This window comes from Coffea eugenioides, chromosome 10 (genome assembly GCF_003713205.1).
Source record: "Coffea eugenioides isolate CCC68of chromosome 10, Ceug_1.0, whole genome shotgun sequence".
NCBI classification, from domain to species: Eukaryota; Viridiplantae; Streptophyta; class Magnoliopsida; order Gentianales; family Rubiaceae; genus Coffea; species Coffea eugenioides.
Genome location: NC_040044.1, coordinates 36600883 through 36672971, shown reverse-complemented (window position 1 = coordinate 36672971; position 72089 = coordinate 36600883). Strand labels below are relative to the sequence as shown.

At 34.6% G+C, this 72089-nt stretch overlaps 2 protein-coding genes across 4 annotated transcripts; one reads left to right on the top strand and one right to left on the bottom strand.

Annotated features, from left to right (window-relative positions):
* Window positions 1-18402: 18402 nt before the first annotated feature.
* LOC113750791 lies at window positions 18403-24430 on the top strand. The gene is made up of 3 exons (XM_027294735.1): window positions 18403-18505; window positions 23966-24049; window positions 24225-24430. Exons 1-3 carry the CDS (start codon window positions 18403-18405, stop codon window positions 24428-24430), a joined length of 393 nt encoding a protein of 130 aa, XP_027150536.1.
* Window positions 24431-31574: 7144 nt separating this feature from the next.
* Window positions 31575-40486, bottom strand: LOC113749630 (zinc finger CCCH domain-containing protein 55-like). Of its 3 annotated transcripts, XM_027293444.1 has the most exons (5): window positions 40328-40486; window positions 35326-35393; window positions 34992-35179; window positions 32219-34523; window positions 31575-31795 (listed from the first exon to the last, which is right to left on the bottom strand). In XM_027293444.1, the coding sequence occupies exons 3-5, from the start codon at window positions 35081-35083 to the stop codon at window positions 31760-31762; spliced, it is 2433 nt and encodes an 810-aa protein (XP_027149245.1). In that variant the 5' UTR covers window positions 35084-35179; window positions 35326-35393; window positions 40328-40486; the 3' UTR covers window positions 31575-31759. The 3 variants fall into 3 exon arrangements, with proteins under 3 accessions (XP_027149245.1, XP_027149243.1, XP_027149244.1); XM_027293442.1 differs by having other exon boundaries at window positions 34992-35393; XM_027293443.1 differs by lacking the exon at window positions 40328-40486 and adding an exon at window positions 37276-37334 and having other exon boundaries at window positions 34992-35393.
* Between the last annotated feature and the right edge of the window lie 31603 nt (window positions 40487-72089).

The window sequence follows — 72089 nt, the reverse complement described above, 5'->3', positions numbered from 1 at the left end:
AACTGTCATATGTTTCTCCCTCATTTTAGATGCTGTAGCCGTCCCAAGTATGGCCGGCATGTACGCAGTTACATGGGCGGGTCAATTTGATCCGGCCGGCTACTACTTTGCAGGGAACGTAATTTCACCCCGGCGATGCTCTGAGTAAGAATCCGAGCTACTTATTCAACTAAGTGCCATTTTTATACACTTATATGCATATATACATAAGGCCCGAATTTCCAGCAGAATGACTGATTACTAGCTGTTCTTCGTTTTCTTGGATGCAAGATTCAAATAGACATTGACATTTCTATTGCCTATACTATTTTCTAACAATATTGACAAGCGCTGAGAAATTTCATACAAGCGGATTTAGATTCAAAACAAATATGCCAAATGAGTATTTCACATGCGAATAATTAAATTAAGATCATGTGTCATGGATTGCTCTAGCAAAAAATTTCTCGGGAATACAGGATGTATAATTCCAATTTTTTTTGCAAAAATTTGTCCAAATTTAGCTACTTAACTATATTTCTTTTCTCAACTTTTCAGATTTTGTCAACGCAGACACTCTCCCCATCTACCAGGTTTTCACACAAGCAGATTACACTGTTTGTGGATTGACTTTGTAGTAAAAAAATTCAAGAATGAATTAATATAAAAAATTAGGTGGTTGTCTTATGGGCAAGATATGTATGACTTTCGGTTTCTAGTGTTTTCCTCGACTTTAATTTTGTATTTCTGTATCTTATTTATCAGTATTCCTGCACCTCTTAATTTTTATTTTTATTTTATTTTTATTTTTGGCACCTCAAACAAGCAGTTGACAATTGCCGACATCCAAACTCTCGAGAACATCTTTGCATGCCATTTAATTGGAAAAGCTTTTTGAAACTTACCTGAATTGTGTACGACTTGCAAGTTTTCATAAAGTTGATGAAAAACCTTGCTCAAGTCGCATGTTGTTGTCCTCTCTCTAGTAGAGGCTGTTTCTCTCTCTAAGCAGAGAGCTCTTCTTCCAGGTGTGGGAGCCTCAGACAAATCCAAAAGTTGCCTTTTCTTATTGATCCTTCAGCAACACCTCTAAACCTCCATACCTTGGGGCCTTTATTTCCAGAACCACTCTGGCTTTATGTGTAGTTTTTACTACCCAGTAAGCACAACACTGTCGGAAAAATACCAACATTTGGGTGAGTTTGCACCGTAGGTTAACTCAGTACATTCCAAAAAAAAAAAAAGAAAAAGAAGGAGAGAGAGAGAGATAATAGTTCAAAGGTTTCTACAAACAAGTAACTAGCTACGTACTACTTATATCAGGAGTTTGGAGAGAGCTGCTCCAGATGATGTTCTGAACTCAAGCCAAAAAGCTCTAGTCAACTCTGACCAAGCTACGACAGGTAAGGTCATGGTCATTACTTTTTGCACTAGCCTTGTGTCTCTGTTTTGTTTGCTTTAGTCATCTTCATATAGGTGTCTCTGGTAAATAGTGTAGATCTGGTCTTTCTTGGGTTGAGGAGTGAGTTTTCGAGTCTTTAAGGTTAGTGTGTGGTATACCAACAGTCACTGGTGTCACAATGGCGGATGAACTTGCTGAAATCATGCAGAACTTCGATCTTTCCAGCACAGAACTTCAAGCAACTAGCTTGGGTACTGAGGAGATAGGGGGAGGAGTCCAAGAGTGTAAAATCAGCTTGATAGGAAAGGTACTAGGTGAGAAAGCCTCAAACTACACTGGGGTGAAGAATTTTGTGACCACTGCGTGGGCATACCCAAAACAATTGAGAGTGGTGGAATTAGGACTGAACATGTTCCAGTTTATCTTGCCATTGGAAAGTGACAGAGAGAGGATCCTGCAGGGAGGACCATGGATAATAGATAATCAAATGCTTGTTCTGAACAGCTGGTATGAAGGGATAGAGGATGATGAAAGGGCATTTTGTTTGGCACCACTTTGGATTCAAGTTTGGAATTTACCGGTTCACTGGATGTCCAAAGAGGCAAGTAAGTAAATAGCCTCAGTTTTTCATCAGGTTAGAGAAGTTATAATTCCCCAGACTGGGGGAAAGGAAGGTAGACATTTGAAGCTTCTAGTTATGGTGAACATAAGTCAACCTCTACTAAGAGGAACAATTGTAAAGGTGGGGGATGTTACTAAGTGGGCAAGTTTCAAATATGAGCGATGCCCAGACTTTTGTTATAATTGTGGAATCATAGGCCATAGTAAAAGGACCTGTTCGAAGCCAGGCTCTTCGGGTGGAGGAAAAAAGGACAATCAGTACGGTCCATGGCTGCAGAGTGGAAATTTGAGGGTATCTTCACAAGAGAAACAAACAAATATAGTGTATAACCCACAGAAACAGCATTGGAGACTCCAAGATGGAGTGTGGAAGGATAAAGGAAGTAATGAGGTTCAGAATGGTGAAAAGAAGGACCACTCACAGGGGATCGGTAATAGCTTCAGACAGCTAGGAGATGCCAGTAACACTCACGACCAAGAAGGTCAACATCAGGGAGAACAGAGGAGAGTTTTAACTGAGCATCTTAGTCACCCAGTTAGTAAACCAACTGTCCAGGCTGAGAGAGTTAGAAGTGATGGTGTAGATGGCCAGATTCAGAGGAGAGAATTAAGTGAACATACTAGTCTTCCTGCCAGTCAAATGACTGATTTGGACGCGAGTGTTAGTGGTGAAGGTATAGGAGGTCAGATTCAGCATGATCTCAGTGAAAGACATGTGATAATAAATGAATAAGATGGGAGTGTAGGGGAGAAGAAGCAGTCTGGGAATGGAGAAAAGGAAGTAGGGAGTTCAGATGTCTTGATGATGGAAGTAGGATATGGTACTATGACGGTTCAGCTTCCCAAACTTGGCCTTGTAGAAGACCGCAAGCAAAGATTGGAGTCAGTGAGTTTACCACCTCTGCTGGAACAAAAGAGGTCTGAGGCCATAGGTAGACAGAACAGACGGATCCTAAGAGCCTTGAAATCCCCCAAGAAACCAAAACAGTCTCTTCAAGAGACCATATTAGATTCTCTTAGGGGGAGAAAAACAGGAAAAAGAAAAGGTGGAGTGGACGAGATAGAGATGGAAACTGATGAAGTTAGTATTCAATGTGGCAAGAGGAACAAAACTGGTTTAAGTGGATTAGCAATAAGAATGGATACTGAGGGGGAGGGATCCAACCCAAATGGGACCCCAACGAATAGATAAGAGTGCTGGTGTGAAATTGTCAAGGAGTGGGGAGCCCCTTGACAATTCCCCAGCTGAGAGAGGTGAACAACCTCTCCTCTCCAAATATGGTGTTTTTGTGTGAAACTAAGAATAGGAGTAATTATATGAGAAAAGTAAAAAACATTTTGAAGTTTGATGAGATACAAGTTGTGGAGTCCATGAATAAGGCAGGAGATATGGCACTTATGTGGAAGGTGGAGGTAAGGATCAAGCAAGTTTTGTGTACAACTTTTACCATTGAAGCTCACATTGCGGATCACGAGAATAGGAGTGAATGGTGATTTATAGGGATTTATGCAAGCTGTGATGATCAAATTCGTAAACAACAATGGAAAGTAATCCAATCCAAGAAGCATCTTTGGGGTGATAAATGGTTAATAGCAGGTGACTCTAATGATATTGTATCAAATGCTGCAAAGTGGGGAGGTGACTCTAATGATATTGTATCAAGCCTTTTAAAGACTTCATTAATCACAATTAGCTCCTGGAGATTGGATTCGAGGGTCATCCATTGACTTGGTGCAACAATTGGGAGGGGAAAGGTGAGATCAAACAGCGGCTGGATAGAGGTTTGTGTAGCTTTCCGTGGTACCAACTCTTTCAGCAGGCTAGCTGCCAACATTGCGACTCCTATGCTTTAGACCACAGCATACTGCTCTTTGACACTAAACCAACCCAAGTTAGGAGGAAGAAAAGATTCTACTTTGATAAAAGATGGCTTCAACATCAAGAGATTTACGAGGTTATGGAATAGGCTTGGAAACAAGGAAATGATGGTTCCAGGATGTATAAAGTAACCCAAAAGATCAAATTGTGTAGAATAGCTTTACTAAAGTGAAGAAATAAGGTTCAAGAAAATTCAAAACTTAAGATTGATAGGATCAAGGGACAGTTGCAGGAGCTCAAAGAATGTGATATAAGTGACAAGAAAAAGCGGGGGAAAATTCTGAAACGTAGCTTAAGAGAGGCTTACAGAGAGGAAGAAATATATTGGAGCCAAAAGGCTAGGCTGCAATGGCTGAAGGAAGGGGATAAAAATACCAAGCTCTTCCGTGCTTGTGTCAAAGATAGAAGGAGGATGAACAGAATTAATCATATCCAAATGGAGAATGGGAGCTGGACTACAAATGAAGAGGAGCTAGGCACTGAAATTGCAGCTTATTATACTAAACTCTTCTGAGTAAGGTGACATGCAGGAAATGTTAAATGGTATACCACCTATCTCAGGGACTATGAATGACAAACTTACGAAACCTGTTGATGAGTTAAAAATTAAAGCTGCCTTTTTCTCCATGAGTCCTGATAAAGCTCCTGGAATAGACGGGATGTCTCCTATTTTTTTTCAAAAGTTTTGGGAAATTATTAAAGAGGATCTGGTCAAGGCTATTCAAACATTTTTTCATACTGGGCATCTTATTAAGTCAGTCAATCACACAATCATATCCCTCATTCCCAAAGTCATAAATCCTACATCCCTTAAGCAGTACAGACCAATCAGCCTCTGCTCTACTGTGTACAAAATCATAGCCAAAATTCTCGCTAATAGACTCAAGCAGGTTCTTCATCACTGCATTAGTAAAAATCAGTCAGCCTTCATTCCTGGAAGGCAAATTCTTGATAATATCATGCTCTCTTATGAGTTCATTCATTATCTTAATAACAAAAGGCTAGGCAAAGATGGTTTTATGGCTGTGAAATTAGACATGTCTAAGGCTTATGACAGAGTTGAATGGAGGTTTTTGGATGCTGTGATGAACAAAATGGGATTCAATGACCGATGGAGGAGGTGGATCATGGAGTGCATGTCAACAGTCAATTATTCTTTCACGATCAATGGTGAAATCAGAGAATATGTGACCCCCCGAAGAGGAATTAGGCAGGGTGATCCGTTGTCATCATACTTGTTCCTTTTATGTTCAGAAAGACTCTCTAGTTTACTCCACACAGCTACTGAGGAGAAAAGGATAATAGGTTCTAAAACTCAATAGACATGGTCCTACTGTGTCCCATTTATTTTTTGCTGATGACTCGTTGATATTTTACAAAGCCGACCCAAAGAATGCAACTGAACTGAGAAGGATTCTCCAAGTGTATGAGAAGGGTACTGGACAGATGATTAACTTGGAGAAGTCCTCAGTTCTCTTTAGTAGAAATGTGGGTCAGCAACTACAACTGGTTACTTCTTAAGCTCTAGGGGACATTCAGATCGATAGTTAATAAAGGGAGATATTTGGGGCTTCCAATGGTAGTTACTCGATCCAAACATCAGTTATTTGGGTACATTAAGGATAATATCCAACACAGGTTACAAAGGTGGAAAAATAAGTTGTTGAGTGCGGCTGGGAAAGAGGTAATGCTTAAGGCAGTAGCTCTAGCCCTGCCAACATACACTATGTCATGTTTCAAGATTCCTAAAAGGCTGTGTAAGGATATAAACTCCACAATGGCAAATTATTAGTGGGGAGAGGCAAATGGAAGAAACAAAATGCATTGGAGCTCTTGGAGTAACATCTCGCTGGATAGAAAATCTGGAGGACTAGGAATTAAAGATTTAGAGGCCTTTAACATAGCTTTACTAGGTAAGCAAGTGTGGAGATTACTCACTCAACCAAACTTGCTTGTTAGTAAAGTGCTTAAAGCTCAATACTTTCCTAAGAAGTCCATTTTCAACTGCAAGGCTCCTGCAAATGCTTCATGGATCTGGAAAGGATTGATGGGGGCAAGGAAGTTTATGGAGGAAGGAATTCATAGGAGGATAGGAAATGGGAAAAGTACCAATATATGGGATGATTGCTGGATTCCAGATGCTCATCTTGGCAAGGTGTCTTCAACTAAACCACAGGGAAGCGTGCTTCAAAAGGTTCAAGACTTGATACATCAGCGAAAATGGATTCAACCCCTGATATTTGCGACTTTCAACAATCAGGATGCATAAAAAATTTTGAATATCCCCATCAGTTTAGGGGATAGAGATGACTGTCACTACTGGATCCACGGAACTAATGGCATTTACTCTGTGGGGTCAGCATACAGGAAGCTAACTTAGGTAAAAATGCACCACAATAAGAAAGGTGGAATGGAGGAAGCTAGTACAAGCTGGAGCAACCAAAGCCAAGGAATCTGGACGTATCTGTGGAAGCTCACAGTTAAGCATAAAGTGAAGATTTTCCTATGGAAATGCCTTAGCCAAGCTCTACCAGTAAGACATTTAATAGCGAGCAGGACAAAGCAAGGTGACCCAATCTGCAGAGGGTGCGGTAAGGAGAGTGAAACAATTGAACATGTCTTGTTCCATTGCAGCTATGCCACACAAGTCTGGAGGTTAGCACCCATCCAATGGGATGCAACTCTGGACCAACAAGGTTGTTTCATGAAGTGGTGGACCACTGTGACAGAAGCCAAAGCTAGAACAGAAGGAAATGACCACCTATCATTAACAGCCAACATCCTCTGGTAGATACGGAAAAGCAGAAATGCAAGAGAGTTCAATGGTAAGCAAAGGCAGCCATGGAAAACGGTTCAGAAAGCTTAGGAAGAGTGGTTTGAATTTAAGAAAGCTAATGACAAATCATCAACATAGAGTACAGAAGAAATAGGAACTCGGCAGTCACAAGTGCAGCTACAAGAACAAAGTCACAATTCAGTGACACTGAGGCTAGCAATACAGGTGCACAAGGTCACTTCTCAACTTGGAATTAGGATCACATGCGCCGGGAATATTCAACACCAGGCTCAAGGGTGGGCGCTACACGAGAGAAGTTCAGGAAATCATCTCATTGATGAATTAGAAGCTGTCAAATTACTACTCAGTAAAGCTGCTGTCCACCAGTTCGAAACTATTGAGGTGCAGTTGGACAACAAACGAGTCTTTCATCTCATTCAGCATGCCAAAACGCAGGACATGCGTGTCACAACGCTGCTCGAGAATATTCTCACTTTGAAGGCCTTGTTTCGAATGTGCTCTTTTTGCCTAGTTGATGGAGATAATAATCATTTGAGTAATAGGATTAGTGCTTATGCGTTGGATATCATTCAAGATGAAGAATTTGTGATTCCTTAGTGCCAATGTGCACTGGTTGTACTTAGTTATCGAGCCTTTGCTTGATTTTGTAAAGATTATCTTTTGTTATAAAATCATTTATCGTTTCGGAAAAAAAAAAAGATGAAATACCTTGTTCAATACTTCAACTTTACAAAAAAGAATTTTGACTACATACAAAGTATTTATTGGTTTCACAAAAGCGATATTATTATAATTGAATGCAGGATGAAGATTCACTGAAGCTTGATAGTTATACAAGGACACCTCACACCAGAAAAATACACAAAAAGAAAAGGTGGGCACATTATCAAATCTTTAAAATTACTATTCGTCTTCTGAATTACAACACTTTTACAAAGAAAATTTATCCTTTTACAAACACTGAGCACATTTCTAATTTGGTGCCCTTAAAGCACCAAATAGACAAACCTTTAATAGAAAGAGTATTCCAAAGCACACCTAATGCCTCATTTCCTAGTTTGGCAAGTTGGACTTCCATTAGAGAAAAAAAAAAAAAAAAGAGTTGGACTTCCATTAAGTTCGAGTTAGTTGATGCAATTAATTCTGTGAACTACGCAGGGCAAACAGCTTCAATTCGTGTATCAAACTAGCGTTAATTGGTAAGATTTACCATGTTTATTGTTTAGGAATTAGTATTTTATTATAAAATTTTTTATGGTATAAGATTTCTTTATTAAGTCATTTAGTTTATAAATAGAGAGTCATATTATTGTCATTAGTTGAGAAAAGTGAAATTTGAAAGTCTTGTTATTTTAATATGTGATTAATATATTATTGTTGATACTATTTCTCTTCTCCTGGACACACGTGTATGTGTGTAAATTGCCTCTCCATTTATATTGATTTATGAAAATTTATCTCTTATAAATTTTGGTATAATTTTTGGGTTCTACGGAAATTGTTCATAAACATGTTTTACATCATAAACAATTCCTAAACCTAAACAATACTAATTCCTTCACGAGCACGATCGTGAGATGACGAGAATTTTTTTTTTGTGTAACCGAAAAGGGAATATTATACACGCAATTTGACAAGAAATGTTGCGTAAGATAGCAATTATGATCTTTATGAATCCGAAGTGGCGATTTGAAAAATGTAGTTATATGCAGAATATCTCCTTGGCGTTCTACCCAGAAAAATCACCTCTAGTATGGAGGTATGCCGACGAAGTTTTGGTTGCTCAGTCCAGACCAACCAGCAAGTTCTAGAATGCAGCATTAAACATGCCCTAGCAATTTGGCTTTTGTTGTTCCACCAAAGAACCTGACTTGGTTTCTCGAATTCTTCACATTAATTTGGAAAAGTGTTTTGAAACATACATGAATTATGTACAAGCTAGTTGCACAATTTCATAGAGTGATGAAATATAACTTGTTGAATACTTTAAGTTTAAAAATCAAGGCTCACAAGATACCAAGGTATTTATTGGTTTCAGCAACTTAATGTGGGACAAAAACTAGGTAAAGCTTAATCTAGACACGGTTATATAGATTTGGGAAAATCATCCAAAACGTCCCTCACATTTTGTAGAATGACTTTTTCGTCCCTTACTTTTAAAAGTGTAACTTTATGTCCCTTACATATTCACATCGGTCATATTTAGTCCCTAACTAGGTTTCCGATCATTTTTTTGCCAAAATCCATCACGTGCAAGGCACGTGGTCATTTTTTAAGGGTAAATTTGTCAAATTATATTTTACATAATTTGATCTATAGTCTTCCACATTTTATAAAACAAATTTTTTCGTCCCTCACATTTTATAAAATGATTTTTTTCATCCCTCACATTTCACAAAATGAATTTCTCCATTCCTCACATTTCAAAAAATGAATTTTTCATTTCTCACTAATTATGTGTGTGCATACATTTTTTTTAAACACATGTATATGTCTATTTGATTTTGCTTAATAATAATAGTATAAACACATGTATGTGATTAGACCCAACTTGTGGGCTATCTTCTCTTTTTGTATGATTATGACTAATATTTACCAATAGAACCTTAATTTGTATATTCTTATTGTATTTTGACCAAAAATAGCTTTATTGACCAATTTAACAATGAATGCAAGATTTTTTACTAGCTAATACCGGATGAAATCAAATGATCACATATAATACATGGTATTTGTATTGTTAAGTGAAATCAAATAGACACATACATATATTTATGCTATTCGTATTATTAAACAAAATCAAATAGACATATACATGTGTTTAAACAAAATGTATTCACACACACACACACACACATATATATATATATATATATTTTTTAGGGTTTCCCTCACACACATAATTAGTTAGGGATGGAAATATTCATTTTTTGAAATGTGAGGGATGGAGAAATTCATTTTGTGAAATGTGAGGGATGAAAAAATCATTTTATAAAATATGAGGGACGAAAAAATTTGTTTTATAAAATGTGGAGGACTATAGATTAGATTATGTAAAATATAATTTGACAAATTTACCCTTCAAAAATGATCACGTGTCTTGCACGTGATGGATTCCAGCCAAAAAATGATTGAAAACCTAGTTAGGGACTAAATTTGACCGATGTGAATATGTAAGGGACATAAAATTACACTTTTAAAAGTGAGAGATGAAAAAAGTCATTTTACAAGATGTGAGGGACGTTTTGGACGATTTTTCCTATAGATTTCACATCCAAATAGAAATCTTTTTATGGAAACGGAATTTGTTTTGTTAAAGTACACCTAATGTGCCTCATTTCCCAACTTAATGTTGGACTTTTATTAAGTTCGAGACTTTGTTCAAGTATTTAACTCTGTCAACTTTGAAAGTGGTCAAACTAGTTGGATTGGGATTCCATGCCAATCCAATTCCTGGGTCCGAACCAGTTGGATTGGCCAAAAGCTCCTTTTTTTTGGAAAAAAAATTAAATAGGAGAGGGGTGAGATTTGAAAAGTAGGGAAGGAGAAGGGAGATTCGAATACAATACTTATAATTTTTTGGGCTTTAAACTTAAAAGCTCCTTGTACTAATGACAACTGGGATCTGATTTTGGGGGGGGGGGAGGGGGGGTAAGTTGTTGTTTTTGATGAAATTATAGGCAATTCAGCAAGTGAATGGACACATTTTCTTTATCAAGATACACATAAATGTTAGGACTAATTCCATTTTGTACTCCTAAACTTATATCATTGTTTTACTTTGCATCCTAAATTCAATTTCGAACACCTTGCACGATAAACTCTTAATTTTGGAAAATTTATAACCTATACTCTAAAGTTTGTCTAATTTAAGTCCAATCAGTAGCTATGTTCGCAAAATTAATGAGCAAAAAGTCGATCCATTAACGTTTTTGACCACTGCTAGTACATTATCATTGATTTATAAGGTCACAATTACTAATATTATTAGCAAATTAATGAGGTAAAAACTAGTGCAAATTAATGACAATGTATTTTTTTTTGTTATGACATCTTGGTACATTTTGAGTACTGTCAATACATTATCATTGATTTGTTGGCTCCTTTATGCCATTAATTTTGCTAAAATTGTCATTGATTGGATTTAAATAGGATAAATTTGAGAGTTTATGATGCAATGTGTTTAAAATTAAGAATTTAAGGTGTAAAGTATTCAAAATTAAAGTTTACAGTGCAAAATAGAAAAGTAAAACAAGTTCAGGAGTGCAAAGTGGAGTTTGTCCTAAATGTTAACATATCTACCGCCCTTCACGTATCTATTTAAATTTCCAATCGGTCAAGCCCTGATTTAGTGGTGGAACCAGGACCCAAAGATTAAGGGGTGCAACTTGAGTTTGCGAACACTAGGCGTTTGGTAACTGCATGTCTGTGATAAATGGAAAGGATACAATTTTTATTGTCAATGAAGTTAACCTAAGTGAATTTTTAATAAGATAGAGGTAAATGCTAGGGTTACGAAGAAAACATTTGTATATTAGGGGGTGCAATCTAAGAGGAGAAGGAACAATTTGATGAAATGCTTCCCCCTGCACAATTCCATCCACAAACACCTTTTTTTTGGGGGGGGGGGGGGGGGGGGGGAGGCATCCGTAAGAACTTGCTTCAACTATACTTATAGTGACATATCAGCATTCCCATAAGAACTTACAATCCCATGAATTTGTCTACTTTAATTCAATTGGGTTCCTATTTCAGGAAAGAACCAGATTCAGACTCCGTCAAGATTCAAGAAAGTCGGTTCATAAATAAATGGCCAATCGTCTTGATGCACTTAGTCATAGGCATAAGGGACACCAATTATTTTACAGAAAACAAGAGAACAGTTTTTCGACTTTAGTATTGCTCCGACCATAGTAGAATTATCTTCTGGAAGATTATTGTGTATAAAGTCAAGGAAAAGATATGAAGATCTGGTTCTGAGTAAATATTGGGCACATTTCGATATATATATAAAATAAATCTTTAATTTTGGACAATTAAAAGAAGATAGTGGTTGAAGTCAACTGAGCCAAGATATGGATTAACGTTTTTCAACCCTTTCAAAGTCGGAGATATGGATTAACGTGCCATTTACCATTAGAACCTTTAATTTTATTCTTCCTGTACATCAGCATGAATGATGCAATTTGTACGACGAAGAACCTAAATTGGCCACAAAATATCTGAAATAAAATAGTGACAGTCATTTAATTAAACTAGTGTACGTGGTGCGATTGCACCTTGGAACGGCTGAAAAAACAATCAATGTAGAAATCAGAGAATTGAGTAAATTTATTGAACTGAAAATAAATTGGCCCATTTTCTGGCACACTCAAAAATCAGACTCTGAATTCTCAATTGCATTTGCTGGTGAATGTACTCCTCACATTTAGACACTCTCCCAAATCAACTTTTATAAGAAATTAATGACATAGAATTTTTTTTTAATGAATAGGCCTAAGTATGGCAAGTGTTTAATAGAAGTTGAAATCTTTTCCGACTTTTAAGGCCTTGGACCATTTGTAGTTAATATGAACATTGGTATCTTATCCAGATTGTTGGCCGGGTATTGTCATTGTCGGTATTGGATACTATTATTTTTTATTGTGTCTTGATGGCACCATGTTTTGAAGATTTTTCAGGACCAAATGGGGATATTGTTGTTCTTCACTTAGAAGCGTGAAATGGATCAGCGAAGTATAACAAACAATGTCTATTTAGAACTCTAATTTGTATGTGCTCACAACACTACAAAGCAGTGGCACGGTACATAACAACGAGATCTTTTTTGCTGCGTTTCGGGGAAAAAAAAAAAAGATTGGGAAAAGTGAAATTGAGACAAATCAGTTAAACTACAATCCAATCAAATTATTAGGTGCAATTAATTGCTTCTTTCCTGTTTCAAGAAAGAAGCAGGTTTAGACATAGTCAAGAAAGTTGATTGGAACCACAAATAAATGGGCAATCAACTTGATGCTCTTATCAACGACATAATGAACGATCAATCATTTGACATAAAAAAAAAAAGAGAACGGTTTTTAGATATTAATTTCGCCATCCCTGCTGTTGAAATTCACCCAATTGATGATGAGTAGATAGTATTAAGTAAAAACTAGGGATGGCTGCTTTAACAAAAAAAAAAAGATGGCTCTATGCCCATCCGCAACTATAAAAGCACACTGTCTCGGCACTTTCCCATCATACATCTATCTCTTCTTCAGTCTGAATATAATTTCTGCCATTATACACTTGACACTGCACCAAAAATGGAACTTTATACAGCCACCAAAGTCATAGTTTTGTGCCTGGTTACTTTAGCTCTTGCTGTCCCAAGTCTGGCCGCAATATACCCCGTTACTTGGACCAAAAGTAATTTAGTAGCTCCAGCAACTCTTCTTCAGTTGTCTAAACTTCACCCTGGCGATACGATCAGTAAGATTCCTATTATTGGGTGTGTTTGATCTTGGTGTTTTTGGGATGTTTAAAAAAAAATTAACTGTAACAACTTTAGTGGTAAATAAAGACTAATACGAAAAAACATTAGAATCCAAATAAAGTAGAATCATTTACTAAACAAATACTAGCTTTTCTTCTTTGTTGTGTCCGTTCAAAATTTTCATTTCATAATGTGTTCTGCACATTTTGGCTAACCCATTACTATTCTTTTTCTGGCAACTTGTGTAGATTTTCTCAACACAGATACTCTTCCGATTTACCGAGTCTCAAAAGCAGCATACGATGGCTGTCTATTTACCAATGATAATATCCTTCTTGGACGCCAGAGGATAACCGTTTTCACTATTCCTGAAGCTGGTGATTTCTACTTAATTTCCGATCCTCTCGATTGTCAAGAGGGCTTGAAACTTGAACTCCATGCTTCTTGAAGAGCACCTGGCACCACTTGAGAAGTTAAGTTTGCATGATCTGTTTCTCTGCATTGTGGGCATCCTGGCCTAGAATTAGTTGTCATGTGTTGCAATTACATAAATGAAAAAGGAATAAATGCCATATAATATGGCTGCCATGTGGGCTGATATCAACTGATCGAATTTGGTGGTCACCGGTCCCTTATTTCCTCTTGTATTTTTCTTCCCCTCCTTTAGGATTTACGTGATTTGTGTGGTTTTTGTAAGAGATCAGTAGAGATAATAATAAAGTGATCATTTCACAGGTTTTCTTTTATCTTACTCGACTGTCCTTTATTATCATTTTGCATGTGGTGATACAGATTATACAAGCTATATTCATCGACTTTGTGCACAATTCTTTTTTCTTAGCCCTAAACACAAAAGAAATAAAAAAGAGAAATGACATCTAGTGATTTTTCATCCCTGGAATAATTGTTTGAACCTAGGAATTGCATAAAAATGAAAGCTTAATGCCCAAACCATTGTTCCAATCGGGCAATTAAACAACGTGTGCACAAGGTCTTCCCCTTGAGCTCTACAGAGTGGACAAACATCTATCTGGACTCATCTTTGGCGATGCCGTGAGCTGGTTGGCAGAAGTATCCTTGTAAGCTCTCCAAAGCTTGGTTATGCCAAAACATCAAAACATGAGGAATTTTAATAAAGTTGTCTTTTTGTTTGAAAATTAGGCAAAATGACATTGGATTCATTGAACTTTATTACTTTGTTGCAAGTAAATTTTTTTTTAAAAAATTTCTAACAGTGAGATGAGGGGTGGGATTTTAGAAAAGAGGAGGAAGGGCAACTTGAATTCAGGACCTCTATGTCATGACAAGTAAATTTCAGTAATAGCAAATTCATATGTAAGCCCAAAAATGTCTGGCTAACTAGTTCCAATGAATTCTATACTGACCATGCCGGCCCATAAGGTTTTAAGATTTGTGCACGCTAATGAAGTTTTGGTCTAATGGTAAAAGTAACAAGATGAGATGAATTTCAATAATTGTGAGTTTGTTCTCATTTGGATGTTAGTTTTCATTCACTACTTGTAGGATATTAGTTATTATATTATTTAATTTTTTTAGTTATAACTATTCCATTATTATGAGTTAATTATAATCATATAATAAAACAGTTTGTGTAAGTGGTCTTTATTTCTATAACAGTTAAACAAAACAATAAGAAGGGAGGAGCAATGAGTTGGGTGATATCGGGGGAGAGAGTGTAAATGGGAGGTTCGAACAAAAAAAGTCAATAGAAAGAAGAAAACCATGCCCAGTTGATGTTATGTGTCATATTAGGGGGGAGTGCCCGCGGTTAAAAAGGATTTTACAATAGTTCAATCAAATATCAAAAAATTCACACATATTAAGTAACAATATGGGGTAGCAACATTATTGCTAGAGTTGTCAAAAACTCAACATCTCACTTGCAATTGAAGCACTATTATTCAAGTGATTGAAAAACAAAAACCATGATACTCAGAATATGAAAAATGCTGTAAAAAATTACTTTTTTGTCAATAGTTAGGTAATGTACAAAAATCCCAATCATACAAAATAAACTCTATCTTTTCTTACTCCTACTTCGATCACTATTAACACAATCCTTCACATGTATCATTTTAACATATACATTTATATGCTTATTACTTGTTTCGCATTTTCAAACAAATGCTTTATATTATTTTAAAGAAAAAACAGAGGTTCTAACATAGTGAAAAAATGATCTTAATTTATACAAGTAACTAACTTGAATTTCTGATAATTTGTAAAATATATATATATATATGCTTCTAACAAGTAGGATAAATCACAAAAAAAATGTATCAATTTGCTCCTTTTTCTTGCAGTTGCTCCAAATCTATTATATCATAAGCACACCAGTCAAATTACACAGACCAACTAAATTTGTGCAAAAATCATAATTTTGCAGCTAAATTACGCAGTCAAAGTTTCAAATTTTGCGATGGAAGCAGACACTCGACATTACACACCACAAAAACCACCCACATAGACAATAAAATTTAAAAACAAAACTCACCTCAAGTTGAACCACCATGAATAGCTTCGACTGAAGACCATTCTGGAATGTTGAGTATAAAGGTAACAAAAATAGCCCAATCCCGGAAGTCAAAAAGAAAAAAACTAAAGAATGTGAAGGATGAGGCATTAAAACAGCCATAACCGATGCTTAGGCTTAAATTCATTAACATACCCACGTTTTTGTTAGTTCAATTGAGATGTAAATGGCAAAGGCAATTGACTATGTTTCAAGCAATTGAATATCCTCAAACGACTAGTTAATAGTAACGTGTTTTCATTTCAATTGCACAATAAATACCACACTTCAAGTAAATGTGTTTATAACATCATTTTAGTAATTACACTAACACATAAATTTATATGAGTTGTACCCAATGCAAAAACGATTACAAAATAATCTCATATTCCAAAAATATCTGATGTCTCCAAAAATAAATGATTTAAATGTACAAACATGAGAGCATTTCCATATACACACCCAAACACATGCTATCACCAGTTGTACTAAAAGCTTTAAAAAAACTCCACGTCATTCCACATTTTCAAAATGCCTCTATCCATCAATGTTTTAAAAACCGGACCGGACCGGCCGGTTCGACCGGTTGAACCGCGAACCGGCCATGGCACCGGTCCGGTTCAATGACATTGTTGACTTTGCTAGAAAACCGGTCAAAGACCGGTTGAACCGTGAAAACCGCCGAACCGGATTGAACCGGCGGTTTTCCGGTTTTCAGCTTTCCCTCTTTTTTTTTTTTTAGTTTTGCAAAATGCAGCTATCAAGATTCGAACCCAAGACCTTTGTAATAAAAGACCAATGTATTAACCGTTGCACCATCACATCTTATTAGTTTTTTTTGATAACTTATTTATATAAAGCAAACACTCATATTTCTTTTTTCATTTTTCTTACAAAATCTCATCCCCTCATGGCTCTTTCTTTTTAATTTTCAACTCTCTCTCTTTCTCTCTCTATCCTCTTTTCTTTTGTCACTCCCTTTTTAATCAAACCTCTTTATTTTTAATTTATTGATATTTTTCTTCCATCTTTTAATTTTGTTTTTGTCCATTAAATTGAAAAAAGTTAAAAAAGAATTTTTTTTAACCCAAATTATTTAATGCCACAACCACTCACTTTTATCTTATTTTTTGTTTCTTATCAAGTTTACATTTCTATTTTCGATTTTCTTGACTTCCTTCGAACTCCAAATTTTCTTTTTTAAATTGCAATCTCTAAATCTCAAAACGTAAATTAAAATTTAAGTTCATAATATCTAAATTCTCAGAGACATGAATTTTGTATAATTTCAAAATATTGTGATATTTTGGGGTTGGATTTAGATATAATTGAAATTGAGATGAAATTTATTTGTTTTAACTTATAATTTAAAAAATTTATTTTTAAAAATCCAAGTTATTAAAAAATAGTAAACTTTTCATCATATAAAATATTAAATTAGTTCATTACATGTCTTATTTTGTACATATATATATTTATATAAATTATTTTTAAAAAAATTCATTGAACCGAGGTTGAACCGGTCCGACCGGTTGAACCTCGACCCTTTCACTTCACCGGTTCAATTAACGGTCCGGTTTTTAAAACATTGCTATCCATGTGGTCAAAGTTCAAAACTCCTTTTTGACCACAACTCATTCGTATATAATAGAAAGGTGTTATTATTTTTTTTTATCTGACTCTCTCGATTGTGGAAAAGGGTCGAAACTTCATGTATATGCTTCTTGAGGAGCTTCTAGCACCATTGTTGGGGTTGATTTCGTGGCATCAGTTTGCATGATCAGTTTCTCTGCATTGTGGCCTCCTTATGGTGTTCAGTAGTAACAATTGTGTTAGGTTCATGAGTAAAGGGCTATGTCCCACATTGGTCCGAGAAATGGAGAAAGAACGATTAATATGTAAGTAAGGGTCCAAGACCTAATAGCTTAAGCTTTTGGGTCAGAGTTGCGTTCCTAACTTACATATTGGCCCCTTTGGTGGACTCTCTCAAGGTTTTCTCCTAGGGGTGGCAATCGGGTCGGGTTCGGGTTGAGGCCCAAGTATAACAAAAAAACCCGCTGACCCGAACCTGACCCGCAGATACCTGACACGAACCCGAAAATTTCGGGTTGGCGGGTCGACCCGAAATGACCAGAAACTTAATTTTAATTTATCACTGTAATTTCTAATAAAATCAATTTCTCACAAAATTAATTACATCATCAAGTAATAAAATTTTAAATAAATAATTTCAAACGAAATCTAAAATAAATTAAACACCGTAAAAGTGTTTTATCCCAAACCAAATATAAAATAAATTAAAATTGCATAAAAGTAAAAAATAATATAATATATTATTTGTCCAAATATAATAATTTCAACTTCACACAAGTAAAATAAATTCATTTAAGATTAAGTAATTAATGATTTAATGCCTTTGAAAAAAAAGAATGATTTAGTTTAGTTAGATCAAATAATTTTTATGTGTACTAAATTATTTTTAATTTGTAAACGGGTCATATCGGGTCACCACTGGTTGACCCGAAATCGACCTGTTTTCTTTTCGGGTACATCGGGTTCGACTCGATTCTGACTCGAACCCTCCAAACCTCAACCCAAACCCATTAATTTCATGTTAGGTTCGTGTCGTGTTTGCGGGTCGTGTCAGGAATTGCCACCCCTAGTTTCTCCCTAACAAATTGGTATTAGAGTTTCAGGTTACGAGACTGAGTTACTCATGGGCAAGTGGATTCTTCTCAGAGTTGGACCGGTGAAAATTCTCTTCTTGATGGTGGATCGAAGTGCCAAAGTGCTAAAGAGTTTGGCTAGTGTTGAACCAGGTGTGCCATGGGTTTGGCAAGGGATCCGGTTGGGATTAGACCAAGGAGCCAAGGGTTGGCAAGGATCCAGAATATAGTTTGGATGTTGAAGAAGAGTGGGTTCATGGTTGGAAGAAGAGATGACCTTAGGTGATAAGGTGGGCTTGTATTGAGTATTAAAGTGAGATCGAAGAAGGGCTTGTAAATTTGGGTTTAATGTGAGGGTTACTCATGAAGGGGGAGATTTGTTAGGTTCATGAGTAAAGGGTTATGTCTCACATTGGTCCGAAAGATAGAGAAAGAGCGGTTAATATGTAAGTAAGGGCCCAAGACCTAATAGTTTAAGCTTTTGGGTCAGAGTTGGGTTTCTAATTTATATATTGGGCTCTTTGGTGAACTCTCTCAAGGTGTTTCTCCCTAACAATTGCAACAACATATTTGTATAAAATTAAAATCCAATCATAATTGCTCCATATATGGATAGCCATAAGTGCTGATCTCAATTTGGCTTGGGTGTTATTTGTCTTTTTTTTTTTAATTATTTTTATACATTTCCTCGTCTGGCTTGTTCCTTCAATTCTACAATTTTTCTGGTTTTTATTGTCACTCTAAAATTTGAGTTCTACGTCTTTGGTGTCATTAGTTTGTCTGACTGGAAGTGCACCGTACTTGTCTGGATTCAATCGCCAGATCTGAACATTATCTTGGCTGCCAATGTTGCATTACGTTTGGGGGCCGAAATCTGCAATTTTGCCTAAGAAGGATCAGATTAATCCTGGTAGCTTTATAGCGCAGTTGTCCTGGATATGCAAAGCTAAGAAGAGAGTAGAATAATGGGAGCAAATATATATATATATATATATATATATTGCAAAAAAAAAAAGGACAATTCAAGCAAACCCAAGTACTTTTCCGAAAACTTATCTTAAGAATGAACCCATATGGAGCCAAAATGGCTGTAATAATTCCTTGTTATGAAATAATGGTTTTTCATACCACTTACTGTGGTTTTTTTTTTCTTTTATCTTTTTCCTTTTGCTCTTTTGATATGTTAAAACAACACATTTTGCACATGTGCCTCGCACGCAATTTATTATCTGTTACTATTCTTCCGTGAGAGAGTAGAAAGTAATATTGACAATTTATATTTAGGTTTCAAAAGCAAATAAGCCTGCGTATTAGCATGCCAATAAATTTTAAAAGACTAACATAAGCGTGATCAGATGTTTTTCTCAGTGTCAATATGGTTACAACAAAATTAACCTCCCCAGTGTGTATTTACAATATTTCCTCCTGTCACATTTAAACTCTTTTTTTAAGGAGAAAATCATTATTATTATTTTTTTGCAAACCCTTTTTTTTTCTTTAAAAAGAAAATAATTTTCATACACAGAAATTTACGTTTTTTTATTTTTTTGCAAAATTTTCGTCTGCAGTTTCAACTAAAACCTCTGAGTATTTTCTATTTTGCATATAATACATATACGTTATTATATTTGATTTTTTGCATATATGCATGAACAATACCAAAAGTTGGTTATCTTTCAAGTTTGTGCAGCTGGGAATGCAAAAGGTTTGGTGGGGGAAGCTGCGTCCAAGTTTTGTGTTTTTGTTAACGTTGGTACTTTTCCGACTTAATCAAACGTAAGATATGGTTGAGTGGCTTGTCTAAAAGTTCAAATTTTGCTTCACCACAGTTTCCCTAGGATTTAGACACAATGCCTGGCATATATAAATTGATATATGCATGTATGTATATAAATTGATGTGCATGTGTGTGAGAGTGCCTGCGTGTGCGTGTGATTTTGCCCCTACATTCTTTTAGATTTTGCTTCCACAAATAATGGCTCTGTTTGGATTTTCTGTTTTTTGAAAAACAAATTTTTCATATATAATACTACAATAATATATAAACAAAAATAACTCCAAAAATATCACTTCCATACAATATATAAAAAAGAATTCCAAATATACAAAAAAAAATTAAAAATATATTTAAAAAAATTATACCATTTTCTTCTTTCATCTATCACCACCATCCCCTCCTTCCTCCTCTTTCTTCTCCCTCCCTCTTCCTCCTCCCTCTCTTTCATATATCTCCAAAAATATTACCAAAAATATTTACAGTAAAAATTTTTCATACATATTGTTACAGTAAAATATTTCAAAAATATCCCCAAAAAACAGCAAATCCAAATGCAAACGTTTTTGCTGTAGACATCTTCCTCAGTCTATGTGCACATTCATCTTAATTGTTGCACTTAGACGTAGATTTTTTTTTCCTCATATTACTGATGTATTTAGTCCCAGTAGGCGACAAGACTATTTGCAATTGCCAGAATAATTGAATCATACAATTGACAATGAAGAGGAAGTTGATTTGAAATTCGATATATAAAATTGATTATGGATTTACGATTTTTAGTAAATAACAAAATTTATTGTATTTTGCACATCATTATTTTAGTGTTTATATATGCAGGATCCAAATTTGTTGAATTAATCTGTGCATGAGTAGAAGCAAATGGGGTAGAGAGGGGCGGTCGCCCTCTCAAGACTTAAAATATCCCTATATTTCTCCTTAAAAAATTTAATAGTTATCATCTATACACTCTTAAAAATTAAACTTTGCTCCCCCTTCCCAAAATTGTCGAAATCGCTTTCTGTAAATATTAGAGTTTACCCTCGAGTCTTTTACAAAAACATATGGCTGCTCCCTTAATTTTCTTTTTTACTAGGTTTTACCCTTACCTCCCCCCTTCCCCTCTCCCTCATCCCAAAACTTCAACCTCTGGTTCTGCAAGTGGATCTATGGCCAATTACAAATCATTGAAGCCTAAGGTTAGCTAGCAGAGGCAGCAATTTCTATCCAAATCCATTTAATCATCCATATCCACTTCACTTAAATGGGTATGGATTTGCCAATTAATTTCAGAAACCTCCCCTAAAATTTCTAACAATTTCACTTAGTATCTTTTAGATTTCACAAATTATACCTACCTCCCTTACCAATTTAAAATGACAATACTAAACTTAATACTTTAATAAAACTCACTTGTTTCATGTTTATACAAGGGATGGATTTATAATATAGAAGAACTATCAATGTTGTCTTGAACCTCTATCCCGATCAAATGTTAAACTAGTAATATTTTATTAATAACTTTTAATATTATCTAACTTTTTTGTATCAAAATTAAGAATAAATAAAAAAGAACTAAAAACAAATGGCTTAAAATCACTACCAAACTATGATAGTTCCTTTTATAATTATGCCAAATTACTTTACAATTGTTTAGAAGAATAAATTAAACTTTATTTGATAAGGGCATTTTAGGATATTCATTACATTTTTGACCTATTTTAAGATTTGGTTATAAAAGTGTCAAATCAAGGGGAGTAAGTGTAATTTTTAAAAATTCCGAGAAAACTAAGTGAAATAGTTAGAAACCTCGAGGTTTTTGAAATTATCCCTTAAAAATTTTTGCCATAGAATGTTAAAAAGCTTGACTTGTGAAAGTTAATATTAAATTTTTTTAGGCAAAAAGTAAATATATTAATTTTGGTGCAGGAGTAAGTAAATGATTAAAGCAGAGCCACGAACAAGAGAAGGAGCATAGTCAGCTTCCAAAGCACACAAGAGAGGATCTTTTTGAAATCTCATACAAAATTTCATGGTAAAAGGTGGATATCATATGTCGATTTCAAATTTTGCATCCCCAAGTGAAACATAGGTTCATTTGGCACGGGAAGACACAAAAATTTCTGAATCCAAAATTGGCTAGTGGCACCAGAGCCACTGACGCTCTGTAAGTGAATAAAGACCCAGAAACAATAATCCACCAACAAAAGTAACAATCTACTATAGCAAAGAGTATTAGATTACAAGTTTTAGTTGACTATGAGAATGTAATATGCTCTTACTGATATTTCAAATAGAATAGAATTCCTTCTTGGATTGTCACAAAGTCATTAACTGAATATACAATAAACAGCTAGCCATATTATGTTGAATGAGAAATTCGAGGAATATTTTTAGTCTGGCAAGGAAAAATTCATAAGCCGACCTTGTATCTCAAAGAAGGTAGGAGAAGGCAGCTCCTACTGAACTTATTGGTCGATTCTGGATAAATTTATATGCTGTATATGCAAGTTTTTGTTTTTCTTTAAGGTGTTTGAGTATATACTATTTTATTAAAGCAATTTTTAAGGAGACCAATGAGCATCTGGAATTTTGATTAACCAAGTCATGGTGGTAAATAAGGTTGAGATTTTAAGGCATAGAGCTTCTATGTTCAAATTTTTCTTCCCTCTCCTCGCTTCTTAATTCTTACCGCTCCCCCGCTGAGGAAAAAAAATAGGCACAACCGATAGTCTTTGGTGTGTGTCTATATATATATATAGAGAGAGAGAGAGAGAGAGAAAAGTGCGTAAGAAAATGACAATATTTAAGAAGTGATGACGAAGAAAGAGGATTTGAACCTATAATTTCTAAATTTTAGAATTTCAATCTTAGCACTAGATCAAATTTCTGGAATTAAAAATTCAAATTTGTTAGAGTTTACTCCTCACGCCTCAGAACTTTCATGTCACCTCAAAAGCCGGAAGCAAAATGCGCTGCCCAACACCCCAATCTTTTAAAATACTAGGCTTCAATTTCCGCCTTCTCATCATCCCGTTACGTACTTCTTAAGTCCCACATGTGCCTTACTCCAAAAAATTTAGAAAAACAAATCCTTGCAATAATGTGGAAACCTCAAATTTACCCTTTGTGAGGCTTCATGCCATCCTCATCCACGTCTCCTTCTAATCCGAAAGGGAGGAAGAGATGAAATTAGAAAATTGATGGAATTGTTCTTGAAGATTAGAAAATGACAAGTAGAACAATAAGAAGTGTTTTTGGACTTTAAATATCCCTTTATAAATTAACTATTAAGTGGAGGACAGTTTGGTCATTTGATTGGACCAAAGAAGTTCTATATAATTCTTGAAACTTCAGGGGAGTTAAGTGAAATTGTCAAAAATCTCAAGAGAGATTTTTTAAATTATCCCTTATACTTATATATATCCATAGCATATGCGCAGTGAATATATCCACAGCATTGCTATGTTTGGATAACATTTTTAAAAAAAAAAAAAAAAAATTCGCTTGTATCATAAACACATTTCTCGATCCACCTTTTTATATTTTTAACCAATTTTTTATCTCACGTATATCACATCACAAAAAATGTTACAGTAATTATTCCAAATAATATTATTTGAAATAATACTCTATCCAAACAAAGCCGCCGCGCCCATGTATAAAAAGGCAAAATCTCTCCACGCTTATGGCACCCCTTCTTCTCCCTTAATCTACTCATAGTACTCCCTCCTCCCGTCCCCCCCCCCCCCCCCACCAAAACAAAAAAAAAAAGACCTCCAAAGTCATCGTATTTCTACTCGGTTTATGTCTTGCCGTCCCAATCACATGTTTGCCAGATTATCACCGAGTTACATGGCAACGAGGAATTGATCCGGCCTCTACTCTTCAGTTTGTGACACTTCGCGTGGGTGATTACCTCGGTAAGATTCGTACCCTCATAAACTCGATCGATTATCGACTGGCTTTTTTCTATCTTCTGTGGTATTAATTAATCAATTACTAGCTGCGTGTTTAATATTTTATCCAAGAATGTGTTTTAACTCCTAATTTATCATCTCACTGTTAAGTTTTTTTCTTTTCTTTTAATTTGTGTAGATTTCATTAACCCAGAGGCACTCCCGATTGCGGAAGTTGGTCAAACAGATTATGCACATTGTACCTGGACGGATGTTAAAGATGATCTTCCACCTGACGCTGTTGTCCCTTTTAAGCTTACTGAATCTCGTACTTACTACTTCGCATCTGATCCTTTTTTCTGTTACAAAGGGTTGAAGTTTGAGGCCCAAGTTTATCCAGCATAATGGACAAAAGTCAGCAGGGACGAGGTGGGAAGTCCGAGCTTCGTTGAAGAAAGCTTCATGAACAAAAACACAATGGTTGCCTTACGAAGCACCATTGATTATCAACCGTGATTTGCTTGTTTATTTGCAGTTATTGATCCCTTCCTTCATGCTGGTGCAATTTTTTTTTTTTTTTTTTTTTGTGTTGTCTCCAAGCTTCGATTTGTGTTTCTTTGGTTTGTATTCGTAAATGAAACTTTCATAAAGTAATGCTTGAATGTTTTAATCTACGATGATTTTAGCTATTATTGCTAGAGTTCTTATCCTTCTTTTGCAGAGGTTTATATATTCGTTTTTTATTTTTTTGGTGGAAAAGGAGAAAATGATGATATATGCTACTGATACACACTCTGGGACGCGACATTCGTATATATGGTCAGGAGGCATTTGATACCATAATTAACCACTTAAAATGAATCAATTAAAAAATTGCCATAGTCAAGACTATTGAAAATGAAAAATTGCACGTATCAACTATTTTAGTTTTGACAAAAAAAAAAGGGAAAATGACCTGTTTCATCCCTCACATTTCGCAAAAATATTCTTTTCGTCCCTCACTTTTAAAATGAAACAAATCCGTCCTTGACATTTAAAAATTAAAGCTATTACATCTCTGAACCTAATTTTCAATCTGAATCAAACCATCCAATAACCCAATAATAAATTTCGAAAATAAAATTGATAGATCATTCGGTCAACTTCATCGTATTCACATGGCATTTATTAAACCAAAAAAATAAAAATTATAACATAAAAGGTCATTCTTTGTCTTGGAATAGTAGAGTTTTTTTTTAATAAATCTTTTCATGCACCGTTAGTATATCCGCTTGCGAATCTAGATGTGTATCATAAATATAAAATTTGGTGTTTAAATTTAAATTAAAATGATATGGCGGTACATAAAACCGTCAGTATATACAATGATAATGTAGAAAAGATTAATCTTTCTTTTTTATATTATAATTTTTTCTTTTTTCTTTTTAGATTCATTAAATTTTACATGAATATCAAGTTGAGTTAACCAAGTGATCTACCAATTACACCCCCAAAATTTGTAATCAGGTTGATTGGTGGTTTGATTCAGATTGAAATTTGGGTTCAGGGATGTAATAATTTTAGTTTTTAAATGTCAAGGACGAAATTGCTTCATTTTAAAAGTGAGGGACGAAAAGAATATTTTTGTGAAATGTGAAGGATGAAACGATCATTTTCCCAAAAAAAAAAAAGTTTTTTGGCCCTGCAAATGTTAGAAAAATCTACGACTGATCATAAAATAAAGCACTTTTTCTGAGGCTTTTTTTTTGTTGGCCTTTTCCAAGATGAATCTTAGCTGAAAAAAACCACAAAAGCAAGGACGAATTGAAAGTTTGTAAACTGATCCCTTAAATCCCTCGGCTGTGTTATAGACTAAAAATTTGACGGCAAAAGATTCAAAACTCATAACACATACTATTAGTTTCTAAGTGCATGAATGAATGATTTTTATGGTTTTAGTCCACGAATATGGATTTCATAACATCTTCAATCCTTCTATAGTCCATGGACGAGGATTCAATTTACCATGATGAACAATTTAAGGGAAAGCATCTTCTTCTCCTGTATAATTAAACAAATCAAAAATTTTGGAATGATTCTTCTCCTTTTTTCCACCCTTTTTTTAGTACATAAGAAGAAAGTCAAAAGTGTTCTTCGCTTTTTTTTTTTTTTACACTCTTATAAATACTAAAGAAAAGAGAGACAAAGAATTCAATTCTTAAGAAAAAAATAGAAATAAGAAAGATTCCAATGTGCTATTTATTTTAAAATCACTTTTTACTCTTCCAGCTATCACCCAATTCAAACTTTGCTGACCTTAAATTAATGATAGTATTGGATTCTTACTTATTTTTCTTATTTTCGAAATTGAACTTTCTACATCCTTCCCTCCCCACTTTTTTCTTTCCTTGGTACTAATAAAAGTTAAAAAAAAAGCTAAAAAAACCTTTTTGTTTTTGTTTTCCTAGTACTCTAGGAGTGAAGAAATTGAAGAATTAATAGACGTTTGATCGAGCCTATACATTTTCCATATATTAGTATAGCATCAAGCCTAAATAATTGCAGGTAAATATCCAACATATTTCTCTTCATTGCATTGGAGAGAACTTCTCTTTATTGCACTCTAATAAAATTAATTTAAAAACTATTTTCAAAAATCAACATCGTTCATAATATATTTATTACTTATGTTAGTAATATATAAAATTTGGTATGAAATTGATTAAGTTTTTCTATTTGATTAATCACTGCAAATTTTGTCACAATTTTGACCTATTTTTCACCATTCAAATATTTCACATAAATTGAATATCAAAATATTTTCAAAAAAGATTAATTTTTTTGTGTGTTAATCTAGAGATCAAAAGAAAAATAGTGACACAATTGCATAATTTTATACCATTATCTTAATTTTTAATATGTTAATCTAGAGAAATCCAATGGAGAGGATCCTAACCTTATTTCAATGATTTCTTGGTTGTCTTTACTACTTTTACCTCCAAATGTGTTATCTTTCTTTTCCATAAGCTGGTATAAATTATATATATTAGTTCATCAACTTTGGGCACATGTTAAAGAAAAAAAAACAAAGAAAATGATGTCAATAAAAAGAAACGGCTAATCTAAGAAGAAACCAATGGATGAGGAATCACTAACTTGGTGAACAACCAGCGTTGATAAAATGCTGACTCTGAATTTTGTTTGTAAAACAATTCATAATGATCTTTTTTTTTTGGTGTTTCTTAATCAACCATCGCATGAAATATATGAGTTGTCAACCACTTAATTAAAGTATTGCCATCTCAAAGACCAAATTCGTAGAATCAGAAGATTTACTCGTAAAAAAAAAAAAGAAATCATTTTGGAGTTCTCCAAGATCGATGGAGCATGTTTCTTGCACAAATGTAAGGAAAATATTGTCCTTGCAATTTTCATATTATTTTCTGTAATAAATAATCATCAACTTTATGCAATTATAGTACTTAAACTGTGAACAAGATGTAATATTTTCTAGTTGAAAAGATACCTTAGTACTTTTGAATAGCACGTTGATACAAGTAAGAGTATGTACAATTTAAGTTCAGGTATGAAAAGTGATACGTGGATGGGTTGGGTGGTATGGGGGGAGGGAGTGTAAGTAAGAGGTTTCGGGTTTGAATCCTCCAGCTTATACTAAAAAAAAAAGGTGATTCTATAGTTAAAAGGTAATTATCAGAAAAAATTTTATATTTAAGGGATGAATGTAGATGGAGGAGCAAGTTTTATAAAATCTAAAGAGGATAATAATCTAGAAAGAGAAGGGAGTTTCTTTTTTTTTTTTTTTGAAATAGAAGGAAAGGTGGGGGAGGGGGCCAATGTAACTAGAGGAAAGAATTTTACAAAATTCAGGGATGCAAATATACTATAAATTTAAAAATTTTAAAGACTTGAATGCCCATTATATAGTACTATTAAATTTCAGGAAGGAAATTGCCCACCCTCATCCTAGCGTGTCCTAAACCTGTTTACGAGGGTCGGCCAAATTGAATAGGCTTGCCTAATCTTTATATAGTTTCCAATATATAAGATTAGGCAAAGCCTATTCAATTTGGCCAACCCTCGTAAACAGGTTTAGAGACGCAATTTGGATGAGGGTGGGCAATTCCCTTCTTGAAATTTGATGGTATTATATAATGGGCATTAAAGTCTTTAAAATTTTTAAATTTATACTATATTTGCATCCCTGAATTTTGTAGAATTCTTTCCTCTAGTTACATTGGCCCCCACCTTTCCTTCTATTAAAAAAAAAAAAAGAAAGAAACTCCCTTCTATTTCTAGATTATTATCCTCTTTAGATTTTATAAAATTTTCTCCTCCATCTACATGCATCCATTAAATATAAAAATTTTCCTGATAATTAACTTTTAAGAAAAGTATCGGATCTATTAAAATGATAATTTTCGAAGACATGTATGTGTATTAAGTAATAATCAATGATAATGTATTATACATCGTGAGAAAGTTTGTACGTTAGCTAGCTGTCTAAGTTGTGGCTCTAGATGAGACTTTTAAATAATTAGAACAAAAGATACCAAATCCCAGGTTACTTTTTTTTTTTTTTTTTCGTGACAGAGTGGGTATCCGGGTCAATTCTTACGGGACTCGATTAATCCCACTCCGACCCGGAGAGGTGGCCCCACTCCACTCGAGCACGGTAACAAGGGAGCTCGAACCCTGGTTGCCCAGGTAAATCCACCATACCCTAAAGAGGGGGAGCGGACCGCTCGAACTAACCCTTGGGGGCAATTTGATATTTCTTCTCGGTTGTGAATCCAAGGTTACTTAGATATTTCTTCTGGGTTGTGAAGCATTCGACTCGTCTGGCGAATAAAGTTTGTTTGTTAGACGAAAATATTGTCAACCTGCCATTGCCTGGGAAATTGAGGCACTTTGATTGGCTATAGAAATATTCTTATCAGCCTTTACGAAAGCGAGGATTGAGTGGACGAGGAATTTCATCAATTATAAATGATAGCGTGTACACTATCTATAATGTATATAAAAATTATTCTTATTATTTCAACAAGTTGAGTTAGCCTTGTATACCATCTATAATCATTCTAAAGAAGACCCATATATATGGGTTACTTATGAAATTAATTATGAGCACATGCTCAATGATAGCCACCGTGTAAACAGACGTCAAAGACGCATACAAGATTTTTTCTCTCTTAAAAGCTCGGGTGTATGTGCAACTAATAGAAAACAATTTTCGTAATAATTATCTCCTTTTCTAGTAGGTTTACACACAAAGTAATGCAATTGTATAAGAATGTTAAAGGGTATGGAGAATTGGAGAAGTTTGAATATTTTGGAGTTGTGTATCATATGGTTGGGGGTTATTATCACTTTACCATCTTAAACTATATCATTACTATCAATTTATCTTCTAATGTTATCTTTTAGTCACTTCATCTCATAGGTAATTCAACTCAGTATGTTAATCAATTTTTGACAAAAATACCCTTTTATTTTTATAGCATTACTATATTATTATTATTATCACTTTGTCCCTTTAATTTATAGTAATATAATCATTTTACTCTCTAACATTATTTTCTAGATATTTTACCCTATCGTTAATCGAAAAGGTATGTACAAAAATTTTTAAATGCATTTAACTTTTTATGAATAATTAAAAATAAAAAGGTTGGAATAATTATTCTTCCTTTCTTTCACTCTAAGATTTCAAAAACATAAAAATAAAAAGATTTTCTCAAATTTCTTTTTTCACATTTATTGATACTAGGAAAAGAAAAGGAGATAGGACAGAAGGTTATAGAAAATTAAATTTTACAAAGAAAGAAAATAAGAAAGAATCTAATATTATTATATTACTTTAGTGTCCTCAAGATTAGGATTAGTAAACAGAAAAGTAAAGTAATTTTAAAATAATAAAAATATTAAATTCTTTCTTATTTGTATTTAAAAAAAAGAATTGAACTCTCTCTCTTCTTCTTCTTCTTTTTCTTCTTCTTCCCTTATTTTTCTATTTTTTTCAATATTAATAAGATCGCCAAAAAGAAAGAGATTATTGTTTTGATTTTTTTCCTTGATACTAAAAAGGAGAAATGCCACTCTAAATTTTTTATTATTTTTATTGTACTGAAAAGAGGGTACTATCTTCTAAAGTTTTTTTAACTTGTTAAGCTGGTTTAATGGTGAGATAACTTACCTAAAAATAACTCTATGGGGTAAATTAATAAAAGGTTATAGTTTATGGGAATAAAGTAATAATAATTTTAAAGATTAAACATATCTTATCACTTTGATTAATAAACTCCGTTAAATTTGACTGTTAGTTTTGAGAACAAAATGACTAAAAAATAACGTTAAGAAAAAAATTGAATAGTGACACCAAACGTTAAAATGGTAAAGTGATAATAACCCTCTAGCTGGTGGGAAAGTTTAAATCGTCCATGTCCTTGATTTATTTACAGCTAATACAAATAGTCTTTAATGATATGACCAGTGCTCTTTTTTTTTTTTTAATTGATAGATTAGGATGATTTTTACCCTGTTTTAGTATAGAACTGTGCATTAAGAAATTATATAAAGTGATCATTACGCGTCAACACCGCTGCACAGTGGGACGCAGACGCTACACATAGTATAGACAAAAAACATTTTGATGAAAATCATATAATGCTCATAAACCATTTTAGAAGATGTCTGTGGCTCAAGTTTTCTCAATGGCCAAAGCTTGTTTTATTTATTTATTTTATTTTGTGCTTATGGAAGGTGACGTATGGGAACTCACTGTCAACTTGGTTGGATTCGAATACTCCGCGGAGAATTTTGACAGCTAAGTCGCTCAGATTGATCGATCTCAATCGTTGAATTGAAATCCAAATGACTTTCAAATCAAAGATCAAAGATCAAATAAAATTGTAAATAAACACCCAAGATCAACCCGAACTCGCTGGGACAATCTCAGCCGTCAAATATGCCATCCATCCTTTGTGGTAGCAAATGTAACACAGCGAGCAAACAAGCTATCTCTTCTGTTTTTGTTTCTAATACAACAGCTATCCGGGTATGCATTGTAAACAAATTAGATTTTTTTTTCTATTTGACGGCTAAGGAAACACAATAAGCACCCCCCAAAAAAAACTTAAACAAAAATTCAACTTAAGACAAATGGTTTAGAATTAGTCGAGTCCAATCCACCCATGAACCACTTATTAGCAACATTTTCCCAAAAAAGAGAGAGAGAGAGAGAGAGAGAGAGAGTCCGCCCTTTTGTAGAAAGCATAGCATTGGCGCACTTTCTAGCATGTACACTTACATTACCAAATGGCTGAACCCCATAAAATTACACAAAAAAGGCAAGACATGAAAATTCTGCCTCAAGCACATAAGCTTCACATCTGCCGCTTTTATCTTTAGTTACAGAAACTAATACGGTACAGTCGAACCATCTTCAAAGCCCCTGCATGTTTGCATTTCGCAGTTTCCAATATAAACCTTTGGATTTCCCAACTCAGAAAGAATTAAAGCAAAAATAGTTTTAAAAAAATGCACCCAAAGCTAAAGCAACTAAAAGGCAGACTATTTGCACTATTATCTTCTTAGAAAACACAATGCACAAGGAACGAAAGTCAGGGGCGGAGAATGCATGTCAATCTGGAAAACTGAAGAAAAAGAAATGTCAGAATTTTTTACTTGTCCAAGTCAGTACAATAATCCCCAAAATGGGAATTAAGAAAAGGTAATTCAAGAATCAGTCTTGAGATGTCGCTCCACATAAGCCTGCAGGAAATCAGGAAATCCAGACAGTTCAGTATGAGAAAACAGAGAGCAGAATATAAAGTAGGTTGAACACAGCACTTTATTTACATTAGTACGGTCTATCCATGTAAGTTATGTAAAGCTGCATGGCTAATCCAGTAGGTCACACAAACAAGTAACATTGTATTCATCCCAGCAATATCCCATTTCTACACCCGCACCGTCCACCAAAAAAACCTAGCAGATGTGTACAACTTTTTGCCAAAAAAAAAAAAGCATTTTCTAAGCTTGCCTCTGCATTTCACACCACTAACCATCTAAAGATAAAAGCTGGAGATCTCTCAGAATACAGTTAAGTGACTCCAGAGCCTTGAAAAAAAATCGTTTTCCTGTATCATAATGGTACTTCTTAGAGTTAAGTGAAACAAATAACCAGAAACTTACCTGTACAAGCTTGGTAATTTTGGGTTTTGAATGAGACAGGTATTGATCAGTTTTGCCTTGTGTTTTCGGGATGTGATCTTGCATCGTACTTGTCACTTTATCAACCACCTTTTTCACAATTGTCTTGTGAACCTCTCTACTCATCCGGCCTTCCTTCCACGTGGGCTTTAAAGTCTCCTTAACAAAATCTACAAGGGCATTCTTGAATAAGCGCATGTCCTTGTCATCCTTGTTATTGTTCCCATTCCCAACCTTAACATGCTCGTCCCCATTTTCTTTATGAAGATCTTCCTGCCCCTTGTGGCATTCTACAACAGATTCTGTATTGTTATCCTTGACTTCTGAAGCAGCAGGTGCCTCCTGCTGTTTTGATTCTGGACTCTCATGACATTGAACATTAGAAATATTACTGATGAGGGTATTCCCAAATTGTGGATTATCACCAGACATTGGAGAAAATTCTTCAAAAGGTATCCCATTTTTCTGTTCATATGAGTAGGGAACTTCACCAGAGGTTTGATTAACATCGCCCAATTTACCTCTGCCATCTTCCAAGGGATCTAACTGAACAGGAGATCTTACATCAGTATTAGGCTGAATTTGCATGGCAGTTTCCAAAGCAGACACTAATGCTGTAGAAGTCAAGTGGTTCAACGCAGCATGCAGATGAGTTTGTGTTTGTTCAGCAACAAATTTGTGCATAGGAGATGCTGCAGCCGGACTTAACAAATTTTGAGGGACTTGGTTATTGGAGGCATTATTGTAGAAAGATCGCGGGGCTCCAAAGTCTTGAATCTCTGGTGTTTTAGCAGCTTCTTTCTGATGACTACCAGTATGGTTTTGTATGATTAAAGTAGAGGACAAGCCTTGACCAGAACCATTCAAGTCAACATTTCGTACATTCGACGGATGTGGAAAGAACAAATTGTCCCTTTGATCATTTGAAACCAAGGGACGATTTAAGCTCAAATTCCCAATGACGTTCTGATTGAGGCTTTGCCCAGGCATAAATTCTGGGTTATTAGTGTTTCTGTTGTCTTTCAACTGACCAAGGCCGTCAAAACTGGAAGCATTGACTATGTTATCTTCAGCAACAGTTGGACGATGCAGTATATCAGACTTCTCAGCTAGTCCAGCATGCAAACTTGCCTCAGAAAGATGCTGGCTAGAAGGTTCTTTTGTAATATTGGGTGCATGAGAACCTGTGTACACCAGATCAAGATTTCCTTTGGATATTAGAGGGTATTCTTGTCTGTCATATGAACTCTCTACAACCACAGATTTGATAGCACCCGCATCACCACCATTATCTTCCCTCCAATCTTGAGTTGAAAGGTAATTATTACCCTCAGAAGCCTTCTCTTTCAATTCTGGACTCCGCAAACTTCTTTCATGAGCCCATTTATTGTCCCTCCTCTCGAGTTGAGCGTCAGCAATTTTTCTATTGGGAACAACAGTCTCACTCCACCTACTGCCTTCAACAGGTTTCGATTCTGGTTCCACCTGATCCCAAGTTGCACCTTTCCACTGATCATTCTTGTCAACCAAGCTCTGCCGTCCACCCGCATCACGTGGCCTGCTTTCATGGTTGCTATCTATTGGACCATCATGAGAAAACCAACAGTTATCCCGATTACATTTCCCTGCAAGGAAATACTTGCATAGAGGTTTCCTACTTTCATTTGTTCGGTGCTCACGATCACGCTCAAAAAGTGCAATTCTGGTATCCTTACCATTATTATCACCAGAATCAACATGGTGGGAAAATCTGCAAGATGCTCCCCATTTGCATTTCCCTCTCATAAAATCCTTGCAACATATTGTTCCTCTGCTTTTACTCCGAAAGGAATCATCCTCTTGATGGTTTGAATCAGAACCTTTATCCCAAGATTGTCTCCCACGTCCTTCACCATATGCCAAAGCATGTCCACGATCTGGTCTACTTCTTGATCGTTCTACAAAGTCATTTTCTAAGTAGTCCCTATCCATTCTGTCAGGATGAAGGAATCTGCATTGACTTCCTCTCCTGCAATTCCCTGTTGCAAAATTTCTACAGGTTTGAGATGACCTTCCAGACCCACTGCTATCGTTCCACCCCTGTAAGTCATGTCTATGCCCGTGGAATGGGCTACGACTCCTGGTCTGACCCCTTGCACTATTCCTGTTCCTGTTCCTGCTCCTGCTACGACTCCTGCTCATGGTCCTGCTCCTAACACCACTACGATCCCTACCCTTGCTCCAGCTCGGGCTGCGACTTCTATTTCTGCCCCTGTCTCTGCTCCTATTTCTACCTCCTTCCAGATACCTGTATGAACAAACACAAAATCGCATTTTTGAGGAACAATATTCCATGAAATAGCTAAAAGAAGCAAAGGAACAGAGAAAATTGGAGAAACTAATCATTTGCAGATAAACTAATATGGATTTATTTTTCATAAAATCATGTTCAAACATGGATACGACACTTCGCATTAACAACAGCAGCAAAAGAAATGACAAACCAGTGCATCATGTCAGCAAACAGGGCGGAGCATAAGTCAAAATTTTCTATCGAATCTCGTAAGCATGCCATTGTAACTGGCTGCCGTGTCCAAGACTCCAGGTAGTTAGATATGCAGTTTGTTTCTTCATTCACAATAAGAATAGGTAGGTGCATTTTAATTATGAAGACTAACTACAATTAGCTACACATAAATATACTAAAGAGATGACATCAAAGGCCAATGAAACTCAATCTTTGTGTTAAAATGGAAAAAGCTCTGATATAGCAGACCTGCGAGACCGGCTCAGACTATCATCAGAGGAATTGCTATGCTTTCTATGGCCCCATCCGTCAAAGCCAGGAGACACAACTCTTTCCCTCATTTCTAGCTCATCTTGTTCATTTTTGTAAACGCCCTCAACCTTCTTTCTAGTAGTATTTTCCTCCAGTGTGTCCCAAGAAGGCCAACCTGCATGATCCTTGGGCATTGACGAACTATTATCAGCTTTGGAAGATGAGAACCTATTGCTACACCCACCATCGTAAGTTGAATAGTATTCTTTTCCAGAACAAGAAATTCTTTGATTCTCATCTTCTGCATCCCATAAAGGCTTGCGTTTCCTACCTCTTTCGTCCATAGTACACTCAGCAATTTATATCAGCTTCAGTTCACCCTATGCATTGCAGCATGATCTGATGACAAGTGAAAAAAAAATAAACAATTCATATCACTAATATTATCCAGTCAACTCCAACTTATCCATCACAAAATATCATACATATTTATATACAGTATGCACACATTAAATTCAAAATTAATTAGAGATTTAATTTTTACATTCCAAATATATCCCAATGACCATGCTGCTCAATCTGAGAAAACATGAAAACTTCAACATACCGAAAAAGATTTTTTGCCGATTTTGAGCATTTACTTTATCTAATTCCAAGTTATTCTCACCAATTTTTACTAAACTCAGCAATAACACAAGGTTGTGCGTAAATTTTCTAACTCTTTCTCCATCTTTCAACAAAATGACATCTAAAATACAGGGTCAATCAAAAAATAGTCATGCATCCATTTCGTGCACAGATTGGAAGCCAATATTTTGCAACAAACTCAGGCAAATAGTCAACAGCCTTTTGATTGTGTTAATAACCAAAACCAAAAGCCAAAACTTTGGACTATATGTCAGGCACTTAAAGCATGTCAAAGATTGGTCAAGCACATATCACCGACATTTGCAATCCATGCAATACATGATCAAAAGTATATAAAAAAAAATACAACTTTCTCAGAAAATAGACAAAAACATGAAACAAACATTTATTCTCTCTCTCTCTCTCTCTCTCTCCTCACAAATCAAATGTCTTCATTTCAGTTGGCATGGATCTTAAAATGGTTAGACTCAGGAAAAAGGCAGAGAGTGTGCCTTGATTGTGGGTGACTGTTGAGAAAAACAGGTACAGGTGCACCTAACCCTAGTCCTATGAACTCCACTTGACACTTTGTTAAAAAGAATAACAAAAGTGCTTATTGTAAAAGCAATAAAACACCTCAGAATTGTTCCCGAGAAGACAAGTCACAACTTCAATAACTTGTTGAGAGAAGAAACAGGCAAAGGTTTCATAAGTTCCCACTAGGGGGGCCTCTCAGCAGGACCTTTCCATACCGACCTCCTATTGAATATTTTAAAAATTCCACCTTAAACTGACATAAGTGAATGGCGTGCAGACTGCATATGAGATCCATAGCATGGTAGCAAATTCAGACCATAGATGCTTTAAAAGCCTGATGAATAAGGACAGCAATAGAGTTGAGCACAAACTCAAAGCCATATGCACAAGAGAAATGGTGGTTTTCCAAACAACTTATCCACTGTGATGAAAGTATTTTATGCAGCAAATCCATAACCGGATGGTTATAACAGAAACCAATTGCTGAATATTGTATAACAGACAAGATACTGGATGGCTAATTTTGACATCCATCATAGAAGATGTAGATCATCCATAAGTAGCCACCTTAAGAAGGTGCCAACATCATATAGGTGCCCCAATGTCCAAGAACATTGATTTAAATTTGGGAATAAAGAAGCAAGGATGAAGCATCAGTTGATTATGTAGCTGTCAAGCCATGTGATATTGAAGACAATGTCATGTAGCTGACCAATATGGAGCAATCTACACATGCAAGTAATCGCAAAAGAGAAAAATTAAACAACAGGAATGGCATAAAACAACATAAATATCTTACGTAACTACTTGTTTCTATTTAAAGCATTGAAAAGACGAAGATAATATTATTTTACATGGCAAAAAATAAATTGGATGTAATGTGACAACAGCAGTTACAATGGCCAGCCAATGTAGCCATCTAAGGCAACTAGAAATGACAAAGAACTAGTACCCTAAGTCCCACATCTAAAAGAAGTTCTCTATCCAATTCAACTAAAATTACAGCAATCAAGCAAGAATTCACACCAAAAAGAAAAAGAAAGAAAAAAAACCCTAATTTCAGAAAGTACTCCAACAACGTATTGCTTATATGTATACAGGTTAAGATAAAGCTTACATCTTTGGGAGGTGATAGCGAGAAGAGAAAGTTGAAGAAATTGAAAGCGGTGGTGGCGGCGGCGGTGGCGGTGGCAACAGCAGATGCTGGTGGTGCAAGAAACAAACAGAGGACTGTTGGGGGGTTTTGTTCGTTAATTAGTGAAATCTGATGTGAGTGAGAAGAGAGACAGTATAGTGTGTGAGCGCATGAAAAGAATCCAATGATAAATACTTTCAGAAAGTCGTCGTCATCTGGCTTAAGTGGTTTTTTTTTGGGGGGGGGGATTTTGATTTGACTGATTAACCCAAAAAAAAAACAGAAAAAAGAAATAGTAGGCTGTATTTGTTTTGGATTATTTGCATAATTGCATAACTAGATTTGGGATTGGGATATTTGTCGATTATAAAAAAAAAAATTGAATAGCTTTTGTTTTGTTTTGGATTATTTTTTAATTATCAGAGTGGATTTTGATTTACATAGTAGTAAAATTGGGAAGACAATTGAAGCATCTATTCATTCATTCAGTAGGGAATTTTTATTGGGAAATTATGCTTTTGGAGATACAGTAGATTGTGAATCAAATAATTTCTTACCATGGTTGTAACTTGTGACATGACAGATCCACTGGATTGTGAATTAAATAATTTCTTACAATGGTTGTAGCTTAGTAGACTAATTTCACTTTGTCCTCCTGGATGCACCTTTTTTTCCACTCCCGAATACCTTATTTCACTTTACATCTTAAATTTCATATTTAAGACACTCTACACCTTAAATTCGCAGATTTGTTTCACTTAAATCCAATTGACACACTATTAGTAAAATCCATGAATAGAAGACCATCCACATAATGGCTTTTTTTTCTTTTTTGCATGATTGACAGAGATCATAAAATAACGGTAAGATACTACCACTTAGTAGATTGATTTGATGCATATGTTGTTCGCATGGTCTTCTATCCTGTTAGTTTGCTAACGCTATTATAGATCGGACATATTTTGAACAAATCTGAAAAGTTAAGTGTAAAGTTATCAAAATTGAAATTTAAAGTATAAAGTGAGAATGTGGCACAGGTTGCAGGTACAAATTCAAATTAATTCTAACATGTATACAGCATAGTGATGATTTTGCTGTAATTTTCATAGGGTCGATCTTTCAGTGTTAAACCAAATGGTAAATGTTGCCTTTACATGCACTAGATAGTGATTCCCCCCCCCCCCCCCCCCTTTTTTTCTCTTTTTAGAGGATACCAAACTCATCTCCTTCAACATGTTGTAATGGCATAGCAAAAAAAAATCAGAACTCACAGTAAATGGTTACAAAGACAGAGAGCCCAGAACCTCAGTAATACTAGCTACAATTAACAAGAAGTAGCCTATGCTAAAAACATGTGTGCTATACACTATTTACGAAGGTAGAATGGGGAAATTCCCACTCAAGAGCCAAAGTCCAATTTTCTTTGTTGGGAAAATGCTCTTTTCATCCCCATTGTTTGGGGTGTTGGACAATTTCGTCCCTAAAGGTTTAGCCAAAGCACATTTCATCCTCATAATTTTATAATTTTATCCCTAAAATTTCATGCAAACACATTTCATCCTCATAGTTTCATAAATTTGACTAATCAAAGACAATTGATGGATTGTCAAGCAATTTGAATGGAATATCATCACTTGATCATAGCATACCCATTAGTAAAATACAAAAAACATTGGATCAACAAAAATCTCAAAAATCATTTTTTTTAATTCACTTTGTTATTTTTCCAAAAAAAAACTAAGAAATTTTCAGCCACCATTACCTTTGTATTAATCACAAATTGAACAAAAAGATCGAGAGGAAACGAAGCCGTGGAGAAGATACAACCACATTATAGCCAATTGGAGAAAAGTTTCAAACAATTCCATTGGAACCAATTGGAAAAAATACTAACGTGAAAGAAAGAATTGTTTAGATTGTTATTTATTTGCAAAATTTTGATTGAAAAGGGCATTAAAGATGAAGATAGTATTATTTTACACAGCAAAAAATAAATTCGATGTAATGTGACAACAGCAGTCACAATGGCCAGCCATAGCTGTAACTACATTGCAAGAGTAATGTAGCCATCTAAGGCAACTAGAAATGACAAAGAACTAGTACCCTAAGTCCCACAATCCAGAGCTTCAGCAGTTTCGCATTTGTACTGACATGAAGTTGAATATTTCTAGTTATTATAGGAGTGCTGACCTTTTCAATCTACTTTAAAATAATATAAAAAAGCTTACATCCATCAAGTTCACTACTTATCAAAGAAAAGAAACCCCCATCCTCTGCCACACAAAAACCACAGTCTCAAAACTCACAAGTCAAAGAAGTTCAATTCCACCATTCATAATGTGGCTACTGCAGAACAATCTCAACCCATAATGTGAATGCATAAGTCAAAAGATTAAATACTACCTCAATAACATTGGAAAATTCTGCCCCAAAAGCTCATCTTTTACAGCCTAGCTTAAGAGATTCTCTTTCATTTCTTAGCCTAAAGGATCTCCCTAATAACAAAGCCAACATACTTGGCCATGCTAGAAATCTCAGATGCATATGTATGCAAAACTAACTACAAGGATACATGCATTGTCGCATCGGCTTCTGAAACTACTTCAAACCCGAAGAATTCTCACAAAAAAAAAAGCTGTAAACACAAACAAATAAATCAGAAATACTGAATTCAAAAGCCTAAAGCACTAACTCATTAACACTTCCAAAAGAAAATTCCATAAATTGGCGCTTTCTTGAACCAAGCTATTTTCATCCTCAGCAAATTCAAGAAAAAGAAGCCTGCTTCTTCAACCCAATGCTTTCTCAAGCTTTTATCTTTTTTTTCTTTTTCTTGACTAATTTCTAGCTAATTAACGAGGTTTAGGTCAAACTTCCGCAACTAAAAGAAGTTCTCTATCCAATTCAACTAAAATTACAGCAATTAAGCAACAATTCACACCAAAAAGAAAAAGAAAGAAAAAAAAAACCCTAATTTCAGAAAGTACTCCCAAAACGTATTGCTTATATGTAGACAGGTTAGGATAAAGCTTACATCTTTGGGAGGTGATAGCAAGAAGAGAAAGTCGAAGAGATTGAAAGCTGCGGCGGCAGTGGCGGCGGCGATGGCTGCTGCTGGTGGTGCGAGAAAGAAACAGAGTACAGTTGGGGGGTTTTGTTCGTTAATTGGTGTAATCTGATGTGAGTGAGAAGAGAGACAGTACTGGTGTGCGAGTGCGTGAAAAGAATCCAACGATAAATACTTTGACTGAGTAAGTCGTCGTCGTCTGGCTAAAGTGGGATTTTCCTTTTTCTGGGAATTTTGATTTCACTGATTAACCCAAAAAGAAAAACAGAAAAAAGAAATACGTGATAGATACACTGGATTGTGAATTAAATAATTTCTTACAATGGTTGTAACATGATAGACTAATTTCACCTTATACTCTGAATGCACCTTTTTTTTCCCACTTCCGAATACCTTACTTCGCTTTACATCTTAAATTTCATAATTAAGACACTCTACACCTTAAATTCACATATTGGTTTCACTTAAATCCAATTGACAACACTATTAGTAAAATCGATTAATAGAAGACCAGCCCCGTAATGCTCTTCTTTTTTTTTTTGGCATGACTGACAGGAATCAAAAGATAGTGGTAACATACTACCAATTAGTAGCTAGATTGGTTGAGACATATATTATTTGCACAGTCTTTTGGGCCTGTGTTTGGATTGATGAATTTTTCAAAAACTAATTTTTCAAATATTATTAAAATTTTTAAAAAGTACTCTAAAAAGTAGTCTAAATTTTTTTTAATATTTAAAAAATATCTCAAAATATATTCTAAAAATTCTTCTATTCTAAAATATCCCAAAATATTTTTTAAAAATATACCAAAATATACTATAAAAACTCTGCTATAATAAAATTTTTCAAAAACACTCCCAATAACTAGTGTAAAGTGTTCAAAATTGAAGTTTAAAATATAAAGGGAGACTGCGGCACAAGTTAAAGGTACAAATTCAAATTAATTCTAATGTGCATACAGCACAGTGATGATTTTGCAGTAATATTCTTAGGGTCGATCTTTCAATGTTAAACCAAATGGTAAATGTTGCCATTACACGCACTGGATAGTGAATCTTCCCCCTCCCTCCCCACCCCCTCCTACAAACTCATCTCCTTCAACATGTTGTAATTAAGAAATCGTAAAGGCATAGCAAAAACACATCAGAACTTGCTGTAAAATGGTTACAAAGACAAAGAGAGCCCAAAAGCCCAATAATACTAGCTTCAATTAACAAGTAGCAAGTAGGAACCTATGCTAAAAACATGTGTGCTATACACTATTTACAAAGGTAGAAGGAAGAAATTCCCGCTCAAGAGCCAAAGTTTGCTTCTAGGAACTGCAATCCAAGACATTACAGTATAATTCACCTCAACAACAAGAAGCTCCACTGCTACATGGGAATTTTGGCATGATTTACTCCAGAAATTCCCTACATTCAGTCCTTGAGGACAAGGACTTTCATAGGAGGGGGCATCTGATATGGTAGAAATACTCATACATATGCAATTACCATATAATGTAGGAAGTAATGTGTAATTACCATGTTATAATAACCGTGTAGAGCAAGATTCAAAAGGCGGTTACAAGGGTAGTTAGTAGTCAGCTAGTTAGCTGTCAATGTCGGTATCATTTCTGTAACAGATTCTGTGTAACTAACTCTGTGAAGGCCACAAGGATAAAAGGCCAGAGCGAAGGAGAGATAGAGGGAGTTGTCATTTTCCAATATCCAGATTCTTCCACATCCTACTTCTCCCTGTTTCAATAATATCATTCATCCATCATCACTGAGAGATGCTCTTCATTTTCTTTCATTTCTCCTGGTGTGGATTGTGATCTTTTTCTGTCTTCCGTAACATAGAATTGTCCCTTATTTGCGGGACAAGTGTGTGCTCTGCTGGTTTTTTGGTTGGCTAATCTTGCAAGATGAGGAAACAGATGATTGTTATCTTTTTAATCCTGTTTCTATGGAAAATATTCCGCTTCCGCCACTTGAATCTTTCGAAAGTGTTAAATCCGCCTTGTTGTCTAGACCGCCTAGTGACTCCAAGTGCCATATTCTCCTCACTGGCATCCCTAAACGAATTGCACTTTTGCCGGCCTGGTGATAGTAACTTTGTTGAACAAAGTTCAACATCTGGAGAGGATTTTCTGTTCGGTGTTACAGCCATGGATGGAAAAATATATGGGTTAATGTCACAAAGTCATAAATTGGTTACCCTTGATCTTGCAGGTTCAACAGTACAATTTCGCCACATGATGAAGGATGGTTTACCTCTTAAAATTCCCTTCCCACTACCTCCGGAGAATTTAGCCTTTGGTAATTACCTAATTGAGTCCTCTTGCGAACTCTTAATTGTTTACAAAATATATTCAGCCTTAGGCAGGTACAAGGTTACCCCATTTCAAAGTTTTTCACTTGAATACATCTGAAATAGTGTGCGAGGATGTGAAGAATTTGGGGGATCGCATGATTTTCTTGGATCACTTTTATGGGATGTCACGCTCCACACAAGAATCAGGAATTAGTGGAAACTCCATACATTATGCAGAGCCATATGACAGAAATCTGTGTGTATAATATGGAAAACCGTAGCCAATTGGTGTAACTTCCATGTCCAATTGCAAAGAGAGATGCATTCTTGAGTTGGATTATGATGATGTTACCTTCTTCAAGTTAGGCGCAGGAGTTCATGGCCGAGAAACAATTAAGCAAGAATGAGCACTAAGCCGTACATCAATTGAGCAAGCTCAAGTAGGAGGGCAACAATAGCTTTAATACAACTTAAGCGCACAATTTTTGTCAAGGAGTAATTGAACTAATAATTGCAGTTGTCACTAAAGTGGATGGGGCACGCATGGAATCCCATAGCATGAAGAAAAGAATAAGGGTATGTTTGGTTCATGGACCGGATGAGATGGAATGATTCATCCTCGAATTATTAATCCTGAGTTGAGCTATTCTCGGATAAATAATCCAAACTATCTGGTGTGTGTGGTTCTGGGTTAGATAGGATATGTTGGAAAAATAACTATATCCTATGTTTGGTTGGAAATTGAATGAGGTAGGATTACTATTTCAATAACCAAAGCACTCCTTAATTTGTAGATTCTTTTTAATAAAATAATTTAATATTTTATAAAAATATAACTAATTTAATTTAATATTTTTAATAAAATAAATTAATAAAAATTTTAATATTTATAACTTTTAAAACAGAGTAGTTTGAAACTTTAAAATTATAAAGTAAATCAAGGGTTTTGATATATAAAAATTTGCATTTACTCAAACTCAACCCATTCGGGCCCTTAAAAAAAGATTTTGACCAAGTTTTTGAACCTAAATTTGAACTTCAATTAAATAACGGATCAATTTTTGGCTAAATTAGGGTTAAATCGATTAAAACCTAACCCATTTAAGAGCTTCAAATGAGCCAAACTCAAGTTAATATAGAAAATTTTTCTTTGGACCAAGCTTGAACTTATTGAAACTCATTCAATAAAGCCCAATTGATAAAGTTATGTATTTTTATATAGAATTTGATTTAGAAAATAAGCTTAGTAAGGGTAATTTAGTCCAAGAGCAATATAGTCCTTCTATTGTGATGTTAGTATGGCAAACTAGTCAAAAATTTTAAATTAATTAATAGGGGTAAATAGTCAAAATTTTTAAAATAATCAATAAGGGCAAATTAGTCAAAAAATTTTAATATAAGTAATAGAGGCTAATTAGTTAGTTTATTATCATATTATTATGTGAGTGTATGATTATGTAATAGTCAGTATGAATTTGAATCATTCATAAGGACAAATTAGTCCAAATATTGTTATGTTAGTAGTAGGGGCAAATTAGTCAAAAAAATTTAAAATTAATTAGTAGGGGCAAATTAGTCCATTCATATTATATTATCATGTGGGAGTAGAGTTATATAATTATAAGAGTATAAATTTGTATTTTTTATAAGGATAAATTAGTCTAAAATTTTATCATCCTTTCTATCAATCATCTCGAAAGGGCTAATATCACCTTCTCCATGGAATTATTTTATCCCATGAATAGGGGATTAATTCGATTAGGTAGGATATGCCATTCTATATATAAAATGCAACCAAGTATGAGATGACACAAGATGATTTATCCAATCATGTGTTATCCCATGAACCAAATAGACCCTAAGGACTTTAGATACCCAATATGAGAAAGGATACCCCAACGTGCTTCAAAAGTTATGTTTGGGTACACCAAAAGAAAACAACTCAAAAAAAATCTCATTCATACAATATATCAAAAACAACTTACAAATATACGCAAAAATTAAAAAGATAAATTCTACAATATTTTTCATCTATCACGACCACTCACCACCCCCCTCCCCCTCCTCCCTTCTTTCTCCTCCCCTCTTCCCTTTCCCTCTTCCTCCTTCCCCTCCCCTTCTCTCCCACCTCTTTACTCGACCCTGCCTTCCCCCCCCCATGATTTGGTCATGGCCAGATCGAAGGGACAAGGGGAGAGCTGGGGGATGGGAGGGAAGGGAAGGGAAGGGGAGGAGGAAGAGCAAAGAGGAAGAGGGAGAAGAAGGAAGAGGAAAAGTGAGAGGGAGGAAGAAGAGGGTGGAGGCGGTGGCAATGGCAATTATGGGTGATAGTAATAATTTTTAAAAAGTACTCTAAAAATATTTTAATTTTAAAAGGTATTTCAAAATATATTCCAAAAATTCCTCCAAAAACATGTACAGCAAAAATTTTTCATATACACTATTTCAATAAAATATTTCAAAAACACTCCCAAAAACAATTAATCCAAACGGTATATGATTGCATATATCAACAAACAAATTGAGTTATATGAACTGACAAGTGAACTATTTAAAGAGAATCGAATAATAACATAATGTGAATGGGATTTTTTCAACTGGGCACCCTTGATACACCTAAAATTCATCTAATCTATCATGTACATGTATATACTAAAAATTATTACTCTTCCTTATATTTATATATTTTTCTTATTTAATGTTACCTACCTTCTCTTTTATTTATTTACTTTTTTTTAGTTAATCTCATATTTTAAAAAATATGACACCGGAAATATATCTCGGACATTCGTTAGACTGACCCATGTAAATTTTATACAAATGCTAAATTTTATACAAAAAAAATTCTGTAGACTTTCGTGATAGTGAGAAGTAATCCCTACAAGTGCTAAAGAATGTGTTGATGACACAGATGACTTCCAAGCATGTTGAAAGTGTACATCTCTTGCTGTATCAGGCGTAATGCTTGAAGCAGAAGAAAGGGTTCATTTTTTTTCTAGAATAGATTTGTTTTAAAAAATTTTCTTGTACAATTAGGAAAGCAACATCAATTGACCCTCCCATTTTATTGATGTTAAATTTTAATCCCTAGCATATTAAAGTGAAACATTTTAGTTCTTCTCAAATCCAAAACATATTTTTCTGTTCAATAAGCACATTTCTAGGCATATTTTCACCAGGAAAAGGCACTTGCATATTATAGTCCAGCAATTTAAAGGGCAAAATTGAAAGTAAATCAAAATTTATCTTTCCCTTTTTCTTTTTTCCCCTCCTCCCCTCCCTTAACACCCTTCTCATCTCTAAACCGTCGAACCTAGGATTCAAATCCTTTCTCTTACCCTCTACTAGTCTGGAATTTCTTTCAACTATTTATCTCTATTTTTTCCTCATAAAAATTCAAAAATTCTCATGAAATCGAAGAACAACTCCATAGTCTAAATATTTCATGAAACAACCCTTAAGGAATGGAATAAAAAAAAACCAAAACCTTGATAAGAAAAATCCCAAGAAATCCGCAACGGATCTTCTGTCCCACACCCTGTGCCATTCTCTGTCCCATTTTTTATTTTATTGCTATTTCTCCTACATAAACACCATGTTTTAATTCTTTTTTTGTTTCTTTAAGATCCAATAACTATTAATTGAATAAAAAATAAATGCAAACAGTTTCAAAAAAGCAATATATAATAGAAAATAAAAAAAAGCAGAAAATTCATAAAAAATTTCATTTTTTATGCATTTTGATTTTTTGAGTTTGTTAAATTTTGTATATTACTCAATTAATAATTATTGGATCTTAAGGAAACAAAAAAGAATTAAAATATGGTATTTATGTAGGAAAAATAGCAATATAATAAAAAATGGGACAGAGAATGAGATAGGGTGTGGGACAGAAGATCCGTTGCGCAAATGAGATAGGGTGTAGGACAGAAGATCCGTTGTGCAAGAAATCCTTAACGTTCCTTGTAAATTTTTAAATGACCAAGAAATCCATTTGGGACAGATATCAATCTATCAATCAAAATTCAAAATATGTAGAAATGGCAAGTTTGGAAAATGGAATACTTCTATTTACAAATCATCTTCATTTATGTTCTTCTCTAAAGTTTCTTCATTCTTCCTCATCCTCTATCCCAAAATCCTAAAAGGGAGAAGAGGAGGAGGTGGAGGGGGCTTTGGAGACTAATTGGTGGCTATGGGGAGGGGAAGGAAGGACAGAATGGCTGAGGAAGTTGGAGAAGTGTGATTAGAGATATCTGTAGAATTGGTTGAGCACAGAGAGTGGTCTACGGTCTACCATGGTCCATTTTTCTTTTTCTTTTAAACCAAAAATGGATACTTACACAGGGATTACTTGTGAAAATTGGATTAAAAAAAAAGTGTAAGCTGCAATTTTACCCTTTATATTTCGAGCACGTAAGGCGCCCTTGATTTTTCCAATCAAATTATAGCTGATAATCTGTCCAGTGACCAAAAAGTACGTTTTAAATTTGTGAGAGACCAATATATTTTATTTTTTATGTAACAGACTAAAATTTAATATCCATAAAATATGAGGTATGGCTGATTTCATTTTCCCAAGTTCCAACGACAATATTATAAGTTTTTGTTCTCAACTGATTTTGAAAATTTAATTTTTAAAAAGGTAATTTGTTGTATTCCCAACTAATTTTATAAAATTAATATAAAGTTTTTTGGATCCAAAAACAGATCTTGAGGTGTCTTTGGATTCTCACTCCAACCTATATTTTTAATGTAAACATAATCACCCCTCAAATTTTAACATAATTACTAAATTACCTAAAGATCAGTTAACTTTTGACAACTTTTGATGGTCTTTCTATTTTATTCCTATTCTCATTCATTTCCAGATTCATCTAGGTGTCCCTTATTTTTCTCTTTCACCATTTAATATGAAAAGTAATTAATTGCATAAAAAATTAGCACAAAAATTCAACGATGTAGCATATAATGGTAACATGGTCATCTTTTTTGTCAAAATTAGCTTTTTAACTTTTTTGAGAACACCTATGCATTTATTAAAATAAATTTTTTAATAGTAAACGAGAGCACATGAGTTACTCTAGAAAATATGATTTTAAAGAATCAGTTTTATAAAATCACATTTTACAAAATTAGAATATGTTGAGAACAAACCCTAAATCAACTTATCTATGAAGAGACCATTTGTGCTCTCCCGACTGCAATTAACATTCATAATAAAGAGTGACAAACGAAATAATATGATATCTCAACATTTAATTTTTGGCACTTTACAAGGTAGAAGGAAAATGAAAAGAATGGTACTGTACATATTGCATTTATAATATTTAATCCCCTACTTACGAAATGATGCCCATTCATCTCTATTATATACACATGGCACTATCTATTCCAAAAAAAAATTTCAAGAAAATTTTTAGTCTGAAAACATCACGTGACTATCATGTGATTACAGTGTTAAGGGAAAAAAAGTATGACATACTCATGATTTAGCATTATTATTTCTATTTTCATTTTTCTTTTATTTTATGTTCCTCATTTGTTTCCCTTTTGACTTAGTCCAATTGGTACTTGGTCATCTTTACTGCCGTTATTGATTAAGTAAGATGATTGAGTTTAAACATGTTTAGAAGATTATTTATAGGATTATTATCACTTTACCCTCTTAATGTCTGGTGCTAGTATCAATTTTCTCTTTAACGTTACTTTTTAATCACTTTACCCCAATACTAACGATCAAACTTAATGGAATTTGTTAATTCAAGTGAAAGGATATGCCTAACTCTTAAAATTATTATCACTTTACCCTCATAAACTAGCCTTATTATCAGTATACGCACTAGAGTTATTTTTTACCCAATTTATGCCATTATTAAATCAACTTAGTAAGTTAAAAAATTTTGGAAGAAAGTACCCTCCTCTTTGTATAATAAAAACAATAAAAAAAATTTAGAATGACTCTTCTCCTTTTTAGTATCAAGAAAAAAAATCAAAACATTAATCTCCTTTTTCTTGACAATCTTGCTAATATTGAAAAAAAAATAGAAAGATAGTGAGGAGAGAAAGAGAGAGGGAGAGAAAGAGAGCACAATTTTTTTTAAAAAAATACAAATAAGAAAAATTCAATATTTTTATTATATTAAAATTACTTTACTTTTTTGTTTACCACCTAATTCCAATTCTAATTTCGACGATGTTAAAGTAATACGATAATATTAGATTCTTCACTCTTATCTTTCCTTGCAAGATCTAATTTTTTATCTCATTCTCTCCTATTTCTTTTTCTTTTCCTAGTATTAATAAGTGTGAAAAAAGAAATTTGTGAAAATTCTTTTATTTTTATGTTTTTGGAACTCTTAAGGTGAAAAAAAAAGGAAGAATAACCATTCCAACTTTTTGACTTTTAATTATATATAAAAAAGGGTAAATCTATTAAAATTTTTTGAACATAATAGTCAAGTTAACAATGGGGTAAAATGCTTAGAAAATAATGTTAGAGAAAGAAGCAATTGTATCACTATAATTTAAAGGGATAAAGTGATAATGGCAATGTAGTAATGCTGTAAAATAGAAGGGTAATTTTATCCAAAATTTGTTAATATGCTAAGTTAAATTACCTATGGGGCGTAAAGTGACTAAAAAATAACGTTATGGGATAAATTGATAATAGTGATATAGTTTAAGGGGATAAAATGATAAAAAACCCTATAGAGGATTTGTATGCTAATTAACTTTCTTTTTCTTTTCTCAAAACAAAAGTGTCAGTTAAAAATTCAATTATTTAATTCTAATTGTTCTTAAACAAACAAATTAGAATGTTCTATATTTGAGTGAGATAAAAACTCTATAGTGTGATGGTCAAGTGACTTTTTCAAGTCAAAGTGGTACGATTTCCTTAGGACTAAAAGGGTACATTTTCTTATGTGATGGTATAAATAACTATAAATACAACATGTAAGAGATTACTTGTGTTATTTCGTAGGAAGGATGTGGAATAAAATGCATTCCAAATCTTGAAATTTGCTGAAATTATGTGTAACAAGGACTTTTAAAACTTAAATCCAATGCAACATGTCCAGAGGAAATCAATACCTCCCTTTTGAGATTTCGAAACAAACTCTTTTTAATATTCTTGAATACTCTAGCCAATAAAAATTCAAACAGTGAGGTTGGTTTAGAGGCCAGGGGAGGCTCTTAGGCTGCCTTTGGGAGTTGAGAATTCGAACGGAAAAGAAAAGAAAAAAAGAGAAAGCCTGATTTTCCTTTGTTTGTGAGTTTTAAATAAGAGAGAAAAGAAAGGAAATGGGAGGATGAATAGTGGGCAAAATTTTTCCTCCCAAATTGGAGAGAAAGTTGGAGGAAACTTATAAAATATTTTTAAAATATTTCTTTTATCCTTAAAAATGCCTTGAACAAATATTTAATGACTTTCATATTCAAAATCATTCCACTAATTCTCAAAACTCCCAAACAACATAACAATCCTTTCTCTTCTCTCATAACTTAAGTTTTCCCTTCTTCTCTTTTCTATCCTAAACTCCCAAACTTAGCCTTAGTTTCTGTGTCGCATTGTCAGTTTGAACCCTAAGTCTACCAGTTGAGAGTGGAAAGGGTGTTGAGAGGAGAAGGAGGACTACCAAGATTTAGGTTTTGAGTCTTGGATCTAATTGTTAAGGGTAGAATGGTTATGGAGAGCAATGATCGGTAAATTTTTTTTTTAAAAAAAAAAGAAAATTCAAACAAAGGAATACCGATATCTAAGCTAGATATGGCCATGTTTTAAAAAGTTTAAAAACAACATAAGAAAAAAAAATTACGGCGTTGATTCTTAATCCAAGGGTTGCGGGTGGCTGAGGTGCTAACTTCTTACGGCTGGAAAACATCACTAAATTTGTGTGGGACCCCGTCATTAAAACAAAAAGCTAAAGCAGGATGAAATCTCAGAAACAGCCTTTTGTATCAGGAATATCTCTTTGGTCAAACATGGGTAAAAATGTACTTGTGAAACATCTCTTCGCACCAGAGGTCCTTTTAACTCAGGCATCCTCGGTCGAGCGTACTGCAGAACGTTCCAAGACAAACGGTACTTTTACGTTCAACCTAACCTTAATCATAACGCTTCTACAACCACACTTTTACCTTATCTCTCAACCTTAAACAAAACGAAAAAAAATATGCGTAAATAAAAAATAAAAAAAAGGCATGAGGGATGGCTATCCTTTACAGGATTTGATTGTGGTTGAATTGTTTAGGCTGATTTTATGATCTCAAAGGTATGGATCTTTCTGTTTTTTTTTCCTTCTAAATTTCTTTCTACTGATTTTGATTATTGCATGTGAGTTCTTGATGTTGGTTTGTTTTGTGAAGATCTAGTTATACTTCTTGTGTCTATGGTCACCTAATGTTTGGTTGTATGTGTTTTTCTCCTGATCTGTGAGTTAAGGATTTTTCATGGACTATATATGCTATTACCTTTTATTTTCGTGTTAAGGGATGCTTTTATAGAAGATGATTTTTATTGTGGTTGATTACTGGTCTGCTAGGAAAATAGGTGAAGATATGTTTTTTTATTCTTTTTTTTTTTCAATATCTCCATACAAGATCTTATACAACTCAACCATTATAGACACCTGTGAGACGACTAGATTAAAACTTGAATACTAGACTAAAACAAGAGTTCATAGGAAGATATGTCGTTAAAGAACTCTTAAACCACCCTGATTTATGCTCTTGCTTTATACTTTTTGGTTAATCTTTTTTTTTTAATTTTAATCTTTGGAAACCAATTCCTTGGTTGAAGTGATCAGTTCATCCTCGTTCTTGCTGGTGTTTTCAAGTATATGATATGGTTAAACTAAAGAATTTTTATGTGATCTTGGGCAATTGCCCATTTTATGTACTGAATGATAACTTTGACGGATTGAAAGTTTTTTGTGTTCTTTTTCTTGTATGCCAGAGGTGATTGAATGGACTCCAAAAGCCAACCTTGTAATTGCTTATGCATACGTTTTTGGTACACAATAATATATAGTCCTTGGTAACTGCGATTATGCACCAAGTAAATCAGGCTTAGTCCTGAATCCCCGGACTTTATAGGGTAGCCTAACTTACTGGTGTTTGTGACATGTCCCTGTTGCCTAAATATCATTTTGATTTTTCCTATTTGGCTTTTGTTCAAATTAAGTTTGTTTTAAAATGTTATGAATCAGTCTCATGAATTTTGTTTGAGATGTAGAAATGAATACGAAAATTTAGTGATGTACTGCAAATTGTTCAGAGTTGTCTGAAATTGACCTGTGTATCGTTTAGGTTATTAGGCTCTCAAGTGTGCTGGCTGTGTTAGGATCATATTCTTGATAAATACTTTATTTTACAGTCTAGCTTATTAGGCTCTCAAGTCTCTGGATGTGTTAGGACTTCAATATTCATATTCTTGATAAGTGCATAATTAACGAGAAACCAACTTTTTGGAGCTGTGTTCTGGGGTGGGTTCATGGTGCAGAATGAATTCATGTGCACTTTTATAATCAGTGTATTCCATGTTGCAGATTTATAAAAAAAAAAAGTTAAGAATGAAAATCCAAGTCCTAAAAGGAAAGTGTTTTTGAAATTTCTTCTGGACTTCAAAAGTTGAATCATATCTCTTTCTTTGGCTACATCCACAACAGTATGACAGAGCGGGTCCAGTCATTCATTAGTTTCCCCTATACCACTATACGTGCTCCAACTAATTGATATAACTTGGTGTCAGGTCTGCCCAATCCGTAATATCTTGTCCATCAACATACTTCCAGTATGGTTAACCTCTTCAGTATGAAGTAAGAGATGGTACAAGTTTGCTTTTCTTTATTGCTTAATCAAGTCAATGCATGTCGATACAACAATATCTAGCCTCACATCTGGAAAAGCACTCAGCTGCAAAGATAAGTTGTCCAAGTCAGTTTCAAAATTAGTCCTTTTTGCCTGTTCTCATGAACTGTCGTGAGACTTAGTTAAACAGTTATTCATCTTCCTTTTGTACTACCCCTCTTGCATTTTCCACCAATTGCTCATTAATGGTACTGAATTAAGGTTTTTCAAAAGCAACAATACCCATGTGCTTTAAAAGATTAGGCAACATGCTTAAGCACCATCAACTCAAACCAATCTATCAGCTACTTTTGGTTCAAAAGATTTGCATTTGTAGAGAGTTCTTCATGTGTGTCTCTGAGGGTCACTACTTGATACGAACATCACCAACATTGTGACAAAACCCGTAAGAGACAAATCCAAGGATCTAGAATTGGTATCAAAGTTTGGAAGCGGAAGACCTCAACCCATTAATCACGTGATTAAAGAACTTTGGAATGAAGGTAATGGATCAAACGTGATTTTTGATTGATAAGTCGTGAACACTTAAAGATAGCTCTAAAATGTTCAAGAAGCTTTCGATAAAGTCAAGAGAATAACTCTTACAATCTGTCTTATTATTGAATGTCTCTCCCGATGTCACTTAAAAGAGGCTTTATTTATAGCCTTACAAACGATAACCCTAATGTGACTTGAAAAGACTAAAAAATGGTAAAGTTTCCTAATTAAGTATGATTCTTAAAATCGGCTTTTATAAGCTCTTGAATAGCCGATTCTTACACTAAATAAAGTGACTATATTGCTACTAGAAAATGCTTTAAATAACACAACTAATCGAATGAAAACATCAACATGTTAAGACCAAATGAAGTAGATGGGTAGAAAACTTGTGCTTATAAAGCATGCCCATGCCTTATAACGACTTCGCTGAGATGAATTAATCAGATGGCAGAAGACTTGTCGTTATAAGGTGTGGCCTTATAACGCGCCTTATAACGACTCTATTGAGATGAAACCGAATGAACCAGAAACTGAGCCATCAACCTTTTCCTTCACTTGAATAATGTGAACAAGCTTCAAATCATTTTGCTCAAGTGCTTCAATGGTTTTTGGAACAACTTCTTGACTTTGAACATCACGAACTAGCCCTTGAAGTGTCTCTCGTAACTTCTTAACTCGAGCTCGCGTAACCAGTCCTAATAGAATTTGAATCTTGTCCGATGGCATAGCTTGACTTGCATCATTCCCCTCCTCTTGAAAGCAATTTGCACACAAATTGAAGCATGAATGATGACAAGAAGAGTTACATGCCGTCGAGTCAATTTTGTTATGATTACCACAAGTTTCATCCAATGCCAAAACCACTTACTAAGCTAGAAAGTAACCTTTGTTAAACCTTGAATCTCACGAACCAGCTTCAATGTATGCTCAACTTGATCGCTTGTGGCCATGAGGTAAAGATCCTCAAAGTGATGTGGTGTAGATCCCATGAAGTCGAACTCCTCAAACTTGAATAAGCTTGCAAAGTATGCAAACTGATTTGGTGAAGTTGAAGCTTCAAGTGGACTAGATGCCAGATGAGCATAGGCATTGTAGTGACCATTGAAGACCTCACTCCTTATGTAAACTCGTGGCACATGGCTATTTCCAACATCTTGAAGGTACACATAGTTTGATTCTCCAAAGACGTGAACAGCTTTGAAATCATCTGATTCCATGAATGGGTACCAAATTGATCTAACTCCTAGAAGACAAACTCCATAGAAACTCGCAAATTGCACAAGTGACTTTGGGATGGAACATTGTACTTCCTTAGAAGCATGAATCAACAAGTTAAAAATAACATTTGGATGCTCAACACATGCGTTCACATCTCCCAACATGTGCAGCAACAAAGACTTGAAGTTCCCATCACATGAAGCACATGGATTAGCATAGCACAATTTGAAGTAGACACAAGAAACAATTGACAACCAATTTTAAGAGATGGAATTATGATTGAAAATTCACAAACATCAATTGATGATAAGTCCTCAAAACCAGCAGCTATAGGTACTATAGTTTGTCTCGGATTAGATTGCTTTTCTTGAAGAAACATTGGAGATACCCCAACAACTTTACAATCTGCAAATAATGAACAAGTTTCATCATGTGAAAGATTAGAGTTTGGAACAATAAGGAAGGCAATTTCATGAACTAATGGTTTTCAAAATTGGACAGTTTTTACTCCCTTCACCACTTCATTCTTGAAAGTTGGTAACACTTGAACAACCACAATTCTTTCAAAAGAAACAAGCGAATCAGCTTTAAAAACCTCAGAAAATCGAAAAGAAAAGTCGGTATCACTAGATGAATGATAACAAGTGTAGTTACTCCCTTTGAAACTTCATTTGGATCACCAACAAGCAAATCAACTCTATGTAAGAAATTAATCATTTGTTGATAACAAAGAGATACTACACTTAAAGTACAAACTCCATGAAAGCTCTTCAATTCTCTAAAAGATGTAGGAATTGAACATTTTAAGATCAAGAAGATTGCACTTTGCTTAACCTGCTCAAAACATGAAATACTAGACAATGCAAAATTAAGATAGCTAGTACAATAAGAAATTCTGTTTACATCCTTAGATTTTGCAATAGATGTTTGCTTTCTCTCTTGTTTTTCCACTATGGCTAAATTACTCATAGAATATTCCTCACATAAATCTTTTGAATGCTCACTCACTCCTCCTTTGACAATCTCCTCGAATTTTACCTCAAGTACATTCTCAACATTAACCTCACACTGCGTACCATCATGCATAACTCGCTCTTTCGCAAGTTTTTGTCGTAAGAGGTGTTGATAAGAATCCCACCATCATGGCTCCTCCTTAGATGGCTTGATTGTATCCTTAGATTTTGAAGAAATTGATGTATTGGGCTCCTTTTCCCTTTTGATCAACCTTTCTTCCTTTAGCTCACCGTATACTAACCAATTGCAAGAACTCTTATGCTCTACAGCTCGAGTATGATTATGAGATTTCTCAAAGAAGCAAGCTGATTTGGTTAAGAATGAATTCTTTTTAAATGTTTGGCATTTCCTCCTTTGGTCCTCCTTATAGTCATCACAAGTGTGTTTGTATTTCTCATAAACACTTTTCAAACGATCACGACCCATTTCCTTCTTGAGGGTATGAAATTCATGGTTTGACATTTTAGTACGGCTAGATTGAATGGAACCCCTCTTCTTGAGAGATTCGTTCTCAATTCTATCAAGTCTTTTATGCATGAGTTGGACTAATTTGTCTAAGTTTCTTTCAAGGTCCCCCAATATGGATTCTAACATAAGTGTCGGATCGAAGTGGTGTGAACCTTCTTTGGTGGACATCCTTAACCTGCAAAAAGGTTAGCAAAACAAAGGAAAGTTTCCTCACAACACACCCTCACATGTATGCACTCGCACTCGTGTATCACTCGAGTGTTTAAAACACTCTAATGATCTCACCAATCAATTCTAAAGGCTCCTATTCAACTCCTTGAAGAAATTAGAGTTTCTTCTAGCGTTGAACCACTTAACAATTTAGACAAAGTAAGATTGCAGCAATGGGATAGAAGGAAAAAATATTACTACCTTGGACGACAAATGACTCAAAGCTGACCTCCAAGACTTGAAAATTTCAGTAGAAATATTTTGGAAATTGATTAAGAGTAACAACTAATGAAAGCACCAGCAAACGACTCAATGGATCCAAGAATACTCTACCCGACAGCTTTGGCATGTGGCTTTAATTTTTAGGAAACAAGCTGGAATAATTGATGAAATTTGGAACCTACCCTCTTTTCCCAATTGGAACAATGTTTACCCTCTCAATTGGCAATTTCCAAATAGCTTTAGTCCCATAAGAAACAAAATTGCAGGCTAGAACTAGAATCCAAATTGGATTAGGAAAGCTTTAGTGTGGCTGTTTTAGTTTCTTTACTTCTGCCAACTTATTGAGTTGCCAAAACACAATCAGCACTTATTTTTGAGTACTTAAAAGACCAAATTTGTGGCTGATTTGCCTTTTTTTTCTTTCTTTTTTTTATACCAGAACAGCCAAGAACTTTTCGGATTCAAGGAAGAACAATTAGTGTTTTGCACTTGATTGCTTAACTCGTTAAAGATGTGACTCAAGAATTCCAAGAAGGTCCGAATTTTACAGCAAGAATTCAAGATTTATTGGCTATAAACCCCACGGATTCAAGATCAAAACAAGATTTCCAAGATCTTCCCCCAACAGCGTAAGATTTTCCCAAACAAGTCCAAAGTTTTCAAATTTTCCAACAATGGTTTTCCATGTTTTCAAGAACCAAATTTTGGTCTTTAAGATCTTCAAGATTGGTGTTAATACAATCTGGAATTTGAAGAAAGAACTGTAATTTGATCCAAGAATTTCAAGAAATAAGGTATGTTTAGCCATATAAGTCAAACTAACACAAAGTTGCAGAAGAAGGTTACACAAGAACTCAACCAGAATTTTTTTTTGGAAGCTAGATCACGAGATTAAGGCCACAAATTGACACTCTAGATTCCAGAAACACAAAGAAACAATGACAATTAATACCAATAGATTTGGGCAGCAAATTAACAATAAAACACAAGAGACGACAAAGAAGCAAACGGAAACCTTAGTGAAGGAACAACACGAACTATAATCTGGATTTTTTTTATTTGAACTAGACACAAAACACAAAAAGATAACACACAAATAGATTTTTTGTTCGGATGAACAGTACGTGAACAGTGATGGTGAATAGTAATTGGTGAACAGTAACCTTTTTTTTGTGGACTCTAAATAGAAATGGAAAATCATAGAACAATGTAAACAAGAGACAAAAAATTGACACAAAACAAGGATATAACTCGATACCTTCAACCAGCTCTGATGCCAACTGATACGAACGTCGCCAACGTTGTGACGAAACCCGTAAGAAACAAGTCCAAGGATCTAGAATTGGTATCAAAGTTTGGAAGCGGAAGACCTCAACCCGTTATCACGTGATTAATGAACTTTGATATGAAGGTAGTGGATGCTACAATCAAATGCGATCTTTGATTGATAAGTTGTGAACACTTAAAGGTAGCTTTAAGATGCTCAAGAAGCCTTTGATAAAGCCAAGAGAATAACTCTTACAATCTGTCTTATTATTGAACGTGTCTCCCGACATCACTTAAAAAAGGCTTTATTTATAGCCTTACAAACGGTAACCCTAACGTGACTTGGAAAGACTAAAATATGACAAAGTTTTCTAATTATGACTCTTAAAATCGACTTTTACAAGCTCTTGAATAGCCGATTCTTACACTAAATAAAGTGACTATATTGCTACTAGAAAATGTTGTAAATGACACAACTAATCGAATGAAAACATCAACATGTAAAGACTGAATGAAATAGATGGGCAGAAAACTTGTGCTTATAAAGCGTGTCCAGGCCTTATAATGACTTCGTTGAGATGAATTAATCAGATGGCAGAAGACTTGTCCTTATAAAGTATGTCTGCGCCTTATAACAACTTTGCTGAGATGAAACCGAATGAACCAAAAATTGAGCCATCAACCTCTTCCTTCACTTGAATAATGTGAACAAATTTCAATTCATCTTGCTCAAGCGCTTCAATGGTTTTTGGAACAACTTCTTGACTTTGAATATCACGAACTAGCCGTTGAAGTGCCTCTCATAACTTCTTAGTTCGAGCTCGCGTAATCGGTCTTAGTGGAATTTGAACCTCGTCCGATGGCATACCTTGACTTGTATCACTACTACATCAGCAATAGGAACATTTCTTCTTGGTTCATCAAATATTATATTCTCATGGGATCTTATGTGTATTTGCTTACTTGGTTCATTACTTTTTGCACACAAAATTCTTGTGTGAAATATGCATTCATCTCTGCAACAGTAGTTTGAATTTGTGTGACATGTAGTTGTGACCTAATATGGAGCAAGACTAAGAGAACTATTACTAGATTGAGAGAGAGATTGTTGGCTAATGAAATGAATAATTAGTATGTCTAGTGTTGCATTGTCTTCCTTTTACATTGTCCCTTGGTACTTGTGTCATCAGATTATTGAAGTTCATGGTGAACTTTTTTCTTCTCAATTGGACATGAGGCATCTGACCCATATTTATGTTAAGTAACTTTTCTTTTTTCAAAATCTTGCTCTCGTTTGCATGTAAAGCTTGGCCTGAAAATTTTATTCCTATCATGCAACATCTGTTACCTTCAGTTAAGAACAAAAGAAAGTCTTGCTGCTACGGTTTCTTGCTAGCTATTCATTTTAGTTTGGCATTTAGAGCCACTGCATGCAAATTTGAACAATACTTTTGGCACATATTAAGTTGTTGGTAACCTCTTCTTAGGTTGTCATTCACAAGTATAGTCCAAGAGGGATATTAATACAAATAGTAGGTTAAAAGAAAATCTAACATCAACTTTTTTTCTAGCACTAGCTTTGTTCATGCTTAGGTATAATTTAAATCAGATGATGTGTCTCCTTGTATTGACATATGAGGTTTATGCTGGGGTTCGACACAGTGATCAGGGAATTCATTCATTGTCTTGATCATGTGGAAATAGATGTAAGTTGGAGATTTTTCAACTCTAGATCTCAATATTACTATTGCCACAATATTTTTATGTTTAAAATAGAATGGTCTTCCATGAATTACTTGTTGGGCACACAAAAAAGTGAGCAACAATTTAATTTTGCCAAATGGATCTATACATGAAGTAATGGTGAATCTTAGTTTTTTATTATTATTATTATTTTACATGAGAGTTGCTTTGTTGGATATGACATCATTCTGATGACTACCATTCGGTGAGATAGCCAAGTTCAAGAATAATGGTAATAATAAAAAACCAATCATAAGTATCTAGAGTTTACAAAGATTTCTTGGAGAAAACCCCATTCTAAACTAATTTCCCGATTTTGCTTTGTGCTTGGTATGTTTCTCCATCCTCCAACAATTCTCTTTATCTCAATATCCACTTGATTTACTAGAAGTGCGGTAGAAATGCCTTTCTTGTAACAATTCTCTTTATCTCAATGCTCACGTGAGTTACTAGAAGTGCAGCAGAAATGCCTTTCATGTTGAAGACTCTCTGATTCCTTTCCTTCCAAATAACATAAACTATGATAGCAAATATGATCCTACACAAAGTATGAAGAAAGCTATTACATTCACAAATTTTCACCAGTCATTTGATTGCTTCCTCTCAAGAATAACGTATCCTTTATAACCTGCAACACATTTGTAAAGATGTCCAAACATAAAAAGCATTGGGACTGCTGAAAAACAAATGACTGATAGATTATCTGTCTCTCACACAAAGGCTGCATCATTGACCTGTGGCCAAACCCCCTTTGAATAACTTGTCTTTAGTAGCCAAACGACCTATACAATCATAGAAAATCAAGGAATCAACTTATTAAACCAGACTAGATATTTCTAGGAAACATCCTCCCCATGATCTAGAAGTAATTCCCCAGCTGACTTAACAGAAACATACCCAAAAGAAGAGCTTTCCAATAAAAATGATCCTGTTCATGTGCAAGAGCTAGTAGTTGATCAAACATTGTTTGCATCAATTCCAAAATGGCTGCATTCTTCCTCCTGCCTTCAGGCCACTTCTATTCTCTATTTCTAATAATAGAGGCCATTTTGGCTTGATTATCACGCCCAAAAAAATCTAACATATCAGTAGAGAAATGTTCCAATAAAGGAACAAAGCCATTCCCACCAGCTGCATCAATTTGCTGCCTAGCTACGAGTCCTAACTGTATCTATTTTCGCCAAAACCAATAGCTAGAATTCAATATAGGTATAGACCAAAAACTTTTATTTTTTAACTTCACAATATGTACTCACAAAAACAACAATGATTCTTTTTTTCTAGCAAATAGTCCAAACATGTTTGAATAATAGAGCCTTATTCCAAACCTGTAGCCGTACTAAGCCAAGACCACCCTTCGGTTAAAGGCTTACGTAGATCATTACATGCCACTTTTGCTCCATAGTGTTTACTATCTCCTGTCCAAAGAAAAGCAGCAAGCAAGCTTTCAATATTGTTTATAAAAGATTTAGGAAGGAGAAATATGCTACTCCAGATTAATTGGAGACTCATAAGTTTGGTTTTGATTATAAGTAATCTTCATAGGGTAATTGCTTAGAAGACCAATGTTTGATTCTAGCTAGACTGCATTTTATCACTCATCACTCTATAGTTTGGGAGAGAGAGAGAGCTTGGAATGGATCAATGGAGCACCTAAAATTTTGATAGGTAACCTCCGTCTTCTCATTCCAAAAGTTAAACATAAAACCTCAATATTTTGATCTGAATCCCCAACACAAAGATTTCACTCTTCTACAAATTAGGCTTCAACCCAGGCAAAATAGAAAATTCATCTAGAACATTCTTCATAACAGTAATTGACTGTAAAGTCATAGCATATTGAGATAATAGTTGCTTCTCTCCCTTTTGTAAAGTCACATTAACATGATCAAGTTATAAAGATTGCTTAATGCTACTCAACTGATCTTGAAGACATGTAGTCCTGGGTAGGCAAATTCACATGCTTCAACTTAAGCAGCTGTTTCACATGCTTAAAATTTAAACACAAGACCCTCATATGATTGCCTGCTTTAGTATGCCTTCATCCTTCTTGCGAAGTTAAAAAAAATTGATGTTTAATCCAAAATGAAACTTAAAAGGTTTGGGTCCTATATTAGAGGAATCGTGAATTGTAACTAAACATGTAGAATGATCAGATATTGGTGGAGACGTAAGTAGCAATAAGGCAATGCTGAAACTAAACAGTAATAGTATAAATAGTAGCAATAATATTGGCATAAGTAATAGTAATTAACTAGCTGATGTCGTTTGCTTAACAAGCAGACATTGTTTAGGCCCCTTGGCATAAGGCAATGCTGGAAAATATGTCTCCTAGCATAATATTCCATGGAAGCAAAATAGAACAGGTTTAACATTGAACTAGAACAGGCTTAACATTGAACTAAGGACATAGGTTTCATAGTTGTTTGTTACTACTATTATTTGGCTATGGCCTGGGCCTGGGCCTGGGTCTATTGTTGCCATTGAGCCTCTTTTACAGCCTTTCTCTCAGCTTCCTTCCTCGCAGCTGCTTCCTTCTCCTGCATCAAGGACATTATTCAAGTTAATTTCTTGATTGAAAAATTTTACTAAATACGATTTTACTTGTTATACCTTTTTGCATTTATTTCTATGCTGAATTCTCTGATCAAATGTCAATTCGAGCACCTCGGCACGGCGTGGGCATTGGAAGTTGAATGAATTCTTTGTTGTCTTTTTTCACTTCTGTTTTTCTGGGATCGGGTGTTGTTTTCCCATCCGGATAGCTGTTGAAAACCCATAACAGATGTTTTCACAAGAAGGATAGACAAAACCCAAATTCAGCGAACCCATTCCCGGAATTCCAATTATGGATTCATCGTGGGGGAGCTTACTGGGCTGTAATCTCTAAGTCAGGTAAACTATTCACTTTCTCATGCTGTTAAATCACATCATGTCACGGGTCACTTGTTTTCCTACAAGCCAACACACCGTGCGGCACTAGCAACGTTCAAGACTTAACCTATGAACGGTTAGTTAGTTCAATCTAAACTCAAAGTATGTGAAAGATATGCAGAAGCGTAAGAGTAGTAGGCAAATATAAAAGTATGGTTGGTAAAGAAAAGCTTATATTACACTCAAGTGCTTGTACAAAAGTTACTACAAATGGCAAGGACTTAGCCTATTATAGGTAAGCCAAGAACGCTACACAACTCTAGAGTTATCTACACAATGTACATCTAAATATGTCTCTAGAAATCTCTACACAACTTGTATGTACACTTGGACCCTAAAGATTTCTACACGAGTCTTATCTTATTTACAAGGTTCTAGACCATTTCACATAACTTTTGGATAGCCCAGAACGTTCCAAAAGCTTCTAGCATTTTCTACACAATTTTAACAACTTGTGGTACAACCTCCATACTTTAGTCAAGCCCACAAGGTTTGACACTTGGTTGGGGGAATAAGGTGTGGGACTACTAACAATCCCAATTTTTGTGTTAGGACCACCTTATGTAGTGCTGCTGAACTTGGCGGTCGAGCGCGACTAGGCACAGTCGTATGCAGGTTGGGTGTGATCCGTGTCATCCTCCCCCACCCGAACAAGACATCGACAGTGATGCCTTAGCTTGCCTCATATGCACGTATAAGGTGATTTAACAGCATGGGAAAGTGAAAAGTTTACCTGACTTAGAGATTACAGCCCACTAAACTCCCTCACGATGAATCCACAATTGGAATTCCGAGCATGAATTTCGGTTTTGTCTATCTTTCTTGTGAAAACATCTATTATGAATTTTCAACAGCTATCCGAATGGAAAAATAATACTCAATCTCAAAGAAACAGAAGTGAAAGAAGATAGCGAAGAATTCATTCAACTTCCATTGAGGTGATTTAACAACATAGGAAAATGAAGAGTTTACTTGACTTAGAGATTACAGCCCACTAAGCTCTCTCACAATGAATTTACAATTAGAATTTCGGCTGCCAATAGGAGTGAAAAGGGATTTCGGGGTCTTAAAATTAGGACTTTCTTAATTAGTACTTGGGTAAATAACAAAAAAATCCTTTGTAGTAAACCTAATATAAAGAAAAATCCTTTGTAGTTTTAAAATGTACAAGACACTTCATGTTTTGAACTAAAGCTTACTTCCTTCGAACTATTTGCATTTTTATTTAAATTATATTTTTATAAAGTTTATATTCATTTAGTGATTTACTTGTGAATTGTTAAATGAGTTTCGCTTACTTGTATATTTTAACTTTCGAGCGTTTAATTTCTTGAAATTGTTAATTTCGTGACTTATTAGTGAATTTGGCCAAAACCCTAGAAAAATGTAAGTTTAGATATTCGTGAATTTAAGAAAGATTTTGGGAGTTAAAAGAAAGTTAGAAAAACTAAGGATTGTTAGTAAGAAAGTTTAAGTGGAGGACACTATTTGGGACATTATTCAAAGTTGACTTGGAGAAACCTTCTTGTGGCTTGTATATTAGTTCCAAAAGCAACCCAAAGCCTTCATTTCTTCTCCTTAGCTGGCCGAAAATAGAGAGAGGAAGAAAGAGTGTGAGACTTCACTTTTTTTTGAAAAATTTTGAAGATCCATGCTTTCTTCCACCAACCTACTTGCACCTTTGGAAGATTTTGGGAGAAAGAAACTCCTAGGGGTTGATCTTGCCAACTTCTTGGGTAGATCTTGCTAGGGTTTGAAGTTTTGAAAATGAAAGTGGCTAATCTACTTCATTCTTTTACATTTCAATTGGATTTCGGTTAAATCTTGGAAGATCCGTGGTGGATTTAAAATTTTATGGAAGTTTTGGTACTAGAATCCTGATAGTCTCTTGTATGTTTGAATCTTGAAAATTTTGGCCAAGAATTTGTGGATTATTGTTTCTTGATATCTAAGGGTTAATGATTGATGAAATCCTTGAGAATTTGAGTTATATTTCTAGTGATTTGTTGGTGAAATGGAAGAAATCTCTATGTCCGCCAAGTGTTTGATCTTTTGTTAAGGATTGTTTATGTGCAAATTTTCATGGTTTTTTTTGCTAACAATCTTGGCTATATATTGTTAAGTATGTTCATGGATTTGTTATGAGAAAATTGGGAAGATTTGATGGAGAAATGTTTGGAAAATTCTTGTGAAAAAATTCTACTTTTGCTGTCCAAAACAGGGGAAGATATTCCAACCTTGATTTCCACTTTTTCTTAATAATTTTGGGCAAGTTTTTGTTCAAGAAACTGGTTAAAACATAACTCTTTACTTGTATGTTGAATTTGAACCAAAACTATGAATTTCTTCCTTGTTTTCTTGTTGGAAAGTTTGCAAAATGAACTGAAACTCAGAGAGCATTTTCAGTCACCTTGTCAGATTCGATTTTGGAAGCCCTTTAAGTCTAGTTTCAAACGCAACCAACGGCATTTGATTTTGATATTTCTACATTGAATTATAGCCGTTTTTCCGAGACTGCTCAAATGCCCTGATATGACGCGACAGTTTTTTTGTGCCTTTGTGATTGCTATTTTTGACCACGAAACTGCATGAATTGAATTTCGATGTCTCCATAAGAAATGTAGATCTATGCCTGAATTTCAAAACGCTATGAAATTTATCTCAATCCGATAAGTGTATCTCCAGTTATGATCAAAATGCCGAAAGGTATCAAAGCTGTCACTTTGATTCTCCTCCTTTGCACTCTTTCCTTCACTTTTCTTAGTTCAATTTAACATTTTTCACTCCATATTATACCTGAACCATTGACCTAACATGTACGAGGATTTTCCTTTTGAATTGAGCTTGAAAACATATGTTTTAGAAGGATTTTTGCTCGAAAGGTTCTATTGGAACTTGATCTTGGTATGTATAATGATTTTGGATCCAAATTTTGAAGTTTAAAAGGGGAAAGAGTGAGATTTCCTCCAAAAGTTTAGTGGTTGACAATTTTATAAATTGATTAGACTTTGGATCATTGTTTTAATGGAGTTTTGGTCGGTTTAGTTCAAGAAACATTATTAAACTATGATCCTTGTTTATAAGATGATTTTGGGACAAAAGTTACGAATGTAAGTATTTGAAAATTGGACTTTTTCTATGAATTGCTTGCCAGAAAACTGTAGGAGTGGAAAGCCTTGTTCAAACTAAACGAAATGCTTTTGTCCGATTGGAAAGTTGTATTCTTTTACTTGAATTGTCGATTTGAAATCTTGAATGAATTGAAGTGTCTAGGAGACTAAAGTCGACTAATTTCAAAGCAAAGTTTTCGTGCTTAAGTGAATTGATTTGGTGAACACTTAAAGCTCACTTATATGTTTCATTTATCTGTCAAGGTTGCAAACTGAACGTGCAGGCAATTCTTCTGTGGACGCTTAAGTGCTATTTGGTGAGTGTTCTAAGTGCATGATAGCACTATATAAATGCTTGATATGTTATTGAGCTTGAGAATGATATGACTATGAACTGTCATTCTTTTAAACTTGTCATTAACGGGCGAGTGTGTACTTTATCGCACTCGACCCTACTGAATTGTCATTACTATACGTGAACTTGATATGATATTATTAATATGCGGGAGTCCCAAAACCCAATGGCTAGTTATTCGAAATTGAGCTGGCAAGGGTTTGGTCAACTCGATTAGCAAACCTTGGGCAATATATACGTGTTGGATCTATCCTGTCCTGGATATATTTGAATAATACCAATTTTTGAAATTTTATTGGCGTGTGGGCCCGGTAGGAGGTGAAAGGTGGACGGAGTGGCATGAAGCGGTGATTCTACATGTACACGAAAGTTGACGGAGTGTCAACTATTTGAATTACTAATTGATCAAGTGTTTTCCAGTGCTCAGTATTCTTCATGATTGTTATATTGACTTTAACGATTTGCTTATATGAAATCCCTCGTTTATATTTCTTGTTGGCTTAAATATGTGATTAATTGTTTTCTTAAATTGCATGTCCTTCTTAGACCTCATTGGGCGCAAGCTCATGCCTTTATTTTTGTTTTCCTTAGCAGGGTTGGTTCATGATTTGGAGATTTAGCACTTAGCTTTTATTTTAGCTAGATTAAGTGATTAGGGGGCTATTTTGTTTTGAATGAAAATTGTAAGTTTAAACTCTTTCTTTTGTATTTCAAGTTGCATTGGCAGACAACTATATGTATTAGTTGTATTTAATGTATTTTGTAGTAAGGTTGGATATTGGGTTTGATTTTGCTGTTTGTTATCGAGTCCTGGCAAGAGTTGGGCAGGCGGCCCACTGATATCTTAGGGTACGCCTTTGGAAGAAGTGGGGTCGTCACAGTTAGTATCAGAGTTATAGGTTTCAGATCTTTGTAGTGTATCCTAATCTTGAAGTTTAGGATGCTGGATTGTGGGATTAACTTGAATACTACATGAATTGGAGAACCTACTGTATCCTAGTTGTTAAAGAGAATTGTTACTTGAGAGTTTCTTATATGGGATTGGTGGAAACAAAACTAAGAAATTATGTGGTGTTATATCGAAAGGAAACATTATGTGAGAGATTAGTAGTGAAAGATTGAATGAGATTCGAATTATTTTTGTACTTGTAGGAATGGAAGGAATCGGTGCAAATATTGGTATTAGCCATAGGAGATAAGAAACCGAGATTTGCTAGTTAATTTCACATATGATGGTTTTGAACCAAAACAAAAGAGTTTCAAATGAATAAAATATATTTTCCACCTATTTACCTACTGAAAAATTTTCGCTTTGAAATTTTAAAAAAAAAACTAAGATGTACTAGTATTATTTTCAAACGATGATTGAAAATAACACCTATGTGCTCCAAGTACTTTATAACATACCAATCTTGACAAGTATGTGAATTCCACTTAATTTTTAAAACTAGAAATTGGTGAGCAATTGATGAGTTTTGTTGGATTTTTATATATGCTGGACCCGAGAAAGAGGTTAAAGTTTTCTAACCTAGTCTTCCAATTCTTGATTGCATACTGATATATTCTTGCACCTGAATTTGCCTATGCTTTGAACAAGAAATTCTTGAGTTTTTGGAAGAATTGTGAACTTGGGCTCTGGTAATGTAAATCCTGGATTTGATGAGTTTTGTTACTTTGATTGCTCTTCTTACGTTTTCAAAAAGTTTATCCGAGATTTGAATATGAAATTCTTGATTTTCAAGGAGAGAACCTATCTTCAAGTGTAAGAACTAAGAAAACTTTGAAGATGTAGAGTGATCGCATCCGAGAGTCTGAAGTAGTGTGATCGAGGAGCAAGAGTGTACTAATGGTTTCTTGGATAGTTCTAAAAGTTTCATAACAGCATTGACTAATGGGAAAGACAACTAAGAGATAAAATGGAGAGACTAAAGTTTAATAAAGTGTAATGGCGAAGGTTAGGACATGAACGATCTGAGTGCTAGATCTAAGACTGAACAAATTGAAGAGATTAAAATTATGAAAATTGTTGTGGCCTAGGCGAGTAAATCCCTGGTTAGGGTTTCTATCGATGGTGGTTCGATTTGAAATTTGGTGCTTGTCTTGAATGTGTATTGTGCTATCACTGCAGACTTACTTAATTTCTGATATATTTGGACTTGTTATATGTTTACTTGTACCTGTTATGATCATATGCATCAATCTTGTGAAATCTGATAATTGTACTTTGGATTATGATTGACTAGTATTGCATCTATGATTGCGTGATTCTTACCCTTTTATACCTATATTGTCTTAGACTTGTGTGAAAAATGAAAATCGGAGAATGACGTTGAGGATATAGATAGTATAGGTGTACGGTTTAAAGATATATGTTGAATACATTGGTGTCTGATCATGATGTGAGTTAGTCATTGTTTGGCGTACGAAGTAACTTGATGATTCACTTTGGTCCATGGGACGAATGAATGTTAACATTGATGACTTAGTACTCTATTTACGCTTGAACATAATGGTATGTGAATGAAGATAATCCGGGTTGAAGAACTATAAACTTTCACTTCTATGTTGGTGAAAAACTTTTGCCCTATGATTAGTAGTTTGCCTTAAAGGGCAAGACACAACCCCTTTTGTTTTTCTCTGTTGCTCCAAAGCTCTCTCCCTCTCTAAAACTAACTTGAAACTAAAGGCTTCCAAAAGTCCCCTCTAAGACTAAAGGCTTCTTTATTTATAATCTTCAAGATTTCTCCAATCTTTCACAAAAAGCTACATTTTTGTCTTGAAAAGTCAAAAAGATAAAACTGAGAGACATAAAGTTGACAAGAGTTGATGTCTTGGACCCAATATATAGCTACCAAAATGTCATAAATACTGCAAGAAAGAAAGATGAAAAGTTGTCGGCAATTTCTGCAAATTGAGCAATTTACAAATTTTTTCCGCTCAAGTATACGATGCGGTATCTACAGCGAATTTCACTAACAATCTTCTTCAAAAAATCCTCTGATGAGTATCTGACACGATTATCTGACTTCACTCCTTCAATCCGACATCGTATACTGCTCCACACCTTTTCTCTTGCAAAACCTTCACGCGAGTATCTGGTTTGATATCTGACTCGAAATTCACTGTTCGGCCCTGTATACTCTCATCCAATCCGATGATGTCTTTTTGTAAATAGCGTCGTATTGTCCTTGCTCTTTCATCCCTACCAAAATATAATAAACATTAACAACTAAAAAGGACGAATTCATAAGTCTTCTCAACATTACTCAAAGATATCAAATATTATCAAAATGGTCACTCAAATTGTCTTAGGAGTTCAGAATTAACTATAAATAAGCTAAAATATGCATAAATTATTAGGTAAAATGGACATTTTTCACTTGTTGCCGCTGATTTTGAGAGTTTGTTACCATCAACGGATTGTGATTTTTCAAGCCTAAGTCTGCTTCATAAATCTAGTTTTCAATTGTTTCTTTTGCCTACTTCAAGTTGTGCTCGTTCATGTGATTTATATGATGAGGATTTCGAGTCTTTGCTGCTGCATATGTTGAAAAATGTGAATATCGGTGTCTTGCAAGATGATCCAGCTCTTCATTGACTTGTGATTAATTTTGTAACTCTACACAACCAAATTTGGGATTTTACTTATTTATTTGAGCATCACTATGAAGATCCTTTTCTAGTGAATGCCTATGGTAAGTCATTGAGTGATTTTATACCTACAAGTACTATGATGTGATTTATTTTCTAGGTACCGAATCCACAAGTCATGACAAAGGGCTAATGCGAGTGCTTATAGAAATTGTTTGTGATGATCTAAGAGCAAAGTGAAGTTACAATCCGCTTCGTGTACATTAGTACATCTTATGGTTGAAGTCTTTGCTCGTGAGTTTCTTGTAGCTGCATAAGCGCCATGCAACTTTGCATCTTCACTACTTGTCCGAGTTGTTACATTATCTCCAATCCATCGATTTGTGGGCAAATCAGTTATTTTTAAGCAAGTGTGTTTTCATGTATATTAGATGTATCAAGTTGTATTTGTTATATTTATTTTGTAGGTCTCAACAATTGATGCAAAAATGACTTTTGGAAGGTTGACGAGGAATAAGAAACATGAAGAACTCAATCCCGCATTTTGCATTTTAGATGTTTTTGATTCGTTTTGAAGTGCTAGATTGCAAGTTTGGATCATTTGAAACTTGTTTTAGGCATTACACTTCATGAAAAAATGATTAAATTCATGTTTTTGTAGAAGTTGGAATTATAGTAAACAGTGAAAAAGTGTAAAAATTTGCACTTCAACAAAAAATCCTAGAGATCCGTGAGGCTATCTCACGAATCCCTGGTACCTTGCGGATCTTGAAAGGTTTTTTGTTAAAAAAAAATATATTTCAATTTTTGTTTCTCCTTTCTCCTTTTCTTTCTTAACCACACACTCCAAGTTTGTGCCTTTTGCATCATTTGAATGTTAACTAGTTTGTTTGTCATTTTTGCATTATAGATTTCTATCACTAATGGTTATTGTGACGACTCCACTGCCCCTTAAGACGAACCAGAGGGTTTAGCGGGGCGCCTGCCTAACTCTCGCCGGAACTCACTCACTAGCATTCTTGAAAATGGTAATTAACACCTCTAAATTAACATAGAAGGTTCTCAAATCAACCATAATTCAATTTCATTTACAAGCCAAAAGTGAAATGTAGCTTTACATTGCCAAATATTCCAAATACATTCAATCCATAAAAGTACAACAACAAGGAACTTATACACCCTAGATCACGCTTACTTGCTCCAGCCTCCATTCCTGTAAGGAAAACAACTAACGGAATGAATTAAAAGTCCAGTAAGGTTCCCAAACAAGCAATCAAGCAGACAAAACATGGAAACATTTACATTTAGCACTTTACACACATGGCACAGTAATAAGCAGTCATTCAAGAATCAATCGTTCATTCATTGAAGGATACGTACTCACTTGGAGCCATTTATTCAAGTCATTCATTCATTCATTCGCCATCCATTTTTCTTATCCCTCCAACATTGAAAAACATTTGCAAGTGAAAACTCCTTTAGTGTTCATGTCATTCATTCATTGATTTCATTGCATTGAATTCACTGGCCAGTTCTCCACCAAATTTTGTGGTAATACTCTAGTATACCAAACATTGTACCAGGGTCACCAGCCGCCCGATCGAGTCCGTTTCTGACTCGAGTCAACTGGCAAAGAAGGGCAAGGGCCCATTTCAGCCAAAAGACTTGCATTCATGCACAAGTAACATTCAATCATTGAAAATTCACTTTTGCTTGGGTCAAGTGCGATAAAGTACACATTCGCCTGTCAAAAATCCACTTAGCAATCATTGGAAAGTATTTTATATTCAGACAACATTCACAACATTCCACATAGTCATTTAAAGTACACACATGCAAAGAACACTCACTAATGATTACTATTTATCAAAACCGGGTTCAAGCCTAGCTCCTTGACTGGATTCAAAATCTACGATCAAATGTCGAATAGCAAAATGCAATCAAGTAGGGTTTCAAAATAGATGACCTTCGCTTATTCATATCAAAGAAAAATCAAGTAAATAGAACTCATTTAAATGATAATCATAATGTTTAATAAATCTTAAAAAATACATGCCCGCTCTTTTGGTTTTGGTAAAGAAATAATTGCAACTTTTAAGTTTATAACTTAAAAAATACATATAATTAGAAAATCTTGTTTAATGTGGCCGTTACTTTATCTTTGAAAAATGTACACTTTTGACAAAATTTCAGCTTATAAGTCACCCACAAGGTCAACTTAAACATCCCTAAGTAAACTAAATCCAAATCGATCACAAGTCACACCCCTACTTCCACTTTCACTTATTTACCCCACAAGAAGAAAAACGGACAGCACTTCCTCTATTGTTCTTAACTTTTCCTTCTATTTTCCAAGCCAAATTTCATGTCAAATCAGCCCAAATCAATACCACAAGTTATAAGGTAAAATCGGTTCTTATACTAGGCCACAAAACCATATAATTTAAGTTTACGTCTAGCATATAAATACCATATATCAAAACTGAAAAATTCTCTAATAAAACTGAAATTTTAGAACTAAAGCTCGAAATTTCTATTTGAAAGCTAAAAAGTCACAATTAAGCTACAAATCTTCACACAAGTCCATAACCAAGTTAGATACCATCATATCATGGATGACCAATATAAAACATGGTTGAAAAACATAAAACCCTAGGCTGAAATTTCACCAATTTTCACCAATCTAAGTTATCATCCATAAAACTTCCAATTTCAAGTCATCTTCTCTATCAATTGCAAGATAAGAAAGAGAAAAGAAGTTTTCCAACTTAGTACCTTCAAACCCCTTGAAGAAAGTGGAGAACCAAGGCTGTCCTCTCCAAAAAATCTCTACTACAAGTTTCCTTGCTACCTTAGTGCAACTTTGTTCGGTTTAGATTTGTGGTTCTTGTTGATTTTCACTCAAACAAGGCAAAAATCAAGATAGAAATGGAGGTTTTCTTCTCTC

Bases quoted from the DNA above. Each gene is read 5' to 3' on its own strand.
- LOC113750791 (XM_027294735.1), top strand. From the start codon at position 18,403: ATGGGCAAGTGGATTCTTCTCAGAGTTGGACCGGTGAAAATTCTCTTC. The intron at 18,506-23,965 runs GTGTGCCATGGG...CATGTTTGCCAG, and splicing joins TTTGGCTAGTGTTGAACCAG to ATTATCACCGAGTTACATGG. The intron at 24,050-24,224 runs GTAAGATTCGTA...TAATTTGTGTAG, and splicing joins TCGCGTGGGTGATTACCTCG to ATTTCATTAACCCAGAGGCA.
- LOC113749630 (XM_027293442.1), bottom strand. From the start codon at position 35,338: ATGGACGAAAGAGGTAGGAAACGCAAGCCTTTATGGGATGCAGAAGAT. The intron at 34,524-34,991 runs GTCTGCTATATC...TTGTTCATACAG, and splicing joins AGTCTGAGCCGGTCTCGCAG to GTATCTGGAAGGAGGTAGAA. The intron at 31,796-32,218 runs GTAAGTTTCTGG...GATTTCCTGCAG, and splicing joins AAATTACCAAGCTTGTACAG to GCTTATGTGGAGCGACATCT.